Source organism: Lycium barbarum, chromosome 1 (assembly GCF_019175385.1).
Source record: "Lycium barbarum isolate Lr01 chromosome 1, ASM1917538v2, whole genome shotgun sequence".
NCBI classification, from domain to species: Eukaryota; Viridiplantae; Streptophyta; class Magnoliopsida; order Solanales; family Solanaceae; genus Lycium; species Lycium barbarum.
In genome coordinates this window covers 139347484-139418951 of record NC_083337.1, presented here as the reverse complement: position 1 = coordinate 139418951, position 71468 = coordinate 139347484, and the positions used below count along the sequence as shown (strand labels likewise).

The 71468-nt window shown below is 34.9% G+C and overlaps 6 protein-coding genes and 1 non-coding gene across 11 annotated transcripts in view; 3 read left to right on the top strand and 4 right to left on the bottom strand.

The window, feature by feature from the left end:
* The first annotated feature begins 19128 nt into the window (after positions 1–19128).
* Positions 19129–25576, top strand: LOC132639761 (rab GTPase-activating protein 22-like). 4 transcript variants are annotated; one of them, XM_060356190.1, is made up of 6 exons: positions 19129–19797; positions 21492–21569; positions 22268–22403; positions 22864–22913; positions 23515–23568; positions 23726–25576. In XM_060356190.1, exons 1-6 carry the CDS (start codon positions 19628–19630, stop codon positions 24951–24953), a joined length of 1716 nt encoding a protein of 571 aa, XP_060212173.1. In that variant the 5' UTR covers positions 19129–19627; the 3' UTR covers positions 24954–25576. The 4 variants fall into 4 exon arrangements, with proteins under 4 accessions (XP_060212173.1, XP_060212167.1, XP_060212178.1 ...); XM_060356184.1 differs by having other exon boundaries at positions 21489–21569; XM_060356201.1 differs by having other exon boundaries at positions 19660–19797; positions 21466–21569.
* A 1090-nt stretch (positions 25577–26666) lies between these two features.
* LOC132639785 (cytochrome b5-like) lies at positions 26667–29605 on the bottom strand. Its single transcript, XM_060356209.1, has 4 exons — positions 29397–29605; positions 29165–29264; positions 27239–27305; positions 26667–27143 (listed from the first exon to the last, which is right to left on the bottom strand). The coding sequence occupies exons 2-4, from the start codon at positions 29249–29251 to the stop codon at positions 26893–26895; spliced, it is 405 nt and encodes a 134-aa protein (XP_060212192.1). The 5' UTR covers positions 29252–29264; positions 29397–29605; the 3' UTR covers positions 26667–26892.
* Positions 29606–35110: 5505 nt separating this feature from the next.
* LOC132639756 (uncharacterized) lies at positions 35111–42507 on the top strand. Its single transcript, XM_060356181.1, has 6 exons — positions 35111–35435; positions 37673–37973; positions 39866–40024; positions 40770–41065; positions 41855–42111; positions 42337–42507. The coding sequence occupies exons 1-5, from the start codon at positions 35235–35237 to the stop codon at positions 42074–42076; spliced, it is 1179 nt and encodes a 392-aa protein (XP_060212164.1). The 5' UTR covers positions 35111–35234; the 3' UTR covers positions 42077–42111; positions 42337–42507.
* Positions 42508–50827: 8320 nt separating this feature from the next.
* On the top strand, positions 50828–53280 carry LOC132639747 (AAA-ATPase At2g46620-like). The gene has a single exon (XM_060356173.1). It carries the CDS (start codon positions 51480–51482, stop codon positions 53025–53027), a length of 1548 nt encoding a protein of 515 aa, XP_060212156.1. The 5' UTR covers positions 50828–51479; the 3' UTR covers positions 53028–53280.
* Positions 53281–55149: 1869 nt separating this feature from the next.
* Positions 55150–57803, bottom strand: LOC132639740 (rhodanese-like domain-containing protein 14, chloroplastic). The gene is made up of 6 exons (XM_060356165.1): positions 57491–57803; positions 57163–57209; positions 56467–56559; positions 56115–56253; positions 55879–55981; positions 55150–55429 (listed from the first exon to the last, which is right to left on the bottom strand). The coding sequence occupies exons 1-6, from the start codon at positions 57684–57686 to the stop codon at positions 55315–55317; spliced, it is 693 nt and encodes a 230-aa protein (XP_060212148.1). The 5' UTR covers positions 57687–57803; the 3' UTR covers positions 55150–55314.
* A 4671-nt stretch (positions 57804–62474) lies between these two features.
* LOC132618310 (U1 spliceosomal RNA) lies at positions 62475–62634 on the bottom strand. Its single transcript, XR_009574051.1, has one exon. It is a non-coding gene; the product is annotated as a U1 spliceosomal RNA (small nuclear RNA).
* Positions 62635–63907: 1273 nt separating this feature from the next.
* Positions 63908–71468, bottom strand: part of LOC132639733 (RNA-binding protein 2-like) — an 11507-nt gene continuing 3946 nt past the window's right edge. The window contains exons 3-8 of one of the 2 annotated variants that reach the window (XR_009582119.1): positions 71320–71468; positions 71181–71242; positions 71017–71098; positions 65092–65383; positions 64637–64721; positions 63908–64235 (exon numbers count right to left, since the gene is read on the bottom strand). The exon at positions 71320–71468 is cut by the window's right edge and continues 86 nt beyond it. Coding sequence is in view for 1 of the 2 variants with exons in the window: in XM_060356159.1 (XP_060212142.1) it covers positions 68220–68323; positions 71017–71098; positions 71181–71242; positions 71320–71468 (397 nt within the window). In the remaining variant the exon portion in view is untranslated. Of the gene's footprint in view, positions 64236–64636; positions 64722–65091; positions 65384–67751; positions 68085–68201; positions 68324–71016; positions 71099–71180; positions 71243–71319 lie in introns of those variants that run through there. The other variant, XM_060356159.1, reaches the window with a different exon arrangement.

The following is a 71468-nucleotide window of genomic DNA, read 5'->3' as shown; positions in this document are numbered from 1 at the left end:
ACCCTTCATTATACTTTGGGTCCAAATATATCCCTACCGTTATACTATTGGTTCAAATATACCCCTTCCGTTAAAGCTGTCCAAGATGGACATCCTATCCTACATGGCACTGACATTTGATGAGGCGGATGACACATGACATTGTCATCTTATCACCCCTAACCATATGACACCTCCCCTCTACCACCACTAAAATTTTCTTTCCCTCCGCAATCATTGTGGCCATTACCACCATATTCTTTGTACTTCCCATACCGATGCACACAAACTCTCTGCCTCTGGACACATAAAGCTACAAGGGAACTTCAGAAGGATGAGCATACAGATCACAACTGTGGGCGAACATCATAAAAGAGCAAAACAAACGCATTTGCAGTACATACAGAACATGCACACATATATCTACGCTATTAAAACGAACTTTTTCAGACAATAGATTAGAAAAACACAGGGCCAACCCCAATAGTAGATGGGCAGAAAAAATGCCAGTTTTTTTGGTTGAAAGCAACAATTTACCTTCCCAAGCAGCCAGTCTCAAACCAAAGTAGCACATAAAGCGCAAAACACACATAATAGAACTGTTAAATAAATTAAGCAAAAATGAGGGTTTTTGGAGATGAATTTACTTAGGGAATGGTGGCAATGGTGGTGGAGGGGGAGGGGGAGGGGGGTGGGGGGAATTTAGTGGTGAAAGAGGGGAGGTATAAAATAGGTTAGGGGTGATGAGGTGGCAATGCCACATGACATTCATATCATCAAATGTCAGTGTCACGTAAGATAGGATGTCCACCTTGAACAGCTTTAACGGAGAAGAGATATATTTGAACTAATAATATAACGATAGAAGTATATTTAAACCTAAAATATAATGAATGATATATTGGTCATTGTCCAATAATACTAGGGTATATTTGGCCTTTTCCGAAAGTAGAATAGCTTGGGGTAGTCCCTAGTTGGGCCAGGCAGAGACTGCTGGTGGCTATTTTAATGATTTTGTTGGTAAAGCAGACACGAAATTCATTATGGGAATTGCTGTAACAAAGGGGTACAAGGTCCCTACTACAATCATCATTCTTGGATCTACTTTTTGGACTACATCAAAAAGACCCCAAAATCAAGCATTGCCCTCTTGTATTATACTCCTACAAGATTATTTTAATAAATATTTACTTGAAAGTTTTATACTTCATATAAGCTGTTTCAATTCGATTTTCTTTCTAAATTACAGAACCTTCTATTTCTATTATGAAGTTGTCATCAGATTTCCTATACTTTGGTCAAAGAGATCTGATGCCAACAAAAGTTGCAAGTATATATCAAACTTATAACTTAGTGCATCAATAAGAATTCTATTAAAATAGAATTGAGTTTGATTGTCACCGTCTTCCTTTTCATTCATTCTACGCTATAAAAACAAATTAAAGAAAACAAAGAATATATCCTTCGCCTAGTATGTATAAATAATCTATTCATACTCCAATAAATAAAAATAATTGTGTCTAAAACTTAGTAAAATCTTAAATCCTCCAATGTGCATGGTCTATCGTCCAGCCCCATGAATTTCACCATAGCAGGAATTAAGTACTCCTATTTAACCAAGTTAAATTCAAAATTAATAAAGAAGTCATTTCTTTTCTAGAAAGTGTGGGGGGTTGGTTTCAAGAATTGTGCCCAACGAAACATAGGGATGGTAGTACGGTACAAAGCAAAGGGAACCACCATCATTCCTTATCGAATATCAGTGACAAAGAGAAATGGAGAAATAAATAAGTTTTGAGAAGCGACTTTTATACTCGGGAGAAAAGCCCAACATAGTCCCTCGAGTAATCATTAGATTAAACTGATCCTTTACTTTTTTTTTGCTCGGATTGGCCTTCTTCTGTGTGCTTAGAAGGACTATTAGCGCTGTAGTTGATATCTAAAGCACCATTTTATTCCATTGGTTTAACTTAAGGGACAATTTGATCGTTTTCTCTTTATACTCATTAGGCATCCCAATTTGGTCTTTGAAAGGATAAGAAAGAATCCGGCGCATCGGTCCACTCAAGTCTCAACAGCATTAAGGAAAAAGGTCTATTCAAAGAATAGTTAAAGTGAAAAAGAAAAGAAAAAAAAAGTACGTCTAGTTAAAGTAAAGAGAACATAAGATGATAAGAGGACAAGGTGTAATTATTGCTGGTAATTGGCAGTACTAGTACTAGTTAAATGAATTTCTTTTTCTTTTATGCACTATATTTAAAAAAATATTATGGTGTTGGTGTATGGATCTCTAAAACTTGAACCAACTTGTACAATTATCTTTAAGGACAGAAGGTAAAAAATTTAGTGTCAAAGGTTTTCATGATATTTTTGACTCAAGGTTCAAAGAGAGGCAAATTGAGAAGGCGTAACATTGACACCATTTCGATATGTACACACGATAAGAGTATCACATGGCTCTCGATCACCTTTAGCTCCTCATTTCGTACGTAACTCATCTTGACCAATGAAATGAGGAGTGGTTTCGTAGCTGGCATTACGCAGGTATTAGAAATAACAAAATATTTACCAAATTCATGATCAAACAACAAATTATTATACTCTCTCTCTCTCTAAAACGATGGTTTTCAATTAAAGCAAGAAAGAGGGTCGATAATTTAGAAATGAAATCTTAACATCTGTGTTATCTTACCCTTTGTAGCAATATTCATGCTTGCATCTTATTACATGATGTATATTCTTAGAGTTCCAATTATCTCAAATGCAAGATCTAAACCTAACGATAATATGATTGTTTTACTAATAAGTAAATGTGCAAGTAGATATATACTTCCGTGGTCCAAAAGAGAAATGGATTTTTGGCCGTTTATAAAAAAAAAAATAGTTTTATGATCTTTTTACAAGAGAACTTCATTTTTTACACATAAGAGATTTGAAAAAGACATTTTCTTCTATTCAAATTGTAAGAAGCCAAGAGATCTTATTTCCTCAAAATAGTGTCCATGTAACAAAATTTACTTGATCCGAAATAAGTGTCAATTTAGAAAATCAATAATACTGTAATTACTTTTTTCTAAATCTATATAAGCTCTAATGTATGATATAGAAAGTCTGAGCAGATAGGGCAATTTTGCACGATTGCCCTTATTGGGGGATGATCTTCAATTTTTTCCCCTTAAATTGGTGGTCTTTAATTTTTATCATTGGCTAAAATCCCTTGATTCCGGGTTCGAACTCCGCTCAGTCAAAATTTAAAATAAAATTGCAAGGTAGAGGTTGGATTTGCAAGACAGAGTTTAGTAGAGTTTGATTGCAAACTCTACCTGATCAAGCAGAGTCGGATAGAGTTTGAATGCAAACTCTACTTAAGGCGGAGTTTTGCCTTTAGGCTTAAGGCAAAATTCTACTTTAAGGTAGAGGTTTGCATTAAGGGGGAGAGGACGGGGGATCTCAGTTGGAATTTTGCAAAACTCTCCCTTGCGATTTTTTTTTTTTTTTTTTTTACAGAGCCAGGGTTCGAACCCCAAAGGCCCAAACCTCATGGTATTAGGCGAAGGACAAAAATTAAAGACAAGTGCATTTGAATATGGAGCGGATATATGGGAAATTTGCAGAGATATAAGGACAATTTAATCAAATAATCCTCATTATTGATACTATTAAACAATTTTTTAAAATGAGTGTGTTAAAACATACTTTTTTTTTTTTAAGAAAGAATTAAGTGCTTGTTGATGACATGAATAGCTAAATCTTTAATCCCCAAATCCTAAAAATTGGTATTTACAGGTGGTTGTTGGGTATTAATTATTACCACTTGGTAGTTGGTACATCCACTAATCAATTAGGTTATGAAGCATGATAAGTGATAACACTCTCCTCTCTGCTTTCATGCCCTTCGTTAATAGATTATCATTTCGACCAAATACTTGTTAATGCACAATTGAAACTTCCTTGCTTTCGAATAAAATTCTTTTGTCACATTATACGCCAAAAAAAAAGGACAAAAAAATAGTACTACTAGTTATGTGCTTCGTCTAATAGCAAAGACAATAGCATACACGATTTTATTAATTGGACCGTTTTAGTTGACCAAAAGAAAAAGGATGCATTGAAGAACAAATTGAAAAATTAGAGTTTAACTTCTAAACATAAGGCAACATAAAAGAGTTTTTACTGTCATTAGTTTATTTATAATAATTACAAATAATTGCTCCTAAAAAATAAAATTAACAACCTAAAATATATTATCTATTTAGAGTGCATTAGATTTACTCGGTCAAGACTCGAATCCGCGACTTTTGTAGCACAAAAAAAAAAGTTGAACCAAACTAGCGTAAAAAAAAAAAACATTACTAAGTTTCACGCAATAAATTAGTGCGTGAAAGGACCAAACTACAAAAATGCAACTTGGGCCTTTCACGCACGAATTTCGTGCGTGAAGGAGCTCTTCTGTTTGTTTTTTTTTTTTTTTTTGGTGTTACCTTTCAAATCACGTTTTTTTCCATACTTTGGGCAAAGATTAGTCATGTTTCAAAACCCCAAAATATCAATATTTTATATAAAACTTAATATCTTTTTTGCGTACAATAATGTCGGCTCATTACATCAAGTCCACCTGAACGTTTGGATCGTCGTTTTAGGGGTTCTAAAGTGCCCTGAAGTAAGTTTTGAAACTTGTCATATTTATAGGATTTTGATTTAAGTGTTTTATTATATTTGAATGTACAAATATAAATATTTGATTTAATAATCATTCATCAAATATGAGAGGTTTATACTAATTAAAAAATAATTCATTCCATTTAATTACAATAGTAATTCAAAGCAATACAATAATAAATTACAATAACAATACAATCTTCAAGTTCTAGAGGCTCTATTACTTTGAGACATGCTTGTACTACCACGGCCTTGTTGCCCACACGAACGCTTGTCATGGCCATATTGCTTACATGTAGAGCACTTGCCAGAGTAAGTTCTTTCACTAACATCCATTTGATTGGGTCTATGACTCCGTGAGTTAATGCCCAATTTCCTGATGTAATCCTTGTTAGCAACCATCGAAAACGGCTTGTTTGGCCAATAAGCTTCATTACCAAGTGGGTGGAATTGGGCGGAATATGCTCTAAGGTAACTGTGGACCTTGTATTCCCCCGCCACATAACTTGTTACGGTTTTTCTCATTCTCTCGAAGCACTTGACAGCATGAGAACGCTGCATGTGGTACGTTAGCTACTTACCACAAGTGCATGTTCTTGTTGCCTCATAAACGGTATGCACGTTTCCACCCTTACCGTTGTAATAACCCGTCCTAACTTCATACACATGTTGAATTGGGTCATACTCGGTCATTTGGTGATGCTCACTTTTTTTTCTATAATGCTCCATATTTTTTAAGGGCTTTGGCATCCACGTCCCGCCGTCGGCTTATATCGCTCTGGCCTGCCTTTTCCTAACAACAAATCGCTCCACAACCTGCTTGAAAGTCATTCTCACCATTGCGATGACAGGTAGTCCTCGAGCAGATTTCAGCAAGCCATTGAAAGACTCTGAGCTGTTTGTTGTAAGCATGCCCCATCTTTTGCCTCCATCAGCATAAAGCGTCCATTTTTCAACTTCGAGCTTCATCAACCAAACGTATGCGGGTTCACTCACTGCCCTGATCAGATCCATTTTTGCAGCCCATTTTCGTTGTTGATGCTCCATCGCAGCCCCCCACATCAATTTGTTTAGAGTGTCATTGTGAAACTTTGATTGCAAATTTGCCTTCAAGTGCCTTAAACAATAGCGATGATAAACAAATGGTGGCTGCCACCCCGGTAAATTATCCATATTGTGCAATATGTCTTTATGACGATCAGATAGCACGCATATGTCGGTACGATCCTTAATAACATGAGTTTTCAAATGGGTCAAAAAGATCCCCCATGTGTCGTTGCTCTCGTTAGCGGCAATTGCGAAAGCAAGAGGAAATATTGACACATTGACATCCATTCCTATTGCAATTAGGAGCTTGATGTCGTAGGCACCATATACATACGTACCATTTATGGATATCACTGGTCGGCAGTGAGCAAAACCATCAATGCATGGTTTGAATGTCCAAAATACGAAGTTGAAGATTTTACCCTCTATAAGTCGCCACTCTACAATAGTACCATTATTAAAATGTTGTAGAGCTGCCATATACCTTGGCAGCGATTAAAAAGAAGTATGCCAATTTCCATAGACCATCTCAAAAGCGCGTCTACGCCCGAGAAATCCCTTTCTGTTGCTTATAGTTTTACTATATACGGTTTGAACGTTTCGAATACAATATTTGATGGGGAACCTGCACAAGTTTAAACAAACAACATTTAGTAATGATCTTTCAATTGATATAAGACATATAATGTACTAGGTAGGATAAGTTACCTTGGCGTTTTGACAATGTCTTTAAGTAACAGTTGAGCAATCATGTTTGTATCTAAATTATAATGATCTGCTCGATTTTCTTCCATATCACAAGTGTGTCTTTCGCGGAATTTTGTGATAGCCCACATACTATCAGGCTTAACAATTCCCCGAAGCAACCACTGACAGCCTTGATACCGTCGTCTACAAACTAGCCTCCATATCTTTGTGTTTGACTGATCAACCTTAAACTCCCTCGTGTCCTCAAAAAAATAAATTTTGACAGCCCGTTGCAACGCCTTTTTGGATGCGAACAACATTCCCTTTGCAAGGTAGCATCGATCTTTGTTGAGATCCCTTGGTTCAAGCCAGGTTTTTAGGCGATTATCATCATCTTCTCTTGTGAAGACAAATGCATCATCACGACCCTGCAGGCTGTCAAGATAAGGTATATTGTTAGAATGCCACTGAATTGGGCTTTCAGAAGTTGGGTTTTCAGCCATCGGTGATGGTACGTGGTGGTGCATTGGTTCTTTTTTGGTTTTGGCTTTGAGGAATATTGTTGGTCATACCAACTTGAACATCATCTTCATCATCGGTTACCTTTGCATTATTAGCTATTTCATCGTCATCACTTGATGATGACTCATAATAATTAGGAAAATCTTCATTATCAAGTGCATTCATCCTCCTACACGAAAAGTTACATATTTTAAATACCAACATCATATACAGATAGTTTAATATCAAGGTGATGAACTTACTGTTGTTCATAAGCACTGTCATGGTGTGGAGAACGATCAACTCCACCGAATTGAGAGGATTGACCAACATCCATATTTGGTACCACTGGCGAGTTTTGAGAATAGTTCCTATAAAGATTTGAAAACTGGTTATTTACCAATTCATACAACAAACACGTGCAACTACACATAATAATAATATGAAAAATCCATATTTACCAATTTTCATTGTAAGCTTGATTAAATTGTTGGCTTAGATTTTCCAGCGGCACTTGACCACTCAAAATGTCTCCATAAGAACTAAAGTCCCCATAAGTGTTACCATGAATAGGCTGGACTTGAGGGACTTCTTCTCGAGGTATCTTTTCAACATACATCTCAAGAACATTAATGAATACTAAATCACGATATTCTTCCGGCGATCCCAAAAAATCACTCAAAGATTCATCATCGTTGATATTGTGCATGCCATAACGCACTACACCGTTTGATATTGTTTGTGGATATCTGCCAGTTAGTGAGATTCCAAACTCAGTGAGTGTAGTTTTCATTCTTTTGTGCATGTAACTGACTAGTGTTTCATAATTTAAAGTTGTTGGAAATTTAACATGGGATTTTGGTTTGATACTATAACGAATGGAGTAATTGTCCTCGACGATATCTCCATCCCAAAATAGTGAAACCTTAACAGTTGAAGCATTTTGAGACATTTTTTCTATGAAGTTTGATTTTTTTATTAATGACTTGTAAGACTTAGACTTATGAAGTTGATGAGTTTTTCACTCGTCAAGCCTTCAACTTAAATAGATTCCTGAAATTGTCATGCGTGATGTGTTGTCAAATCAACACTTACATTGCGCATTAAAATGTTGCGCAATACAAGTCGTGTTAAAATGGTCAAATAATGCAGCAATGTATTGTCAAATCAAGGCTTTATGTGTCATAGATTCCTGAAATTATCATGCATGGTCTTTTATCGAAAATTATATTAAGGGTTTTCAATCCTAAGCTACGGGTTATGAATCCTAAACTAAGGGTTTTCAATCCTAAAATATAAAGATTAAAAATTAATAAGTCAAATAATTAACAATTAGTTAGCATACAATTAGTATAAATAATTAATAAATAAACAATTAACTAACTAATCAAATAATTAACAAGTTATTATCATATATTTAATAAATAAACAATTAAGTAACTAATCAAAAAATTAATAAATTATTATCATATATTTAACAAATAAACAATTAATTAACTAATGAAACAATTAAGAAATTATTAACAAATAAACAATTGGCTTAGCAAAAACTAAATAAATAATTAGCTAGTCTAACAATTGAAATAGCTAGTCTAACAATTAATAAATACTTAAGTCGCTAATCGAACAATTAACAAATACTAAATAAACAATTAATAAATAATTAACAATAGATAAACAAATTAAAAAAAAACGAAAAAATGGGCAGTCCCAACAATGCATACGGACTGCCCAAAAACGCACAAAAAAAATGCGCAAAACAGGAAATCCACCACAATTACACAATAACCATGCTTAGGGTAATAATATATTTAGCAATGTAATAAAAAATTCGTAGTGAAATACCTAGATTGAAGGTTTTTTTGAGTTTTCAAAATGACCTCTGCGCCGCTCTATTCCAAAATCTAACCTTAGAAACTTGTTCCTACACTTCAATATACCAAGAATATTGAGTTTTGGATTGAAAAACAACAAGAAAATAGCGTTTTGGGGGTTGGGGACCACCTGAAATCGCCGTTAATGGAGGGTGGGGGTGTCACTGTAGGGTCTGTGGTGGGGAAGGAGGGGGCGGCTTTTTGTTGCCCTCCTTCACGCACTAAATTCGTGCGTAAAAGGCCCAAGTTGCATTTTTACAGTTTGGTCCTTTCACGCACGAAATTGTATTCGTGCGTGAAAGGCCCAAGTTGTATTTGTGCAGTTTGGTCCTTTCATGCACTAATTTAGTGCGTGAAACCTAGTAATGTTTTTTTTTTTTTTTGCGCTAGTTTAGTTCAACTTTTTTTTTTGTGTTATAAAAGTCGCGGATTCCTCAAGACTCAATTGATTTTGCTAATGACGAATCATCACTTTGGTTCAGAAAAGGGGGGAAAATTGACGTGTGGTTGTTGCTTGCGTACAAAGCTTGCTATACTTGGATAGTTGGATTACACAAGTAACTCATTTATTCGAATTTATATGTGGTACTTTTTTTTATTTAAGAAGATATATAATTTATTTAAAAGTAATTTGATATTATTTCATGTTATCTTAATTAATAGATTAATTTATAACTACATAAATATTTATAACTTGTTTAAGTTCAAATTTTTTTTTTTCTAAAACTTTGTATTCATCAAACATAATTAAACTACATATATGTCATATACATTGAAACGAAATAATCAAACCCGATCCTTGGTCGGGTCCTTCCGAAGGCGTCTAAGACTCTAAGGTCCATCTCGTGAACCAGCATATGAGATTCACATAATTAGGGGGAAACCTGTCTCAATTAATAATGAGTTGTTAATGTTTGAAGATAAAATCAATATATTTATATAGCATATAAATTTTATCGCAAATCACGATCTTTTATAATTTAAAATATAATAAACTGCTTAAAAATCATAATCAAAAAAGATTTCTTTTACTCCATAATGTCATTTAAAATGTCAAAGAACTAAGTATAATATACATATGAAAATACAATCCATATTTGTGTCAGTTTAATTATGACACTTGTAACGATATCCTTTTTTTTTCCCCCACTTATGATGATTGATTTCTACCCTCTGTAATTTAAAGGAGAAAAAGAAAAACAGTATGATTATTTTCACTAAGTAGCCCATATGCAAATATGCAATTAAATTAGTTGGTCAATTCAAAATTTGCTTATTTTAAAAAGTGTATTTGTCAAAAGTGTCATTGCAAAAAAGTATTTTTGAAAAGAAAAAAAAATAGTTTATGTTTATTTAATCAATTTGAAAAAATACTTTTGCAAAAAAAAAAAAACTGAACAAATAACTCTGCTCTATTCAATAGCACTTATTTTTTTCCCTAAAAATTTTGATCAAACACCTCAACTATCTAAAAAAAAATAAAAAAAATCATTTCTTAAAAACTAGACCACCTAATAGATTTCTTTGACGAAATGACTAGCCAAGTATTTAATCCCAAACAAATCCTCCGGGTGTCGTGCATTAGCAGGTTGGTAGTAGGCCTTAGTTATTAGTACTACTTGCTAATCACCATAAATCAATTAGGCCATGAAGCATGTGACAACACACTACATTTTGCTTTCATGCTTTCGTTGATTAATTATCATTACCATTACGATCCAAGATTTGTCAATGCACAATTGCACGTGCCTTGCTTTCGCATACAAATTCTTTTTCACCCATTAATCTTAAACCAAATGTAAAGACAAAACTATACCACATCATTATTGTATTCTATTTTTTAATTTTATTTGACTATTTTGGGTTGAAAAAAAAGGGAAAATAAATGGTAACTTACCAGTTACGACTCCTCCATCGATCCTCCCTAAACTTGACTGTGCTTATGATGAATCATCACTAGGCTTCAGGAAAAAAGAAGAAAAAAGTGATGGATGCTGGCTAGCTTGCGTAAAAAGCTTGCAATGGCACAGTAATAAAATTTGGTAGTGGATAAAATCACTGTAGTAGTGTAGTGTCTATCTAGTAAAGAATAAAAGAGTATTCAGCACCTATATGTGTGGGACAGAGAGGATAACACAAAAAAATGATTTTCCCTACCATGAATAAAATTTGCTAGAACTATATATATAGTATATAAATATAATGCAAAAAGAGAGAGGATAATACAAATAGATGACCTGAACTTATATTTATTAACAATTAATAGTGCAAATAAAGTTTTACGTGCTTAATGTATAAGTTCCCCTTTTAATTGAACTTTCATTTTTTGTGTCTTTGAATTGTCCATTTCGAATTATGGCCAATAACCGAGAATGAAACGTTTTTTTTTTCTAGCTTAGTGAAATGGTATATATAAGTATATTATACAAACTAATTTGAAACAATAAAAGTATATAACTGTAACAATAAGTGAAGTGATCTTAGAAACATTTTATGTCGGTTTCATTATGATGCATTCAACCTTTGCGAGCGTCCTATTACCCTCCCGATAGGGGCGGATGCAGTAAGAGGCCCCGAACATCCTGAACAAGAAATTACAGTGTATATTTAGGGTAAATTTTCTGTGTTCATATACATATATTAACTTTTGAACACCCTGAACATATACTACATTGTATATTTAGGTCCAGTTATTTTTCCGAACACCCTGAGTGAAAATTCTGGATCCGCCACTACCCTCCGAGCATTTTTAAAGTGGAATAATTTGCCCCTGAATGCTGAGGTGGCAAAGAGAGTGCATTTCACTCTCTCTCTCAAAGAGAGTGAGACACAAAAATAGTTTATAAAAACTATATTTTTATTTAAATTTCTGATTTGTTTATATCTTTCTCTTCTTTCTTCTTCTCTTCAACAGGTCACCGGATTTTGGTTGCCAGATAAATTTTCACAGGCAAACTCCATTTTTTCTCATAATAACAAATAAGATCAAAACGACCCATCAATCTAAATGCCAACATTAAATAAAATAAGAATCAAATCAAGAACTTAGCTAGATAAGAAAACTTCATATCATGAACACCCATAACAAATCTGCAAATTTGAGTAAAACTACATAAATCTCTACACTAATTGCTATAAAACAGATTAGAGCTTGAAGTAAGGAGGGAAATTGTGACATGAAAAAGAAATTTAAAAAAATTGAATAATCCGGCGGCTTCCGCCTCCGACGACTTTCTTTTTTCTTTTTTTAATTTAAGCTAGCGCAAAGTTTTTTCAATGAACCAATACTTTGTATATTGATTTTTGGTAGCCTTTGAATAATGGGTTTCTATTTTTCTTCATTTTGGAGCTCTAAGGTTGTTAGAAAGAAGAACAATTAGGAAAAATTAGTAAAAAAAAAAAGGATTTAAAAGAAAAATACACGTGTCAAATGCTTGTTGGCACGTGTATTTCACTGCATACTTCAAATCTGGGCATTGCGTTTCAGGGGGCAAATTATTCCACTTTTAAGATGATCAGGGGAGTAATAGGACACCCGCAAAGATGGGTGCGTCATAATTAAATCGGCCAAACGTTGAGGGGGCATCTGACTATTTTCTCTTTCAATATATTTTCTCTTTCAAATATATATTCAGATTTAGTGTTTTAATCTTAAAGAATGCTTTGATGTAAAAACCTCATGTGTCCAAATATCATAAATAATGTAGTTTGTTTTCAAGTTTGGTATTTGAATTAATGCAACCATATAAAAAATATGAAACAGATATATTGTAACTTATTAATCTTCTTTTTTTAAATTTATTGAAACGTTAATTATTATTTTTATAGTGTTTGATCTAAAGAAAGCATTTAATTTAGAAAGTTATTTCAAAATGAAATCTAAGTTGTTAGAAAGATTGAAAATATTTTAATATTTAAATATGTATTCAGCTTAGACAGTTAAAAAAAGTTAAGACTTAGCGATGAATAATTTATTCGATGTAACATACTATTAACAAAAAGTGGTTCAGATCCCAGATTAGATCATAAAAGTATTACTTCACCTTTTTTATCCTTAGAAGAATAACGAAGATAGCTAAGATTATTTATATTATGCATTAAGTAGTGACTTTTCCCAACTATTTGTGTTTTATTTACAAATTCTATTCTACTTCTTCAACTTTGATCTGGAAACTGTAAAAGTAAGGTATAATTTATTTTGTCCAAACTTTTAACTAATGTTTGTTTCTTTATTTGCATGATGAAATTGATTTTATTATTTTATGTACTGATATATGTTTGGCTGAAATATTACCTAATTGCAAACTTCAAGTATTTTCATCACTTCCTAGCAAAAGTTTATCATAATAGTATTCATGGCAGAGTAAAGTATTTCTTTATGTCATTAAGTACATTTAATAATGATTACACTTTGCGTTAATTTTTCTTTTTAAATGAAAATACTTCTTAAAATTCAAGAAGGAAAATTAATTTACAAATAAACTTTTGGAAGAACATGAAATTGAAGAAAGAATATTTAACTACAAAAATTCAGGAAAGAATAGAGTGGGTGCAGAACTATTGGCCCACAGTTCCACGTGTCCAATTGATAGACAACTTCAAATACTAATAGTTAGGGGTGGGCATGATATGGTATATACGAATTACCATACTAAATCGAAATTTTTTATATCGTGATTTTGATATTATGGTATTTGATACGGTATTTGGTATGCATTTTTAAAAAGTTCAGTATTCGATATTTATAAATAATATACCGAAATACCGAATACCATACCGAAGTGTATTGGTACATATACGAGTCATATAAATTAGTATTTTAATACTAACAAATATATGAACAAGTATTAATACAAAATTAATTGTTTAAACATTGGAATTTTGATTAATCTATGTTAATTGAAATGCTCTTTTGTGTCAATTACGAAGGGAATTAATTGTGCTTCTTTTGGATATATTTACATGTGTAAGGTGTTGGTACAATATAATTGAGACGTTTCTTGAATAGCCAAAGTCGTAATTATCTATTATATAAGTATATGTGGGTCGAAGTCGAACAAACTATGGTTACCGATTTACCGTACCGAAAAATACCGAAACAGCGTTAAAAATAATTGGTATGGTAATGATATAGTATTTTTAAAAATCGAAAATCAAAATTACCATACCGAACTTTCCAATACCGTACCATGCCCACTCCTACCAATAGTTAGTGGAGCCCGCAACTTAAATGACCCAAAAAGTGGTAGGAGGTACCAAAATAATGCAATAATTTTTTTTTACCAAACTAACCTTTGCGCACTAATTTAGTGCGCAATTAGACTAACCTATAAATTTACAGTTAAGTCCTATTGCACGCTAAATTAGTGCGCAAAAGGTCTTTAATAATAAACCCACCATCTTCCCCACCCCGATCGGTCCCCCACCATTTTTTTTAAAAAAAGAAACCATCAACAACGAAAAAACAGTGGTCCCCACATTAAAAAATATAATTTTCGTGTTATTTTTTAACGTGAAAGTCAATATTTTTGGTATATTCAAGGTAAAGAACAAGTTTCAAAGGTTGGATTTCGGAATAAAGCGACGTAGATCTCGATTCAAAAACTCAAAAACAACCTTTAATCTAGGTATTTTACTATGAATTTTCTATAACTTTGTTAAATATATTATTATCCTAAGCATGATTAATGTTTAATAGTTGCAGAATTCGGAAAAAAAAATATTAAAGGTTAATTGTTTTTAAAAAAATATTAGCCCCTTTTTCTCATTTTTTTTTTTTTTTTTGTTAATTGTTTGATTAGCTAATTGTTAATTAGTTGTTAATTTTTTGATTAGCTAATTCTTAATTATTTGATAATGATATGTTAATCTTTAATTTTTTATTAATGATTTGTTAATTGTTTGATTGTAGGAAAATATACTAATTTCCTAATAATATCTTTATTTGTTAATTTATTTATTTGTAAAATTGTTTAATCCATGTAATTATTAATGTGCTAATTAGTTATCTATTTTTATGTGTTAATCTAATTTTATTTGCTAATTAGTTATCTAATTTTATGTGCTAATTAGTTATCTAATTTATATGTTAATGTGCTCATTGGTGGTCTAATTAATTATCAATTGTTAATTAGAAAAAGTTAAACCTTAATATCCTTAATATTATATTTGTTAGTTAATTGTAGTTAATCCTTAGTTTAGGATTGAGCATCCTTAGTTTAAGATTAAAAATAGCATTAATATAATATTAGTTAGTTAATTGTAGTTAGTATAATAATTAATTAACAATTATTAATTCACAAATTTAGATAGTTAATATAATTTCCCGTTAAAGGATTAGTTAGTTAGTATAATTTTTCGATAAAGGATTACATAATTAATATTACATGTTAATGATTAATTAAAAATTATTGATACAGATACGACATGACCATAGATCCCAACCCTCTTCATCCGGGGCTCTTCTGTCACGACCCAGCTAGGGGCCGCGACGGGTACCCGGAGCAATTTACCAAGCACCGCTCACTCTACTGCTTGTCTTGCTCATCTAATACTCTTTATCAATTTTACATACCAATTGTAGGAAAATCATATTTAATCAAAACATAAATACTTTATATACATTTTCCTCTTGGCCATCAAAATAATATACATACATATGAAAACATCTTGTGAGACCATCTAACCCACACTGCATATCTACGAGCCTCTACTAACATAATGAATACATAGACGGAACAAGACTCCGTCATGCCCAAAATATGCATATGTATATGTACATCAAAAGAATAGCCATAAGCACCTCCGAACAATGGAGTGCTATCTATCAACTGACAGCTACTAAGGACCTGGGCCAAGCTCTCCTCCCTGTCTACCTGTGGGCATGAACACAGCGTCCGAAGAAAGGACGTCAGTACGAATATTGTACCGAGTATGAGAGGCATACGTAATGAAAGGAGACATCAATAATATGGGGATAACATCAACATGAGACATCTGGATCTGACTGATAATCATAAATGAAGTAATGCATGCTATCTTACTCATACTCATCATCATAACATGTGTGCATCATATGCAAGTTGCCCGTCCATGTCGGAACAGTGTGATAATCAATAATATTAGCCCGCGTCCGGGGTACCATCACATGCCGCCCACTAGTGGTGTCTGCCGACGCCCGTAGGTCGTGGTGTATCCGTATCGCCACCCGCTGAAGTGGTGTCTGCCCGGCCAACTAGGCCCGGTGTGAATGCAATCATGACATGCTTAACGTAAATACTCATAGTAATATGCTTATCATAAAATACTTATCTTATCATAATGCGTATATAAGACTCATGATCAACTTTACTCTATCGGGGTGACGTAAGGTCGTGATCCCCCGGTTACATTATGGAACCATTATGGACATTCTGCCTCACCTTGAAAGAACTAGTACATAAGGTGAGTGTAGGCAAGGAATACCATCATCATCATTCTAGTGTCATCATATCGTATAACTTATCTTATATAGACATTCATAGGTATAAGCCTTTAACTTCTTAGAATGTAAGAACTCATGAAAGGAATAGGGATTCAAGCTAAAAGATTCATGCCATTAGAAAGAAGGACTAGCCTCACATACCTTGGTCGTTTAGCTAAGATATCGCTCACTTGTTCTCCGTCGATATCACGTCGTGACCTTCATAAGAGAATTCGTATCGACATTAGTAAACTAACTATAGAAACGCGTCGCTAATTCTAGGAGAAGTTAGGCAGCGTCTCCTTTGTTCATACTACTTTTCTCACGTTCTATATCAACTCCCAATATTCATAATATTATTCGCAATATCATAATCGACAATCGTCATTTACGTACATTTGGCAAAATCCACCATTTTCCTCCAATTTTCCCTTATTTCTACTTCCAGCTCATCCTTGCGTTTTCATGCATTCAATGCTTGTTTCATGATCTAAACATCATTTATAACGTATTTGTACTCACAACACTTCAATATTCGTAGTTCAATTCCACTATCATTCATTTATGTCACTATTCACTCAATAATGACCCATTTCTATGTTCTTCTACATTTCAAGTGTCTAAGCTTTCCAATACTTCAAACAACATGGAATAATCATGAAACTTACCTTGGATGATGGTTGAACAATCCTTAAGTGGAAATACTTCAATTAACCAAAACCCTAGTTCCACCTTCTTGGGAATTTCTTGACTTAGAAGATCCTTTGATGTGTTCTTGCACTTATTTTTATGAGTTTGGTGTTGATAATCTTAGGTTTCCTTGGATTTTCTTGATATTCTTAGAGTTGAAGTGTTGAAGAACACTCTAGAGTTTTCTTGAAGTGTTTAGATGAAAATGACGTGAAATGGGCTTAAGTCCCTCTTAATAAATCACAAAATCTGATCTTTAATGAATTCTTGTCGGGATGAACAGTGGTCGTAAACCACCATATACGGACCGTATTTTGATTTACGGTCCGTCCTCCATGGCCGTATTTAATCATTTCAAAGACAAAGTTTTGGCTGAGGAACATGGCAGTTTACGACCTGGTTTACGGACCGTAAACCAGTTTATGAGCCGTAAACTGGGTCGTATTTAACCATATTCAGCACTTGGCAGAACTTGAGATTTTTGGCAAGCTGGAGGACGATTGCACTATACGGTCCGTAAATCACTTTACGGGCCGTATAGTGCCATATACGACCACTGGGCTGAAAATTTTTCCGCGACTTTCTTATTTCCAAAAATTCATAATTAGCCATTCCCGACTTAACAAATCATCATACACTCAAACTCTTCATCATTCCACTCATCATACAAGTACGGAGAAATTTCCGAGGTGTAACATCTTCGATGCATCAATACTTTATCTACAGGCTGCTCATAGGTCCTAGCTATTATGGGATGGAGAGATACATTCTAGTGCGTTGTTCCATCCCCCGTGGGATAGAACATGCGTGGGATCTTTTAGGTGCTCGGGCCCCACATTGTCGTGTATTAGATATACTTTATCAGGACGGTATCTACCATTGCGTCGCTGTTGGTCGGGTACAGTATAATAGGGCTCTTGTGACGGCCATAATTGAGCGATAGCGATCGGAGACCCACAAATTTCATCTCCGTACTAGTGAGGCCACTATCACGCTTGAGGATGTGGAGGTCATATATGATCTTCGGGTAAATGGACGCCCATTATTTATTGAAGAGCCAGCTCGAGAGCCAGATGGTATCTGTAGGAGTTGACTAGGCTCACTGCTTCGTGCTGGAGGAGGGTGATTATTGGGACAGACTCAGGTGTCGTTGGTTTCCCTCTGTACTCACTTGCGCCTTATAGACATCCAATATCCTATTACAGAGGACACACCTCAGGTGGATGTCGATCCTTGTGCCCGTCTGTACTTACTCATCATATTCGGGGGCATCTTGTTCCCGAACACTTCGGGTTCCCATGTGAGTTTACGGTATTTGCTATATATGGACGATCTAGGGCGAGTTGGGATGCTATAGTTGGGGAGCTACTGTTCTGGCTTACCCGTATTGATCACTATGTCAAGCATCTGTGGGCGAGCGTGTGGAAGTCGGCGGATTTTGCGCGCTCCTCCAGGTAATATATTTAAAAGTATGTAATTTTATTCTAAATATAGCTTTTTGAAACGAAAACTAATAAAATATTTTTTTTAATAACCCTTCAGATATGGGTGTGGTCTAGGATGAAGCCTTTTCAGCCCGTAGTATTAAAGACCTTTTGCGCACTAAATTAGTGCGCAAAGGTTAGTTCGATAATATTTTTCTTATTGCGTTATTTTGATACCTCCGATCACTTTTTGGATCATTTAAGTTGCGGACTCATAGTTAGTGGGCAAACAATTTGGTGGAGGGACGTGGAAGGGATCATGACCTTTTCAGGCATATAAAGTGCTCCAAGTTTTTGCTATATTTACCAAAAAGTTTGAGGAAAAATCATGAATAAATGGGGAAATCAGGGGTAAAAGTAGCACCAGAAAAGGTCCTATACTTGGGTGCAGGGGTGAACTTGAAATTATGTGGAACAACAATGGTTTTACAGTCAACACCGGCTCCAGGTACAAAATTTCAATCCATGCCGTCTATCACTGAAAAACTCAACTTTCATTAAATACCAGATTGCCCTCATGGTCGGCAAGCATGTTGACCCTGAGACGCTAGCTTGTTGCCACTTATATATTAGTAGTAGAAGTAGATACTAGATGTCATTAAGAATAAATAAATAAAATTAAAATTTAAAATTACACTAATATAACGAACTAAAAAACGAATACATATAAAAGACAAGTTATATATATTATATATAAAATGAAAGGGAGAGTAGCATGAGTTTGGCCTTGTTGGACCTACAATTTAAACGTCACATCCGAGCCAAAAGAGGCGAGCTTAGGCACAAGTCACAACAGTGCCACGGAAATAACTCCTACAACTCTCAGATCCATCGTCCACCCTCTCTCTCTCGGCAGTGGTAGTTACACTACAAAATGAAAATACACAAATCCAACCTAAGCCCCCTTTAGGAGACTCTTTTTAGGTCCCCTCACTCACTCATCTTCAACAAAAGAGACAAAAACAACACACAACAAAATCTTAAAATGAAAGCACACATCTAAAAGCAAAAAGCAGTTAAACAAAGACAAAACCTTCAGTTTCTCTGTGTTACGGTGCAAAAGGGCATAATCGTCATTCCATTATCTCTCTTTTAATTCAATCGGCACCGGTGGAGTTTTAATCGCCGGCTGCCGTTAAAGGAAGTTCAAAAAAGTTAAAAAAATAACCGGCTGAAATATCAAAGATGTTTTCAGTTATCACAGTTTTTACTGATTAGAAATCTGTTAAAGAGTTTATAGTTAAATGAAAGCTCTAAGACGAAGTCAGACGTCGTCATCATCAAATTCACCGTCACCGTCTTCATCTTCACCGTCATCGTCGGCGGTGACGTCATCATCATCGTGGATACATTTGAGATCAGTTTTATTTGTTGTTGCTTCTTCCTCGCCAGCTTACTGTTCTTCATCTGATCGGTAAGTTATACTACTTGTTCGGTTATTCTTCGATCTGCTTTTCAGTTATTCCTATATCACTGTAATTTTCTTTGATTCAGCTAGCATTTTAGTTAAATTTAGTCTTTTTCTCTCAGATCTCGATCTTGTAGCCTATATATCCAAGTGTCAAAATAGGATATTTTTCCAGATCATTTGTTCAATTCGTGTGTTCTATATGTCTATAGTGTTAGTTTATAGATTCCTTTTCTTAGTAGTATTCGCGTAGTTTTCTGTGTGTGGTGCTTTTTTTTTGGTTTTGTATCTTGATATTTTGCTGTCTTATTTTCCTTGCATTGATTGCGTTTCTTTTGAGCCGAGGGTCTATCGGGAACAACCTCTCTAGCTCACAAAGGTAGGGGTAAGGTCTGTCTACATCGTACCCTCTTCATACCCCACTTGTGGGATTATGTTGTTGTTGGTATATTTGATTATCTTTATCTGTAATTTTTATTTTTGTGATTGTTGTAGTTGTTTTCAATTTGGATATCTTCTTAGGACTTTGATTTGACCCGGTCATAATACTACTATATCTTGATTTTATATCAGTCAAAGGTTGCGAATTTACATCTGATCTTTATCTCAATTGTTTTAAGTTGTGATAATGTGATGACAATTTTTTATTTGATTGTTTGCTGGCTGTAGTCTATATATTTCAGCTTATTTAATTTGACAAAATATGTGAAGGGCTGAAGGCTAATAGCTACTCCCTCTGTCTCAACTTAAGTGTCTTAGTTTTAGTAGGCACGAAGTTTAAGAAATAAAGAGAGACTTTTAATTCTTGTGGTTCTAAATTAAAGTTGTATACTGTACTAAAATGTCCTTTGAATCTTGTGGTTTTAAACTTGTCATGTAAGATGTTTGAATTGTCAACTTACTAAATATAGAAATGAACACTCTTTTTGGGACAGACCTAAAAGGAAAGCAAGACATTTGAATTGGGATGGAGGGAGTATTTATTTTGACCTCTTGCTGCTCTCTCATTTTGCCGTCCTCTTTGGTCGATGCAAGCAGGACTGACTGTACATCTTTTAAGTTCAGAAAACCACAGTACTATTTGCTTCTGAGGATTGATTCAGTGGCAAAAGAATACAAACCATAGTACTATTGCTCGTGATTTTTTTTAAATTCTTGGTGGGGGGGATTGGGGGTGGATTCTCAACCATAAGGAGGAATTTCCAGCATGTATCATCCCATCTAGATGTGGATTCTCTCCTGTTCTTCTTGCTTCTTTGTGAGTTTTAGTTTCTTTTTGTGACGAGTTTTGTACTTCTAATCCTTTTTGACATTGTGCGGATAATTACTTGGAACACTGACTGCCCTTATTTTCATTTCCTTGGATGGAAAATTCTCTTTCAGAATTGGGAGGTGATGTTCGGTGTTATGAAGCGCTTTTTATTTCTCTGATTTGTTATTTTTGGGATCTTTATGCATTGTGTCTTTTTGCGTGAAATCTGAGAGTCCATAGGCCTACATGATTGAATTATACCCATTTAGGGAAGCAAACTAGTATGATCTGCCAGTTATGGCTCGCTGCGCCGTGTTGTTTAAACTGCATGGCTGAACTTCTTACATTGCTGTTTCTGATAGAAGATTGCTTATCCCCTCTCATAATGTTTCTTGCAAAATTTTATTTGGAGGTATTGACAGTGGTGTTAGGATATTTGATTCAGAAGATGTATGAATAGGCGCACATCTACTTATTGCAAACCACACCAGTCAAAGATAATACTTATGCAGAAGCCTATCGAGAGGTTAAGTTGTCCCTATGTATAAGCTCAGTAAATTAATCAAATACATTATTGTTGAGCCCTTTGTTTCCCGCTACTCCTCTACTTTCATGTTGTCCAGCCTCTGCTTCTGGATAAAAATTGTCAAAATGAGTTGTATCTGTAAATCTTTGTGATATTCTCAAGTTGATCTTTTCATACTCAGTTGCTAGGCTATGTGGATAAAAGCTGAATTGGGTTAATTTTCTAATCACCGCGTACCATGAATCGGGCTTTTCTCAGATAAATTTCAACTCTGCATAATTTAATTTTGTAGAGCTTCCTTATTCCTTAGGCATCTTACTTTATTTTGTAATGAATCCTGAAATGTTAATCTTTATGTTTGGGCTGGCTATCTCTTACTTCAAATAATGCACCAAGAAGATGAAAAAAGAATTTGTATAAGCTTATCATATCCAAGATGTAACAGTTGTGGACTTTTGATCATTTAATTTCCTTTGTTTTGATCTGTGTTAGCGCCGGTGAACAATCTTTACCTGTCACCTTTATGCTTTTCCTTTTTATTGCCGGGTAGTTGGAGTTGTGAAATTTGTAATGCTGCTGAATATCTATGTCTTATTAGATGGTAATTTGTTCTCCTAAAAAATTTGATCTCCTAATGTTGTTACATTTAATTGTAGCTGTCGTTTTCCGAAATGTTTAAATATGTCTTTTCATTTCAGAGGTCATCTCAAATCACCATGGTCTCGTAGAAAGAGAAAACATGTCCTTGCACCCCTGCGGTGGAGAAGCTTTTTTACCCCCGATGGAAAGCTTCGTAATGGAGGAGTTAAATTTCTAAAGAAAGTTCGAAGCGGGGTGAGTTCCTGCACCTTGATATTTTTTGGGAATCACATCTTCCCTGTATTCATTTAGTTTACATATTAAAACTTTTAATATTTGGTTGAAAGTATGAAAGGGAAGGGAAGCAAAATGAAGGGAAATGAAAAGAGGGAGTTTGTAAGAGAAAATGATTTTCTTTCCCTTGGCTAAAGGTGAAATTAACACAGTTTTCTTTTGTTTTGGAGTCCAAAAGAGGAAGGGAATGGTGAATTGGAGTGTAGACTGCTTTACTTTTCAAAGTTTATGAGGATTTTCTCCCTTCCAAAGGGGAAAAAGAATCTTGGGGGGCAAATTGGAGATCAGTTTTCTCTGTCGAAATTTTTTCCTCTACTGTCAGACCTAAAGCAGAAAATTTTACCATCTTCCTTTTCCTTCTCTTGCCTACAATCCATGTAAAGGGTGGGTTTATTTGCTGAAATTTGTCTCTCTTATGCAGGGAGTTGATCCTAGCATCAGGGCAGAGGTTTGGCCTTTTCTCCTCGGAGTGTAAGTTTTCCGTCCTCTCGTACTGGTTACCATTGTTAGTATTGAATTATGGTTAATTCCACACTCCTTCCCCCTTTCTTTTCACTTTTGTGTGCCAATTTTAATTGCTTAATTTTCCAAGGGAGATGATGGAGTTCCATTCTCCTGTCTCCAGATAGATGACATTAGACTTTCTTCCAGTTCTGTGAATTAATTTGTTTCCATAATGGGTGAGACCAGTACTGCAGTTTCTTTTTTGGATCTTTTAAATGACTCCTCTTATCAACCTATATATTGTACGGTCCCTGTTTTCTATTGATCTGTTCTGTTAGGGTTGTTTTCTACGGAAGATTGTTAAACGAAACCAAGCTCTGGTCACTAAGTCCGAAAATAACTTCATTCATTGGTGATTTAATGGGTTCTTAATTGCTTTTGTCCCTTTAGATCTGTGCGGAGAAAGGACAGACTCTATATAACTTCTGTCGTTTATTAACTTGGTGAAGTGATGGGCAGCAATTTTTTGGAGGGGGCCTCTGCGTTTTACTAATTACTTTCTGTGTCAAGTTTTATACTGGGTGAAGGCTTGGGTCGGAGCTGATAATTATTCTGTGTGTCTCTGCAGCTATGAATTGGAGAGTTCCAAAAAAGAAAGAGATGCTATAAGAAAAAGGAACAGGTAATGTTTCCAAATTCATCTGCTCTACCTTGATAAAGGTGTCATACAGGAAATCCTCCGTTTTTCAGTTGACAAATCATAATCTTTCTATTATTAGTAGTTCAATTTATTTTTAGACTCCATAGACTCCTTAATGGTGCATAATATGTGAATGCAGAAAGGAATATGAGAGACTGCGGAGGAAGTGCTGCCAACTACTGAGATGCAGTGAAACCTTTAAAATGAGAGTGACGGGTGGAATTGGAAGCAATGGAGACAGTGGAAATCTCATGGAAGGGATGGATTTCCCCGATTATGAAGATGTTGTCAGTGCCCTGGAATCCCTCTCTAGTGGGGAGAGGAGCCCATTTGTTGAGGATTCAGAGAATCAGGCGGGTGTAATGTTGGATGAATTTTCCAGTTCCAAACGAGCCATGGAGCCACATGATGTCTCTGACTCTGAGTCGTCAGATTCTGATTCCTCTGCAGATCATGATGCCAGTAACACTTTCCTCTCTATAAGAAGCATGTATGAGAATACAACCGAAGTGCATTCTAAGGAGGACTCTTCTCCTTCAAAGACTGTCCAGCCAGAGCCCTGCAATGCAGAAGATTTTGCTACATGGCAACGAATAATCAGGGTTGACGCAGTTCGTGCTAATGAAGAATGGATAGCATATTCCACACCCCAAGCTGGAGTAGTATCAGATGGCCAGGCACGCTGTTCCGCGCAGGCCGTTGGATTGAAGGACTATGATCACCTAGAGCCCTCAAGGATCTTCCATGCTGCTCGGTTAGTTGCCATCCTTGAAGCCTATGCGCTTTATGACCCTGAAATTGGTTATTGCCAGGGAATGAGTGATTTGCTTTCACCAATAATTACTGTGATGACAGAGGACCATGAAGCTTTTTGGTGCTTCGTTGGTTTCATGAGGAAGGCTCGACATAACTTCAGGCTTGATGAGGTTGGAATTAGGAGGCAACTAAAAATTATTTCTAAGATTATCAAACATAAGGATTCACATCTCTATAGACACTTAGAGAAGCTCCAAGCAGAGGATTGCTTTTTTGTGTACAGGATGGTGGTAGTGCTCTTCAGGAGGGAATTAACTTTTGAGCAAACACTCTGCCTATGGGAGGTAATGTGGGCAGATCAGGCCGCTATTAGGGCTGGGATTGGGAAGTCTGCATGGAGTAGGATTAGGCAGCGTGCCCCACCAACAGATGATCTTTTGCTTTATGCAATTGCAGCATCTGTATTACAGAGGAGGAAACAAATCACTGAGAAGTATAGTAGCATGGATGAAATTTTAAAGGAGTGCAATAACATGGCTGGTCATCTTGATGTATGGAAGCTACTAGATGATGCCCATGATTTGGTGGTCACTCTTCATGACAAGATATAGAGACCTTTCATATAGTGCCTTCCGAGATCTTATACCACTAATTTATTCTCTTTGCTAAATTCAGCATTAGTGAGTGGGTACTCTTCAAGTTTTCACGTGTTTGTGGTGAGAAAGAACTTTCTACCTGACAAGTGACAACACTGCTGCTGCTTCTGCTGCTTTTTTGGGTCGGAGATTGGGGACACATCTATAACTCGTAACTCTGCCGAGTACAGGCACTGCAATTTGCTCCATTTCAGTTTAGCAATTATAAGAAAGCCTGTGTTCCAGACTGGTCTCCCATGCTCAATATAATATCATTTAAGTTCTGATTTTTAATGCTTATAGAGTTATAGTTACAGGGTCTTTTGAATAGTAGGAAACTTATTGAAAGTCGTGATCTTGTGCCCATATCCCAACTTCCTTAGGATCAAGGAGAGGTGTGGGCTGGGAGTAGTGTGGGCAATTAAAGTATCCGATGTTGGCCATGAGAGCCTTAGAATTGTGTATTTACACTGTTTCGTGATACTTTTAGCAGTTGGGATGTGGAATGGTTGGTTTTTGGTTTTTGACTTTGTGTGCTAAGCACCGGTTATATCTTGCAAAGCAGAAACATTGAAAGCCTTGTACAGTTTGACATGTTATCCCGTTTGCCTGCAACTTGGCTTGCCTCAAATCCGGCGGTAGAACATTTCCTTTCTTCCAGAGCTGTTACAGTGTCCAAGTGAAAACACCACCAGTGGCAAGCTTCTGAATGTGCACAAACTGAATGAGCAGTTAACTCACAATAATACCATATTAGTAAGCCTTACGAGTTTCCAGCTAGAGTAGCTTCAAATCAGGTACTCTCTCGTCCCATAATAAGTGTCTCCTGAGCCAAACATTTTGGTCTCATAATAAGTGTCACCTTAAGAAACCAAAACATAAATTAGCTAGTTCTATCCTTGGACAATAAAGTAACATCTAAATAATGATTGGAAAAGTCACATAGTAACTTGGTATCGTTGGATTTTCAATGTCAAAAGGTTTACTTGTGCATGTTCTAATCAAGATGTAAAAGTAATTTGTTTTTATTATGTACGGGTAATTTGGTAAATTTCACATTGCATTATTAGTTTCTTAATATGCGTGTTTTTTGCTAAAGTGACACTTATTATGGGACGAAGGGAGTATTAGATGATGTTATTCTCCAAGGGGATAGCCTAGCAGTTAACGTATAAAGTAATTGAAGGGTTTTCTCGGTAACATTTACTTGTAGGCGGATTGATTGATTGGTGAATTGGTTGAGTTGCAAGCAAGTTCGGATACCCTTGATATTCTAACAAGAAATCAGATATAGGTAGTGCGCGCGCTAATAATGCTGGATAAAAACATAATATCTGTTGGTCTTACCTAAGTTCCCTCAACGACTAGACATTCCTATCATCATATTGAAATTGGAATTGCATATTTAGGGAAATCAATAGCTGTAGTTCGGGGTTCTAATTCTCAAGATGAATGAAGAGGCAAGTACTATTCGCTTAACCGTTTAAAGAGCCATTTTATGTCCATTCTAATATCCTCTATACTGTGGCACTAAAGGGTAAAGGATGGCAAGAAACACTTTTTCATCTCTTAGGGCACTGGCAAAGCTCATTTACTAAATTCAGCTACTTAAATTTCAAACTTCTAGTTATCGAGTCAACAGGCTGAGCTGCAGCTAAATTTTCTAGTCAGGCGGATGTTGTACAGAAATTATTCAAAATGGAGAAGCACATCTCTCAATACCATAAACATAAACCCCGTGAAGTTATAGTTTACGAGAAGTCGCTACGAATGGCAACTCTGGAACACATACAAACTGATAATTAAGCTCAGCTACTACAGTTCCTTTAATGAACTATAAACCAAGTCTGTCATTTGACAACTACATAAATCAAACAAAAGATGTCCTGACAATCCAAATTAGAATGCAACGGAATTACTTCTCCTTGGTGTAGTGTCGCACAGCAAAGGCTAAGCCCAAAATCAAGAGGGGCACAAGGATCTGCAAAATCTTGATAACAAATTCTGAAGTCTTGTCTGGATTGTATGGGGGTTGTTGTGGAGGAATGTAAGCATGTTTTAGAGGAATTGTTGACGCATCAATATCTCCAATGTAATATTTATCCATCAGCTCTCTAGCAGAATCACTGTGGCCGATATCTTCAAAGTCATTCGTTGCATCTTTCCCTGTTAGACAAGTAAAATTTAGAAGCCAACCTATAGGAGAAAGCCCGAATCAACACTTGCAACCAAGATAAACTGTGTGAATGCACGGGCATTACCTGTTGCTGAAAGCAAAACTTCATCACCACCTGGATGATCATCCATAAATGGAGTCACATCATACACCTGTAGAACAATTTGATACCAGGATATAAATCAATATTCGGATTAAGGAGCGAGAAAATAAGAAATGGGACCCTTAAAAAGGAAAAATATTGGAGATATGAGTTGGTCCACTCTAGATAACATTATAACAACTGAAAGTATCCAAGAAAAATATTAGAAGAGAGATCGACAGTGCAAGTAGCTAAAGCAGAATGTCTACTGTGGAATCCTGTACCCCCAAAAAAAAAAAAAAAAAAAAAAGAGAGAGATAGGGTACTCCGCAGAGTTAGGTATCTAATACCACCTCTCTGAGTAAGAAATTGCTTTCTTAATCTTCAGCAGTTATAGCTGACTGGTTGGTAATAAAGCTGAACTAATGTATTAAATGTATGTACTGCAGATTTTCTTCGAAGTAAATCAGATGCATGTTAAATTTATGTTGTGGAGATAAATCCCTGTTTCTCAAATGAGATCAAAGGATCCTTGCTTTATGAGGTTACTCTATGTTTCAAAAAACTTTTAGGAGCCAAAATTGCTGATTGAAAGTCAAGAACAGGCAGGGGAAGTCAGGTTAAAACAGATTTGACTTATTTAGCATAACGCAAGGCTGATTTAACTTTCCATAAAACATATTACATACTCCTACAAGGTTTACATCTGTGCCAGGACTCGAGAGCCACTCAGGCACGAGAGATACTGTCTAGATGTTTTCTTCTTTGAATCACCAGAACATTAGAAAAATGTCGCCTCGTTGTCTTTTTAACATACGAAATGCTTATATATGTTTATGTTTTATGCCATAACTTCATCAATGCGACGAGCCTATTTTCAATATTTGTGATATTAGTCACACTCTTTTGGGTAATATCAAACATGGTCACTTAGTATCATCGCAACATTCATGCGCGAAAAATCAAAATCTGTTAGTGCTGACCTTAGACCCAGAGAGGGAAAAAAAAAAAAAACTACTTGCTTTATCCACTTCTGTGTACATATATAGTTTAATTGTTTATTTCTACTATCAACCCCTGATCTTCTACATTGCTAATTTAATTGCGACAAGTCACACCTACTCTCAGTTTCCAAGGGGGGAACCTAAATTTATGTTATCAAGATAAACCTTATTAGCATCTGCAAAAAGGTTATTACTTATATAAGGGAGCCTTGGAACAGCACTAAAGTTGTCTGTGTGACCTATAGGCCACGCATGGTTGCTTCATGATACATTGCCTACATATCCCTCTTGAAGTGCAACCTTTTACCTAACCCTACGTAAATGTAGAGCCGGATCTAGGATTTAAATTCTTAGGGTTCAACCTCTTAAATTTTTTATCATTGAACCCCTTATATTTTTAAAATTATGGGTTCATGTCTAATTTACTGCAATTTTAGTAAAAAAAATTCACATAAATTTATGTTCCGCATTGAATGTTATGGGTTCAATTGAACCCGTACCTATAATGGTAAATCCGCCCCTTCGTGCACCGAAGTGCCCTTTTTTTACACTATTAACCTCTTTGTCTCTTTAACGCCACTAGCACCAGATGGGTGCAAAGTCAGAAAATTGACTGGTCAATGTTTAATAGTTATAGAGAATAGAACAGCAGAACTTGCACAAAGCAAACAATCCAACACCTATACTTAAAAACAAAACTATATTAAATCAAAGCTATCCTCAGATTAAAAACAATTCGATAACTTCAATGAACATTACTTTCTACAACCCAACTTATCTTAACTGATAAATGATAAATCATCTCAATAAGTTGATTTAATGGCCAAAAAGAAACCCCATCAAGAATAATAAGAGTAAGACTCATTGATCATCAGAATAATTTGATAGGATTTTTTTTTTTTTTTACTAATACTAAAGATCTAACCTTTCCACTGATGATAAGCCAACAATCTTTAGTCTTGTTGTGCTTTGCAACCTCCTCAAATACATGAACTTTCTGATCTGACCCCATCTCTTCCTACTTACTGCACACCCAAAATTCACCTTAATTACTTTAAACAAAGTTGAAACTCCCACACATAATAAGCAAAACAAAAAGATTCTACATAAGAAATCAAATATAAATGAAATTTATACACACTTGTGCATGTACTTACAAAAGTGGACTTTGTTGAAATGATAGGAGCTTATAATTGTCTTGGATTCTCCAAATCTAAACAATTGTTCACCAAACACCTTTGAATATACAAATGCATATATAGTTGTGAAGGTGTGGAAAAGAAGAGAAATGCCCTTGAAATTTGATGGAAATTACAATGCCATTTTTCACGCCCATAGTTATTAGACTCGAGTGTTGGCTACACGCGCAACAACGAAATTTTATGTGGTCGTGTGCCGACCGGTGGGCAGTTAAATGTTGAAGAGATTAGTACAAATACTTCAATGTGTGATTGTGGCTTTTTTTGTTTTTTCTTTCACTTTTTTGTCCTCCTACTTTCTCCAAATTTGTGCGTTTTTTTTTCCTTTCTAAAATTATTGTTATACTCCCTCCGGCTCAAATTATTTATCCTAGTTATTTTAAATTATTTATTGTAAAAAATAATTGTCCCAAATTATTTGTTATTTTAGAAATTCAAGGCACAATTAGGTGTTTTTTTTTCCTATTTTACCATTAGTAGAGTTCTATCATTAATGCAGATGACGCATAAATATAGTAGATATTTAACGGAGAGAAATTACAACTTAGACATACATAAAGGTAGAGTTAATAAAATACTCTTCCTAATTAGTATTTCTTAAGGGGCGTATAAAATAAAATAAAAAACGACATATAATTTGAGATGGAGGAGTAATTATTTGGTATAAGAAGATCTATTGTCCAATTATTTTGAATTTGCATCGTGTATGACCATTTAATGAAGCTCTAAACCTTTAATTAAGGGTGAAGAAAATTCATTCATGAAGCTAGAAATTTTTAATTAAGGGTGAAGACCATACATTACAAGTCCCCCTTTTTTTTTTAATATTCCCCCATAACTCTTAGCGGTGCTTTTTCTATTTCATGTTCTTTTTATTGGTTGTTAGGTAGGAAAAATATTATCTTTGGAAATTTGAGTCATAATACGTTAGACATTAGCTACAGCACTGTTTAGTTAATTATTTATTTCCACCGTTAAAATTATTTACTTTAATTTGTTAGTCGTATTGATCTAAGTTCAGAAATACTTTTTTTTTTTAATTCGAATTTCATAAAATGTATATAAGGCAACTTTTTCCTCCTATAATATGGATTTTAACTATGACGTCCTATTGAATTTCGAGAAAAAGATGGTTGGGAAAAAAAAGAAACAGGAAAATTCAGCTCGTCGGAATTGACATCTTACGTTGGTGTTATCTAGCCACCAAGATTGAATGTGGTCTTTCAATTGTCTAGTTAAAAGTGATATACAAAATTATTAAATTGTATCTCAGCTAATGGAAATCATAAAAAGCTAGAGGAAAAAGAAGGCAATGGGATTTGTAAAATGTAGACTTCTTTCAAATGGCCAAAGCGTATTCTTAGTTGGAATTTCTACATATATTTTGGAAATGTACAATGAAGAGAAACGAATGACATGAGAAAAAAAAATGAAACAATCCGAAAACTTCATATTTGAAGCGCCAATAACATTGACCATATTTTGATGTGAACTTTGTTCACCAAGCGTTATTAAAGTAGATAATTTCTGTAAACTTCTAAAAGTCTAGTGTGAGTGGATGTTTTCAGCGTAAACTTCCAAAACTCTAGCGTTTCGGAAATGTTTACGCAAGAGCATGGAAGTTGATCATGTGCGTCAAAAAGCTTTTCAGCTTTTACACTAAGAAATTGTAATTTATTTATGTTGAACTAGTGGTCCTTCCGTCTATTTTTACTTGTTCATGTTTTACTTAATGCACGCCTTTAAAAACAAGATTTTACATAACCAACTTTTTTAATTCTTGTTCCACAGGTTCAGCAGTGGCCAAAAATTGGCAAACGTGGTTGTGAACAACGGAGACGGTTGAAGAGGAATAGGAAAAGAGAACCCTGGTTGCTGAGAAGATTAAAGAGCACTTTGACGTATTTTATTTTCACTTTACCGGAAAGGAGATATTGACAAAATAAGAATCAAATAAAAGAGCATGATCTTAGAGAGGGCAAATCAGTCCAGATATATTATTTTTTTATTAGTAATAAATAGTATAAAATAGTTATTACAAAAAAGTTAAAATAGGGGAGGTAACCGTAATATTGTAAGCGTGAGGAGAGGTCAGTGAAATAAAGCAAAATGTGAGGTTAGGTCTCTGAAATTTTCCCCACCAATTTATACTTACACATCAAAGCAAATTATATTCCTTTTGTATCTATTTGTTGTTCTGGATTCAAAGTGTTCATATAAGGCTAAAGTGTTCATCCGAAGTCATCTTTATTGGGAAATTCCTTCGAGCTCATATGGCCTAGACTTATTTTATTTCAGTATTGCTTGATATTTACTTGATTTCATTACTTTGTTAGTTATTGTTAACTCTTACTTATAACAGATCAATTCGCATATTCTTTAAACCACTAACAAATTCAACTGTACATTATTTTTTTTGGGAAAAATATCAAATGGACCGAGGGAGTATATAAATACTTCCTAGACAATAGACTTTTAGAAGTTTACACTGAATGCATAGTCATTCGTAGAGTAAAACTTAATCCACGGGAAATACCTCCGCCCGCAGAAATAGATGAATTCTATGGATTTACAATGGAGTTTGTTGCGTTTTGCACCCTTAACGTATGTTTTTTTTTGCGGTTTGCACCTTGTTCTATTTTTTTTTTTTAATTTGCACTCTAATCTCTTTACTTTCTTGCAAAATAAGGAAAATAGTCTTTTTTAAATTTTTCATGAGGGCAAAAATGGAATATAAGTATATTATATATTAATAATAATAAAAGAAAAAGAAATGGCACAAAAATAGAAGACAACTCAATAAAACGATTTTCATGGCCTCATCATCCTCCTCAGCTCCTTCAGCTCCCCTGCAGATTATGAGTAATCCAGGAAGCTTTAAGTCAACTATATACAAATTCAGCCTCAGATGCCAATTTCAAACAACACCACCTTATCCAGTCCATCTCTTTTGGCAGCTTGGCATTCCAAAACAACCAAGATGAATAACGCTGAGGGCATATAAAAGAGCATTGATGATTTTTTCTTTTGGATAAGTAAAAAAAAGTTTTGATGATTTAGCTTTTAATGTACTCTTGGTTTTGATAACATTACATCAAACATGAGAACTACCTTGCTATGCAGTCCATCTTTTTTTTTTTTTTTCAATAGGGAATATCAAAAGCATTTTCCACCTACCTTAAACTTTAGTGACGAACCTGAATGTGTTATGTTTTATCTCTGTTGGGTTTTGCTATGTTCCCTTTTATGTTTCACTTGAAGACAATGATCCACTCCATGGCCCCGCATAATATAACGTTTGCAGGGCGAGAAGGATCTTAAAATTCAAGAAATGTCAAAACAGCTGTATCTAAGAGAAAAAGATATCAGCAACTTATGAAGAAAAATTGCAGACGATATTGAAATATACAAGCATTTTTTTATTGGGTTGCTTTTTTAATTTTGTGTCATTTCTTTTTGTATTAATATTTCAATTTTTCCCTCATGAAAATTTTAAAAAAGGTAGTTTCCTTATTTTGCAAGAAAGTAAAGAGGTTAGGGTGTGAATCATTAAAAAAATAGTTTAGAGTGCAAACCACAAAAGAGGACATACATTAAGGGTGCAAAACGCAAGGGACTCTTTACAATGATAAAGTGGGAAATGATTTCATTTGCCTATTGAACCTTGTTTCTGTGGTTTCTACTCTCTTTTTTAAGCTAGTGTTCCTTTTTAACCCCATTTAAGTTGAGTCAGTCAACAGAGCTTATTCACGACTTCACGTTTAGTCCTCAATATTTGTTATAAGAAGATAATAAGGGGTCGTTTGGTTAAAACCAAGTTGTTCTGAATTTACTCACATGATTGTGATATAAAATTTATCTATATATTAGCTGATATCCTCAATCAAACCCAAAATATATTAAATCCAAATTCTATACCGGGATAAAACATTAGTCCCTCCAACCAAACGACCCTAAGGTAAGACTCGAATTATTAGTTATAGCTTACGCCTGCTTGGCAATGATATGCATATCAGTAGTGCCAAATCTTGTGTGATTAGCTGCATTCTAAAATATTAAGTAATAACATTATATATTACTTTATTTATCTCATTCTATGTGATAAACTTTTCTTTGTTCTTGTGAAAAAATTGACACCTTATTTGTGTTCAGTTTGATCTTAAGGTTCTTATTTTAACAAAATTCTGACCAATTGCTAGAATTTTAAGTTGAATTTTAAGTTGTGAGGTAAAACTTATCTTGTCGTAACAACCTCAAAATTTGGTATACAAATTCTGATGAATTTCAAATTGATGACAAAACTTGCATTGTCACAAATTCTGAAGGAGAGGGTTGCATTCTGATAAATTGTCAAATTAGACCACAAAATCCTAACGGGTCACCATAACCTAGTGTGTCATCAATACGTTTTTGCTTCGAAATTATCCAAACCAGCTCTAAATGGCTTCAAATTTTATATAAAACTTTGTAATATCATTCCTAACAATTTATAGTGGTTGGATCATGTAACCAAACCTTGAAAAATCAATAGACCACTTTGTCTTTTCAACTGTTTATTCAATTCAACAAAATTCAATAATGATGTTCTTTAATTTTTCTCCTACCAAACTAATCCAAATAATTAAGAATAGACAATATAAGTCCAATACAACATTATCCGTTCAATTCCTCCCATAAATATTTAATGGAGGGAGAAAGGATGAGAAGAAAAATGAAAAAGGAAGAAGAAGGTGGATGAGTAGAAATTACGGCGAAAGTCCTCTTCTCATAATGTTTCTTAATAGAGCCAGTAGTTAAAACACCATTCTTACTTTCTTAGAAAAGTTCTTCCATATATCTTAAATATAAAAATTAATTAGTTTTTTATATTATGATTGTGTTACCTAATTCAACCCAACCCGTTCATTTGACACCCCTGCTTGTAATATTTTTTTTGCACGGATTGCTCTTCAAACGCGTTGGTCTTTAATTTTTGCCCTTCGCCTAAAAAAGTAGCAGAAAATACCTCGATGTTCTGGATTCGAACCTTGGCAAAGTCAAAAAAATAATAATTTCACAAGGTTAGGGTTTCACGAAAGTTATGCCTAAGGCCTAATTTGGTTATGCTGTAAGGCCTAACTTAGTTCTTGCCTTATAAGGCCTAACTTAGTGATGCTGTCGTTCCAAATTAGGCCTTATAAGGCATATCTTCTGTATTTCTAAGTTATGCTTAAGGCAGAAGTTATGCCGGACAAGGGTTGAATATATATATTTGTTTTAACTCTGCTGGGATTCTATTAAGACCTAACTTTTTCCTGAGTATGCCTGATTTTACTATGAAATTCTGCCTTGCGGGTTTTTTTTTTCTTTTCAATTAAGCCGAAGTTCAAACCCAAAACCTCGAAATATTTTAGGCAAAGGCTAAAAATTAAAGACCACCCTTGAATATGCACAATCGTGCAAATTACCCTACATGTAACCAAATGTAAGCCTCTGGACTCACCAACAGTTGATGTGAGAGCCCAATCATTAGTGGATTGGGTCCAAGCCCAAACTTGAAAGTGGCTTGTGATTCTGGCCCACAAAGAGCGCCTCCAAGTGCTTAATCATCATTGAAGGGTATTTACGTAAATTACTCTCCTCTCCGACAAAGCGTCTAATCCTCAAAAGTTTTCTTGATAATCAAGACGAGTATCTATTATAAAAAATATTGAAACCCACAACACCTTCCTTCACATCCAACTGAAAAAAAGGAACCCTTAACTTTATATAGAGAGAAAAAAAAAGAAAAGAAAAAAGAATCTAGTGTGTTATAGGATGAAAAGTGGTTCATCAGAGACGAAATTCTTGCAAGAATTGATTCTGTATGCGGCAAGTGCAGCATTTAGTTGCCTGGTATTGTTTGTGGGGCTCCGACAACTCGACCCGAACCGAGAGGCATCAAAGAAGGCACTTGAACACAAGAAGGAAATTGCTAAGCGCTTGGGTCGACCCCTTATTCAAACCAATCCCTATGAGGTCAAATATACCCTTAAAAACGTTTTACATATATGCTTCGGTTCTGTTGGTTTTATAAAAGATGGTTGAAAATGTCTCGAGATAATTTTATTTAGCATAGAAAGCTTTAAATAGCCAACTTAACTACATACAATCAGCAGGATAATTTCAAAATCTATCCAATAACAATTTAAAATTCAAAAGTAGTTACATACTAAGCCTAACCAACTTATTATGCTAAAAATAAAATTACTGCAGTAACTGCAAGGAATTTTGTAGTCGAAAGAATTCAACACAAAAAAAAAAATTATGTATGTATGTGTTTACATCTATATACATGAGGCTGTGCTTATTTTTGGTCTTGGTTAATGCTGTTTTCTGCTTGTTCTTGATGAGCGGCTTATAGGTAGTTGAGAGCCGAATTCAGGATTTAAATTTGATGGGTTCAATATATAGGTTTGTACCATTATTACTCATTACACTTGTGAAATTGAGGTTAAAGATTTTTTTTTTTTTTGAAATTGTAGTGGTATCTCTCACTTTATACCCTATGAGTGCATGCTTCATCCACCATGGTATGTAGTATCTGCTTCGAGAGAAAAGAGTGTAGTAGGTGAAACAGTATAAAGTGCAGCATCTAATTGCTATTTGAATAAGATGTTAGCTTGTCTCCTATACTTTGCTGGAAATTATATTTTTGGCTTCATGAAGTTTTACTGTTTTGGGACTTTATTGCTGTAGGAACTCAATTTTCTTACAGAATAAATGGTTTTCTGATTTGAGGTTATGTTGAAATGAACTCTCTTTTCCGCATGGATGTGCCAAATGCAGTGGTTACACCTGTTGCTTTCTATGTACATCTGCCCGTGTTTATTTTGAGATGCGGATTTAACCCATTACTCCCTGTGACAATGGGTTCAAGCTACTTTATATATATGTGTGTGTACGTGTACCCAGAGGCGGATATAGAATTTTGAGTTTATGGGTTCTGGATTCTAGAAAACATGGATTATCAGGTTCGCCCCTGCGTGTACCGCTGCCTTCAATATGCATGCACATGTGCTTATCTTTGGTATTGGTTATAGCTCTTGTCTCCTAATTCGTGACTATACCGATTTGTTTGTAATTGAGAAGCAAATTCAAGATTTAAATTTGATAGGTTCTTGCCACTGAACCCATTAAACTTGTGCCATTGAGGTTAAAAGTTTAATATTTTTTGTAATTTTAATAATCTTTCACATATACCCGTTGAGTGTATGCTCCATCCGCCACTCTTTGTAGGTCTGCTTTGAGAGAAAGGTGTGTGTGTAGGTGAGACAGTATAGAATGCGGCATTAATTGCCATTTGAATAAGATGTTAGCTTGCTTCCTATAGTTTGCTGGATTGATTTGGATATTTTTGGCTCCGCGTGAAGTTTTACTGTTTTGGGACTTTGTTTCTATAGGAGCTCAAATTTTTTACAGAATAAATGGCTTTCTGGTTTGAGCTTATGTTGAAAGGAACTCTATTTTCCGCATGCATGTGCTTTGTCGGCTGAGAGATTGAAGTTACGAGCAGTTGTATAGCAACCCTTGTAAATGAAAGTTGTAAAGGAGATTTCAGTATGCTAATCTTGATTGATTTTGCAAATATTAAGATTTAGATGTTCATGTGCTATTAATTAGTACTAGTAGTTATGTTGAATTAGTCATCATTACATTGGTGAGACAACACTTTTGGTCTAGTAATATTGATGACATTGGCTGTGTTAAAGAGTGTAATGTAGCTTTTAGAACTTGCGCCCATCTACTTGTGAAATTGTTGTATTTGTAAGTCTAACTCGCTGTTCTGAAAATTTGGTTTAAATTTTATTTTTATTGAAGACGATAGTGTATTTTTATTTGTATTTATCGGTCTGAATTATTTTGATTATCAGACAGTGCACATTGTATTCACTTCTGTTGATTAGGATCATTTTCCTATATATTTTTGAGAGCTTCTCCCCTCCCAGAGCACCCCCTTCAATTTAGTGACTAAGGGTATAATAGCCTGTGATATCTGAAAAATTATGTTTAGAAGACAGATTAGTTTAAGTTTTAAGGAGTGTATTTTGTTTCAAGTAGAATAATTTGTTGCTTGGCGTGAACAATTTCGAGAATCAGACTTGTAGAACATTTTATCTTATAGTAGTAAAAAACTTATCATTTTCATATTGAATTCAATCATTCTCATATTGAGATGGGATAACTTATTTCTCTTTCGTACTTTGTGTGAACAGGATGTGATAGCATGTGATGTAGTGAACCCTGATCATATAGATGTGGAATTTGATTCCATTGGTGGGTTAGAATCCATTAAGCAAGCGTTATGCGAATTAGTAATTCTTCCCATGCGAAGGCCTGAGCTCTTTTCTCATGGAAAGTTACTGGGTCCACAAAAAGGAGTATTGCTTTATGGACCACCTGGGACTGGAAAGACCATGCTTGCCAAAGCAATAGCTAAAGAGTCAGGCGCTGTTTTTATTAACGTGAGAATATCAAATCTGATGAGCAAATGGTTCGGTGATGCACAAAAATTAGGTGAGTGTAGATTTTACCTTCAGTCTTGCAGGGTTCTTTTCTCAGCATTATCTATTCTTAGGTGTGTCGTTTGACTTGCTGAAAGTCTCATGAATAATTGTATCTTCTGAATCTCGTTTCAGTGTATTGAAGCTCCAAAAGCATTATACCCAGTCCAAAAAGTAATTGTCCGAGAGACCCGCAAGGGTGGCTCAGTTAGTTGATCATGGGGCTTTCATAATGGAGGTCTCAGGTTCGAAACCCTCTGCCAACGACAGCAACAGCAGGGGATTTGCCTTCTAGGTCGAGCTCGTCGCACAGGGCTTGCCTAGTGTGGGTTACCTCTCCTGTGTGGTTTGCGAGCTATTGCACAAGAGCTGGGTTTACCCTGTGCGCACCCAAAGGGTAGCGGCTGCGGGTTCCCATGTCATCAAAAAAAAAAAAAAAGTAATTATCCGAGAGAACATAAGTATTGTGTCATGTTACTTTATTTAAGGAAGAAGTCTCTTAATTTTTGCTGGTCCTTTCTACATTTATCTCAATAACCAGAGAGATGATCTGCTAATTTTAAAAATCTCTATCAACTTTTTTATGATCAATGGGACTTCTTTTGCTATAAACACCGCTGTATGAACTAGTGAAGTTGGAGAAATAAGAAAGGAGAGCCTGACTTTCCTAGTAATTATTAGGAACAGCTTTCAAGATAATGTTGTCTAATCACCAAAAGATAATGCAGCTCTTTTTTTACTTTTTGGCAAGATTACGAGTTCTGGGGGTCAGTGAGGTTATCCTTTTATAAAATGATGCCTGTTTAAATGGCTTATTTTGAGTGGCAAGAATGGTGCCCCACATCTGCCGAGGATTTTCGGGAGCAAAATGTTACAAGAATTACAAGATAAAGTAGATAATGGGATTTGATGCTTTATAGCCTTGTTAATACCTGGCATGGACTCTGGAGTATGTTCAAGGCATCAGTTCTTTTTCCAAAAAAAAAAAAACACCTTGAAATTTAGGATATATAGGTATGAATAGTGTGTTGCTAAGTTGCACGGAATTCACTTTCGTTGCCGCACCCGTGTCGGATTCTCCAAAAATGTACTACTTTTGGAGTATCCGACATGCACCCGGCGATGTTTTTGAAGAGTCCGTACAACATAGGTGTGTTGTTTACTAGGATACAGTTGTACTCTTATCCTAGCTTGCTTATAAAGTGAATAAAAAGCAAAGTACTCTTATCCTAACTTAACCATTTAATTTTTATTTTGAAGATCAAACTGAAGTTTTCTTTACCATTGAGCTTTCATACTTCCTTGCTTCATATGTTTTGTTGCTGGAAGTAGTTTATGCTGTATACAACAGGGATACCTTTGTCTTAAAACCAAACATAATATAAATACTTAGGTGATTTCTCCATCTGCTTAAGCCTTGGAGAGTTATCCGGTACCTATGCTGGTGGGAGGTATCAGGTATCCGTATGTCGGAAGCTGTGGTGCTGTCATCCAAAAAAGTAAGGTAAGAAAAGTGAAGCATTCATCTCTATGGATTCTTTGTCTGATTTGAGGCTTGATCCTGGATGAAAAAAAATGGAAACTACTGGGCTTTCCATTGTCTTAATAGCAAAATGGATCTCAAGGAAGAAGAAGCTGTGACCTTTGTCCTGGAAAATCCGTCTCGAATTCCTCACGAGTAACCCCCTAAGTTGAGGTCATTAAAGCCTCAAAGCCATAAGTATCATATCGTAATTCTAATTATATTGCTTAGGATGCTCTTACTTGTATTCTTTGTATGATGGCTCATGTGGATGGTTTGTATATCCCTCATGTCATGTAATGTGTTAAAAGGTCCTTTAGTTCTATCTAGTGTTTCAGCATAGTGTTATGCAAAACTAATTGAGTATCTTCTGAAAAGTGCAGTTGCTGCTGTATTTAGTTTGGCACATAAACTCCAGCCAGCAATTATATTTATTGATGAAGTGGATAGCTTTTTGGGTCAGCGCAAGAGTAGCGATCACGAAGCATTAACAAACATGAAGACTGAATTCATGGCTTTATGGGATGGTTTTACCACAGATCGTAAGTTCACCACTTAATCAGTCGATTACTTTACCAGTAGTTTTCTCCCACCAAGCAGAAGAAATATACGCACATATAATATGTATGTACATATGCATGTGTATGTGTGCATATTGATGTATATGTGTGTGTGTGTGTGTGTGTGTGTGTATATATGCTGTAGAGAGGAACCGATTGGTGAAATTCATATCATTTTCTAATTCTCAATCCTAAGTTGGATTCGGCATATAAATCCTCAGTATCCATTTCTTTATTTTGAGGATCCATCGAGGGGTATCAAATGGGCAGGTTGGGCTGAATTTGGGCGGATGCCGCGGGTCAAAATGGGTTGAGTTAATGACCCGCTCAAAAGTTACTTGGGCTGAAATGGGCTAAAAAGCGGATCATAACCCAACCTGCCCTATTCTTACTGAGTTTTAATTTCTTTGTTTATTCTTTTACAATTTTTTAAGTACCTGATAAAACTATTTTTTTTCTTTATTGTGGTTATAAAGTCTTTATGAAAAGATTTTGACAGGGTTTCTCATGGGTCAATTTGGGCTGCATATCAACCTAATTTTTAGATGGGTTGAGCAAAAATGGGCTGAGCCAATTATTGGGCGGGTTGGGCGGGTCATGTTTTCATGGGCTAGTTTTGCCATCCCTAGATCCATCAAATTTGAGATGGGTCGTGGCTTTTATCTAGTTAATGTGTTCTAGCTACAGTGTTCTGTCGGCTTTAATCATTGTCAAATGCCTGATGTAGAGAATGCACGAGTAATGGTCCTTGCTGCAACTAATCGCCCATCCGAGCTTGATGAAGCAATTCTTCGACGTCTTCCTCAGGCCTTCGAGATTGGGTTCCCTGATCGCAAAGAGAGAGCAGAGATTCTGAAGGTGATCCTGAGGGAAGAGAAGGTGGAAGATAACATCGATTATGACCGCATTGCTAGTTTATGTGATGGATACACTGGTTCAGATCTTCTTGAGCTCTGTAAAAAAGCTGCCTACTTTCCTATCCGTGACCTGCTTAATGACGAAAAAAATGGAAAGCCTTCCGCGGTTAGTATTATGTTATTTAATTTTTGTTGAAATTCTAAGTTGAATTTGTATTGGCTTAAATGCTTACCTCAGTAAGCGACCTATGGTTTATCTTATCCATTGATACTAGTGGCTTGGGGTTCTCAAAAAAATAGAAAAATATGGGAAAATGAAGATAAAGATTGCTTTGAAATTTAAATCTAGCTTTCTTTGGGTACGAAGAACATTAGCTGATCAGCTTGAACTGCTTTAGTTTTGAGGTCTGTAAACTGGCAGACATAGAGGGAGGCATCGGTACCTAGAAATCTTATAAATATCCCTCCTTCACGGTTCATTAAAATTAAATTTGTGCATGTCTAGCCTTGTCATTTTCTTTTTGTTTTACCTCAAGTTTGGTTCTGTTTTTATTTTTTATTTCTTTTAACCTCAACCCTGATTTTAACGAGTCCGTGATGAAAAAGAAATGCATTCTTCAAAAAAGTAGAGAATCCTTTCATTTTTTGTTTTGCAACCATTACCCATATAGTTTGCAACTGCAACTGTGATATAGTTAGTGCTTGACCCTGGATTAATGGACTTGCGCTGTTGAGCTTGATGAATTGTAGAATCTATTTGTGATATTCGTTTCTGCTATGATTGTTTATTTTATTTCTACTTATTTGGATTGGGAAGATTCATTAGGAAAAATTTGACAGTGTCTTTGCACGGGATTGTCGGGAACATGCTTGTCTTATTTTTATTTGTATCTTCACAAGATTGTCAGGGGACAAAGCTCTTTGGATAAATATATTGTTGTTTTTCTTCGAGCAGGACCCAAGGCCATTATTAGAATCTGATTTGGAGAAAGTTATAGCTACGTCAAAAAAGACACAGGTTGCTGCAAATGAATACAACACCTTGCGTTCACAGTTTGTTGGATTATCAAGGCATACGGAGACAGATGATTCTCCAGTCCAAGCTGCAATCAGCGAGCTCTCTAAAATTGTGGTTTCACAAATTTTAAATCTCCAGGCAGAAAACCAGGATTCTTAAATGCCACTAGCAATTGCCATACAGTATTATTGAATGTAAGATTTTGATTGTTTGTTGGTTATGCCGGGTGCCATATACTTTCTTTTCAAGCACCGTGTGCTGTTATCCACCTTGTTAAATTTATAACAGTAGTAGTCATTTTATCATTGATTGATATTCACTGCAAAGGGTGAATTGTTGTATGCTCATCTAATGTCTAATGAGTAACTGAGCTACATAGGCTGTTAATCTTATTTTTCACTTCATTTTGGTGGTGTCAGGGACTTGCATGCATATGTGGGAAACTGAAATTGGGTTCTTTATGACGCCGCGTCTTGGAGAACTTCGTATCAGGTTTTCTGCTATTGTATTATATAGGGTAGGTGATGACAAGACTTTTTATTGCCAGGTGAACTGAATGTTTAAGTTAAAATGTTCAAGAAGTTCTTGTAGTTGGAGATGTTCTTGCTCTTTCCTTTTGCTTTGTGATGTCAATTTTGCTTCTGTTTTCCCCGCATGATTTAGGTTCAAATGAGGAGGTAGAAAGGACATTGTCGCTCATTGGTTGAGTGCAATATATTAGGCTAACTAATTTAGTTAGGCCTTGGATTTTCTATTAAATGATATTATAGCTCTACATCTATCCATGTAATAAAACATATGGCTCTTGGCCTAACAAACCTAATGAATATTGAAATTGTATTAAAATTGTGAAAATGATGAATGAAGTGCTCAAATTTTGATTTAATATTCGGAAAAAGAGTAGACAGTTCAGAAAGGATGTGTGTATAATACAGACATGGTGTTTGGTCTATCAGAGAAAATATCTGTATCCAGAAAATTCAACACCCTGTATTTCCCACTGTCCTTTTTTTAGCGATATACCCTCTTCGCTCTAGAATAACATCTGTATCCAGAAGGTGGTGCGTTTAAGAGTAAAAAGTAGAATACATACGTGTTATTGTTCAACACGTGTTCAAATATGTTCGAACAATAACACGTATGTAATCAAAAACTCTGTTTCTGACTCCATAGTCCATACTAGGTGAAAAGTCAGCATCTTTGACGCTGCTGGATTTGAAAAGTATGATGTAGGTAGCTAGGAGAGAAAAGGCCATACATAGTCCCTTATCTATAGGAGTAGGTCTAAAATGGTCCCTTAACTATATACTTACCGGTTTTAGTCCTTTAACTATTCAAAAACTTATCAAATTTGGTCTCCATCTATTTTTTTATACAAACAGTGTACAAAATCATAAACTTTCGTGAGATTAATCGTTAAACCATTCCTCAGACCTATATTTCTCTCTCCCTGCTTCTTTTTCCTCAAGTTCATTCTTTAATCTCAACTTTTTTCCTCAAGTTCTCTCTCGCGTTTCGTAACCGACGGACTGCGTCGGTTAAAACCGACCCAGTCCATCGGATTTGTTAAAAAAAAAAATTAAAGAAACCGACGGTCTCACGTCAGTTTTTTTTTTTTGAAAATTAAAGAATGAAATGTAGGAACTTGGAGTCAAACCCGACTATGTTCCTTGGCATTAAAGGGTTTTACCACTAGACCACTGATATTTTTTGTTCATATACTTACATTGATTTAATTTATACTGTTTTTTCACTCTAAAAACCGACGGACTCTGTCTCCGTCGGTTTTTTTATAAAAAAATAAAAACCGACGGACTCCATCAGTTTATTTTAAAAAATAATATAACAAATAATTATATTTTTTCGCGCATTTTTGTGCAAAAAATAATCGACGCAGTCCGTCGGTTTTCTTAAAAAAAAAATATTTAAAAATATTATTGAAAAAACCGACAGAGTCTGTCGGTCTTTCCGTCGGTTTTTTCCATCGGTTTTTTTTCTGTCGATTTTTACTAGTTTTTACCATTTTTTTTTTAAAACAAGAGGAGCTTGAGGAAAAAGAATCAGGGAGAGAGAAATATAGGCCTGAGGAATGGTTTAATGATTAATCTGACGAAGGTTTATGAGTTTGTACACTGTTTGTATAAAAAAAAAGATGGAGACCAAATTTGATAAGTTTTTGGATAGTTAAAGGACTAAAACCGGTAAGTGTATAGTTAAGGGACCATTTTAGGCCTACTCCCGTAGATAAGGGGCTATTTATGGCCATGCACTGTAGGCTAGGACGAAGACAGAAGCAGATTCCGAATATGCGAAGTACTCCCTCCGGATCAAAAAGAATATTAACTTAGTCATTTGTGCACCTTTTAAAAAAATATTAACTCCTAGACAAAAATAAGTAATTTGACTAAGTTGTTCCTAATTAAATAAGTATTGAGATTTGATTACATAGCACATAATAGAGGCAAATTTGGAAAGATAAGGTTAGTTCTTTCTTGATTTGATAAGTGGACACTTTTTTTTGATCCGGAGGGAGTAATGAAGAAAGTGAAGTAACTCTGTGGTACTCCCACAATGGGAAAAACATGTGTACTTGTCATTTGGTAATTGCGTAAAAAATCTTTACCGCAATTAATTCACTTACAGTTGATAACCTAAAAGAATGGTAAATACTAATGTGTAAATCATTTTTATATTATCAACATACATAATCATATTCTCGTTTTAACATGTATTAAGTAATACATATTCTCATCTTTATTTATAACTTGCTAGCTGGTTAAGGCAGAGCATCAAAGATCAAGATAATCCCCTTACAATCAGTTCAGATATCATAATGAAATTGGATTGAGATGGTTGTGGATATTGTGTCTCTGGCTGTGGAAGACTTCAAGGCATCATGACACTATTTGGGTGATTATTTATCGGCGCTGACCAAATTAGACCTTCGATTCAAAATTTTCTTAATTCATCCCCTCGTGAGGATACAAAACTATTTGACCTTTTACCCATTTCAATTTTGTTTTAACACCGGATACGAGTAACTATTTCCCTTCCCCTCCCCCCCGCCCCAAATAGGTGTATCAGTGTACCTATATAAGCCTGTTAATCGGTCCAATTGAACCGGTCAACACCGGTAACCGGAACCAGTGGACCGGTTGCCGGTCTACGGGGTTTTTATACTGGGCCGGTTTTCAAAAAAATGTGACCTATTAACCAGAATCGGCCGGTTAAAACCGGTTTTTTTTTTTTTTTTTTTTAATATTGCTGTTGTCCACTGGACCGTTGGTCAATAGTCCATTTTGCAAACATGGCCGTTGGCAAGGCTACAAACGGCCATTTTGGACTCTCTTTGTTCCCCAACCCCCCCAAACTTTTTTTTATACACTTTAATTCATCCCCACCCCTATATAAATCCCTCTCCATTTCATTTTCATCCACACCAATTCACTCTTCTCTTTCTCTCAATTATAGCTACTTTGCAACAATTAGCCACTTTAAATTTCTCTCAATTAAATACTACTCCCTCTGTTTCAATTTATGTGAACCTATTTCCTTTTTAGTCTGTGCCAAAATGAATGACCTCTTTCCTAATTTGAAAACAATTTCACTTTATGAAATGATTTACAGCCACACAAATATTCAAGACTTATTTTGAACCACAAGTTTGAAAAGTCTTCACTTTTTCTTAAATGGCGTGCCCGGTCAAATGGGTTCACATAAATTAAAACGGAGGGAGTATAAAGTTTTATTGTAGTTTCAATTTTATATTCTGCAATTATAAAAAAAAAATTGTTGGTGGAGTTGGTGATTTTGCAATAATCCAAAGTAGCTCCAAAGCTTTGGGGGATTTGCAATTCCAGCCTCCTTCACTTTGGTGGAAATTAGTCCGGCAATTTGGTACCTTCGTTCCAACTCTATCTTTATTTTTCGCTATTTAATTTACGCAATTTAATTTGTTGCAATTTATTTTCTTGTGATTTATTTGCGTGTGATTTAAATTATTGCTATTTAATAATGTCGAAGAGAGTGAGACGTGGTGGCGGTAGTAGTGGTATTGTTAGGGATGGGTTTATGGAGGAAATATTTGTGAACGAAACACCTAATTTAGGTATTAATATTGGTGGAAATAATCCACTTTTAGATCATGAGGTAATGCAATACTATACCAGCACTTTTAATGAAATTGATGATGCTGATGAAACACAAGCTCTCGAAAATCCCATAGGAGATATAGATCCTACACAATCACATACACAAGACAAATCGCCAAAAACTCATAAGCCAACCGCTAAAATTTGGAAATTTATGACTAAAGATAAGGAAAGCCAATTAGTTATATGTAATATATGTGCAAAATAATTTGTTTTCAGGCAACAAACTAGTAAGGATGGTGGAACGGGTTCACTAACGGGTCATATGAGAACTAGGCATAAGGATGTTTGGGGAGAGAAAACGGGTTCAAATGTGGGGGGTATTCAACTAACAATAGACCCACGAACCGGTAATTTTTTTAGCTATGACAAGAAAAAAGATCGTATAGACATAGCTAAAATGGTTGCTTTTGATGCTCTACCATTTTCCTTTCCTTCGGGTTTGGGTTTTGTCACTTATGTTCAACGTTATTATAATCTGTTGTATGAGGGTATTCCTAGAAGTACTTGTAGATCGGATATTATAGATTTATATAAAAAATATAGATTTTATTTGCGCCATGTATTTAATTCTTTAAATTGTAGTGTTTCTCTTACCGCCGATATTGGTCTTAGTCTTAACAAGTTAAATTTTTTTGCTATTACATGTCATTGGGTTGATGATAATTGAGTGATGCAAAAAAGAATTATAACTTTTTTATATGATGAAGGGAAAGGTCGTCATAACAGAAATTTTTTAGCGGATTCAATGTCAACTATTATGAATTTTTTTAACATTTATAAAAAAAAAATTGTATTGCTTTAGACAATGCTTCTAATAAGACAAAGGCGGTTGGTCTTTTAAAAAAGGAATTAAACCCTCCGCTAGAAAATATTTTTCATGTGAGATGTAGTTGTCACATTTTAAACTTGATTGCTAGAGATGGTCTTGACTATTTTGAAGATTTTATTCAAAGGGTTAGAAATGCGGTTGCTTTTCTTTTTTGTAATGCTAATAAGTAAAAAATGAGAGATTTTAAGAATTCTTGTTTGCAAAATAACCTTAGACCTACGAAAATTCAAGTAGAAGTTAACACTAGGTGGAACTACACTTACATTATGTTATAACAAGCATATGATTATAGGATTCTCATACAACAAGTTCACAACCATTTTAATACGGAAAGTGATGAGTGGATAAATAATAACGATTGGGAAGATGTTAAGGATTGTATTGAACTTTTACAAAATGTTTATAATGCAATTCTTGCTTTTTCTAGACAATTCTATCCCACGGTCACCGAAATTTTAGCGTACTTAACGAAAATAGGTAGAGTTTTATATGAGTATAAAGATAAATCCGGTTATCAAGCGACTATTTTTTCTATGACAACAAAATTTAAGAAGTATTTTTTCCCATCCCAACTTTATTTATATTGGGTTCTCTTTTAAATCCTTGTTTTAAAATGTCTTATACTAGAGAATTGGTTGGCCAAATTTATAAATATTTAGAAATTTCCGAGGGAGTTAAACCATCTTTACTTGATGCCGAGATCGCGGTTGATGCCGAATTTAGAAAAGCTTTTACTCATTATTTTACTTCAGAAGAAAGTGCTACACCCGTTGCTTCACGCCCTACTACTTCTCAAAGTAGAAAAAAGGGCTTGTCGGGTTTGTCGAATTTAAAAGTTTTACATTCACATCTAACTCCTTCTCATAATGCAAACTTTGATGAATATCACCTTTATTTGATGTAGACAAATGTGGATATCAACCAACTAGATGATTTGGACGTCTTAGCATGATGGAAGAAATATAAGGCGAGTCATCCGATACTTTCAAGAATGACTTGAGATATTCTTACGGTTCAAATATCAACCGTGGCTTCGGAAAGTGCATTTAGCCAAGGAAGACAATAAATTGGAGACCATAGACACTCATTATCCGGATTTAGCTTGCAAGTACTAGTTTGCCTTCGCGATTGGATTAGATCGGAGCGACGCAACCAAAACTTAGAAGCGGTGGAAGGCGAAGAGGAAGAGATTGAAGATTTGATAGCAAGTGGAGTACACCAAATGGAAGACTTTGAGGATATCTCAATGACCGAATATAATATTGAGGAGATTAGCGAAATGATTCACACTTTTTGATTTTATTCTTGTATTACTTTTTTGCAACTCATGTATTATTTGTAAGTTAAAAAAAAACTACAACTTGGAAATAAATGTTATCCATTAATGAATAAATTATATAGTTCATTGAGCTTTCTTTTATTTACTTGTGTTCATATTCTTACTTATATTAAGTTAGGAATATACCTAAAATATACTAAGAATATACTTATAATATACATCTACGTAAATTAAAAAATAGAAAGTTATATACTTGGAAAAATAACTTAAGTTATAATACATATAACTTAAACACACACACACACACACACACACACACACACACACATATATATATATATATATATATATATATATATATATATATATATATATATATATATATATTAAGTAGCTAAGCATATAAGTTAAGTTTTTTCTAAGTTTATAAATTTATATTTTATAACTTAAGTATATTCTTAGTATATTTTAGGTGTATCTAGTATAAATATACTTAAGTTATAAATAGAAAGTTATAAACTTAGAAAAAACTTAACTTATATGCTTAGCTACCTATAATATACACATGCTTGAGTTATAAAATAGAAATTTATAAACTTAGAAAAAAAAATTAAGTTATATGGTAACTTAACTTATAAATTTGGAAATAACTTAAACAAGTGTATATATATTAGTATATTTATATAATATACATATACTTGACCTTGAGTTATAAAATAGAAAGTTATAACCTTAGAAAAAAAAATCTAAAATTTTATAATATTCATAAGTTTTTAGTTAGTAAATATATAAACTTAATTTATGATACATATAACTTAATATACATACATATATATATATATATTGTTAGTTAGTAAATATATAAACTTTAGTTATAAATTTATATAACATATATAAATATACCTACAATATACTAAGAAATACTATAATATACATATACGTAAGAAAAAACAAAAAAAATGTTTTTTTTACGTTTTTAATCGGCCGGTTCTGGTTTCGACATTTCCACCCAATTAACCGGAACCGATTAACCGGTAACAGGTCAATTTTCTAATCGGTTACCGGTTCGGGCCGGGTAGAACCGGTTAACAGGCTTATACCAATATAAGGCAGGATATTATCGGGAGAGAAAAAGGACCATTGACAACCTAACTCTCTAATTTTAATTTAAACAAAAAGGATTAAAGTCGGTCTAAGTTTTAAAAGATGCATCATGCTTACTTTGGCCTAACTCACCACAAAAAGCAGATCCCAGTGTCCATTTGGCGCTTTTTTCTGGAATGGATAGAAATATGATCCAAGCACAGTACATCTTCTCAAAACCTTTAGAGGCGTGTTTTAATTTGCAAAAGACCAAAAGTTTTACCAATCTTTCTTGATGTCAGACGCACTATACTACATTTTAGCCTATGATTGTCGTAGGATAAGACGTACGCAGTTGAAAAGAGATTATAGTCCAAATGGACCAGATATTTCATACCATTTCGTGATGTGATATTTGTGCTATTTCAGTTGATAATGGTTCTACTAGCGTCTAGCTATACATGAAATTTAAGAAAAGAAGAAAGACTTTTAATATATAGAAAAATTATAATTAGAACTGATCGAACTTATGCTCTTAAACATGTTAGGACAAATTTGTGAACTACTTATATGTCATTAAAGATATAATGAGAGGTTTAAAACATTTTTTTTTTTTTTTAAATGTAAAAAAAGTTCAAAAACATTTTAAAAAAAAAGAGAGCATTATATACAATATAGAACAAAAGAAGTACCAAATCATCAGCATTAACACTCCTACTATAGATTTCTCCGTCATTCTCCTCCCTTATTACATGCTCTTAACTAATTTTTTTTTTATGTGAACATGAACATTGATTTGAAAAATATTCTTAAAAATTGTATATGCTTGTAAATTACCTAAAAGGTACTTTAAATTGCAACATTTATAGGTAAAATGCTTGAAAAAATCGTACTTAATATAGAATTTAATAGTTTCATTGTTAATATCGTGTATTCTGTGACGAAAGAAAAACAAAGCACCAATGATTGAAACAAGACACATTAGTATTTAAGTTTGCTCAACTATGAGACATACTATAGTCAACACAGATGAGCAGGAAATTAAAATAGTAGTATCAAATAGCATATACAAAAACGTGATTAAACTTAAAAACTAGTAGTACGCGCGTATAGTTGCAGAAATAGAAAAGATGCTCCTACAATTTGTAACAACCAAATTTGTCCGCCGGGTATTTTGAGTATGATATTTAACACAAGAAAAATCTGGTCCAAATAAGTAACATTGGAAAATAAGCTCATCTTATTAGGAGAAACAAGGAAATACATTTATCGTCCTACAAAAAGAATATAGCAGTATACAACGAATTCTCCAGTTCGAAAACACAAGGGGAAAACAAAAACAGCTTATGTTCATTGCACTGAGAGTATAAATAATTTTACACCATCATATTCAGTTGATCTATAACAACAAGAAACTCTTCATTGCAACTTCAATAGTAATTATTTAGTAAATAGAGCAATAATGTACTATTACCAGTTAAATTACACTTATATAATATAAAATATTTAAAGACTACGTATTTGGCTTTTAAACTCAATATTTAATACTCCCTCTGTTCATTTTTACTTGTTCTGTATACAAAACTAGTTGTCTATTTTTACTTGTCCGGTTTGAAAATTCAAGAGATTATTACCATTTCATACCTATTTTATCCTTATTATTAATTATTGAGTTGGAAAGTTCAAGGAATTTTAAGTGACTGCACAATTTTTGAAGTATGTATTATTTATTTCAATCATTAGGTTATTTAACAATAATTAGGGGTAATATAGTAAAATTGACATTCTATTTTTAGCTCCTTAATAAACGTGTCAAGTCAATACATAAAAATGGACGGAGTATTAAATGTTGAGTTCCCGAAAAACGAATTTATATGGTCAGATAAGCACGGCTAGTGCCCGCTAGTGTACAAAGAGCTGAAAAATTAGAAAACTGCTCAAATGACAGACAAAATCCATATTCCTTATTTGACCAATTAATCCTATCACTTCTCTTGAAAACATTAAAAAATTTAGAAAACCATATGCCGGGCTATAGCCATCTCCCTAGGTTCAAACCAAACACCTAAGCCATTTAAAAAGACTCAACTTTTCATTATTCAACATGCCAAATGCCCATCCCTTCATAATTTAGTACTACTAAATTCTTTATACTTTTGTTCATCCTACTCTGTGTGATTGTCTCATTACCCCTTTATCCTTTTACACCTTTTAATCATGTTTCTGTATTTGTTAGCAATTATTCCTTTGTGTTTCCTTCTGAAGTTTGTATCAAAAACCTCTCTACTTCACATTTTCAAGAAATGGTTACGTTTATTAGAAGACAAATGTTATGTGTACCAGTTCTACAAAGTCCCTGAATTCAACCACAACAGGCAAGAAAATCAACTCTATAGAAAAATCAGCACTTACCTGAATTCTTTACCCTGTGTTGAAGATTCCGATTTCACCAACCTTTTCTCTGGAAACAAGTCCAATGAAATCAACCTCGTTCTTGACACCAATCAGAACATCGTTGATAGTTTCCTCGGGGCCAGAGTTACTTGGATCAATGAAAAGAATGAAAAAACCTGTCTGAAATCATTTGTCCTGAAGATAAGGAGGAACGATAAACGTCGAATTCTCCGTCCTTATCTTCAACACATACACGCTAAATTCGATGAAATCGAGCAGAGGAGAAAGGAAGTGAGATTGTTCGTCAACTTAAACGATGAAACGGATGGAAATAGAAAGTGGATAGCAGTGCCGTTTACTCATCCGGCAACATTTGACACTGTCGTGATGGAACATGATCTGAAGAACAAGGTAAAAGCTGATTTAGAAACGTTTCTAAAGTCAAAGCAGCATTATAATCGAATAGGACGGATATGGAAACGGAATTATTTACTATACGGACCTTCTGGCACAGGAAAATCAACACTTATTGCAGCAATAGCAAATTTCCTGAACTACGACGTGTACAACGTCGATTTATCAAAAATCTCCGATGATTCGGATTTAAAACTACTTCTTTTGCAGAGCACAAATAAGTCGTTGATAGTCATCGAAGATCTCGATAGTTACTTATGTAACAAATCAACGACTCTAAGCTTGTCTGCTATTCTCAACTTCATGGATGGTATCTTTTCGTGCTGTGGGGATGAGCGAATTATGATATTCACAATGAACAACAAAGATCAGATTGATCCAACGGTTCTAAGGCCTGGAAGAATTGATCATCAGATATACTTCCCTTTATGTGATTTCAATGCATTTAAAAGTTTAGCTAGTAGTCATTTAGGTTTGAAAGATCACAAGCTTTTCCCACAGGTAGAGGAAAATTTTCAAACTGGGTCGGTTTTGAGTCCGGCTGAGATCAGTGAAATCATGATATCGAACCGGAGTTCGCCAAGTAGGGCGTTGAGGTTGGTGATTTCTAGTCATCAGAGTAATAGTAAGCTCGTTCCTTCGATAAAGACATCTGATAAAATTGAAACGATACAGAGTAACAATGAGGTCAACGTAGCGCCTAAGCATCCACTATGGTTGAGCAAATCTAGATCGGTTCGGCCCCTGGAGGAATCGGGTGAATCAGGTACGTATCCAGAACCACAACCACAAGGATTGTTCAAATCTAAATCGGTTCGACCCATGGGGGAATCGGTTGATTCGGGTACATTTGGCAAGGAAAGTGTTAACGAGCTTAGAAAATTCTATGGACTTATAAGAATAAAGAGTAGTAGGAAGAAACCCCAATCTTTCGATTTGGATACCTCCGAAAAATAAAATTCTAGGCATGGTAGCTAGTTAGCATGAAAATTGTGTTTGTTCAAATAGGCGTGACATGAATTTTAGTTTTGGGGATCCAACAATTAATGGACCCTTTGTTAGATAATCATCTGTGTCTTTAGTGTTCCAATAATGAAAAGTAAATTTAGAGTGAGACAGTGAGACTTTCACATGAGTTGATGTATGTAGGATTCATTATTGTCCTATTATTTGATTCGAGTTTTAGAAATTTACTGATGGCTCTATCTGATATTGTCTCCTTTTCGCTAAGCAAATGAACTTTATTCACTTTTTTGAAGCATTAAATTAATTCTTCAATAATAATGTTAATTACGTTCTTTACATCACTTCTAACTATTAGTGATAGCTCTAATATGCATATAAAAAATCGAAAAGTAAAAGTCTTGCAAAATTATTTTCCTCCTGAGTCAAATATATAGGCTTTGGAGCCCTTCATTTAGTAATGTGAAACCAAAAAGGTCACATGTCAAGAATATAATATAGCACTGACAAGTTGAACAAGCTAACTTTTTTAGCATCTTTAACGATTATTCTGAATATATGTACGGCAAATTTGACTCACTATATACATTTATTTAGTTAGATATCTACAGAAGGAGCAGTCAAAGCAATGATCCACAGGGAACATCATCAACTCATTCATCCTGTGATAGTTAATTTTATTATTCATATGTTCCAGAAGGTTTAGACATTTTCCTCCACAAAGCGTAGCTCCTTTGAACTTTGATATTTCATGCCCATCTTTGACCACAAAAAACAAAGAGAAACAAATATGATAGGTGAAGAAAAGGCAAGAGGATATAACTGAGATTCCATAGCATATAACATTTTTATAAAGGGAGTTCCGTGGTTCTTTCTTTTTCCAATAACTATTAGAAAGCTGTTAAGGTCACAGTCACACTACATAGCAGCAAGCAACCTTTATTGATTATCACTTGTGATAAGGTATAGGTAACTAGATGGAAGGAGGGAGATTTGGTGTTGACTCATTACAAATTGATGTTAGAAAGACATCCTGTTTCGTAAGATATTGATTAAAAAAATATAAGAGATCAATAAATACAACAAATGAGATTATTGTGTAGTTATTTTTTCTTTTCAAATCGTAACTGATGTTGAAAGATCATTCGAAAAAGAATTGAAACCCGTTAATTCATAATTGTTGACTTCCCTGTGGATGACCAGTATAGGTATAATAGCTATCCTTTAGCTTAGCCAATTGAACAAAGGAGCACTTTGTCTCTGCGCCCAGTCCAACAAGGCAACACGTACGACTCGACGCATCAGTATGGCTATTGCGACTTACACACCACTAAATTTGACTGACTGTGTTGTAGACCGAATCAGCGAATGACTTAGCGTACCATCACGATTGACGCACCATCCAGGGCTGACTATAATTGTAAACCAAGCCAATGTATGGCTCCACATTATAAAGTTGTTGAAAGAAATTGAACATGATTGTTGTAACTGATTATTCTTAATCAATTTGGCAATCATAAATAGATGTAACACTAGAATATGTGGGAGAGTTTAAGGACTCCTTTTCAAGAATAGCAGCCTAGAGTTACTATCGCGACAGACGAATCATCCAACCTTATTTACTACTACTTTCTCTGTCTCAATTTATGTGACATTCTTTCCTTTTTAATCTGTTCCAAAAAGAATGACGCCTTTTTCTAACTTCAAAATTCCTCTCTTACCGATAATGAAATGATTTATAGCCACACAAATATTTAAAATTTATTTTAGACCACATTTCAAAAGTCTCCTTTTTTCTCTTAAATTTTGTGTCAAATCAAACGGTGTCATATAATTTGGGACGGAGCGACTAATGTGTTGTTGACCGAGTCAACCGCAACAACTTTCTTTGACGCTTCAAGACGGCAACAGACTCCTAGAACCTAGTTGTTATGTACTTCTTCATTTATTAAAGTTTCAACTTGTGCCATGCCTTAATAGAAGCAAATCATAGCTGCTAAAACAGAACACATTTTTTTGTAACTCTTTTGTACTTCTTAGAAGTAAGAGCACTTTTTTACTTTATTAACACATGAAAGTATATGCACACGCGGAGATTGTCTGTTAGAAATGGTAATGCACACATCAATGCAAATGCATTAAACACTCAAAAATTAATAATCTACAATATGAATCTCAGCAAAAGGAGGGTTTGATTTCTAACGCCTTCTCTCTCTGTACAAAAGCAAAATGGTACAGCATTCTTATCCAAGTTTAGGTGGTTTCAGTTGACTGAACTTGATCATTCTTCAGAGACTGTTGGTAATTCTTCTTTGTACCAGTTATAGATCCCTCCTTCCAAATGAAACACGTTAGTATAACCATTCAGAACTAGCAAATATGCAGCAATAAGCGACCTGCAAAAGGTGAGTGAAGCAAATTTTAGTACTAAGCCTTTATTTTCTGTTAAGAGTTACAAAAATTTCCCAATGCACACTTGCCATATCATAATTTTACTTACGAGCCTTTGAACTAATCTCAAATTAAATGTACATTCGTACTCTCTGAAAGATGTAGACAGATATGAATTCTGGGTGCTATTGAAGGATCGTTAAACTTATAATTACGTGTTCTGCTTCTGTATTATAATTTCTGTCCGGCTCAAATATTAACTTGTCCGGTCGACTTCTAATGTGGTATTAACATGGTTTGTGAATGTAGTTAGTTTTTTGAATTTCTCTTCTATCAAGTTTCTTCTGGACGTCCAACTAAGTTGTTTGAGATTAAATAGTACTCCTAATGAAGATGTTAAAATAGGAAATAAAAAAAGTGTAAAGAAAAAGATGATTAGAGCAGTATGAGGAACCTTGACTGTTGGCCCTCTGGAAGATTTTGGGTTGGCTTCATTGTACCCCCCGATGAGCAAGCCACAATTATCTTTGCATCCTTCTTTATTTTAGATTCCACAACTGCTTGAGTATATCAAATTGTTAGTTCTTTGGTAAAAGGAAATATACTATGCATACATTACTTATCAAATGATACTATGAATTAATCCAGATAGGAAAAACATATGGAAGAGTATTCTTAACAGATTATTACGTTGTATGAATTCGGGGTTTTCTTCAGTTCCTGAAAAAATGCCAAAAAAGGCAAATGCAGCTCTCCTAGCGATGTCCCATGCTGTCCACTCCTTTATTAACCTGTATATCTGGACATTAATAGCTCCTTCTGGATGAGCCTGCACGCCCAAGCAATTACCACAATTAGCAAAGTCTATTTCAAATTGAATTACTACTATTGATGAAACAGAATCATATAATCTTGGGATATCTGGCTGCTCCTGTTTTTGTTCCTCTTCTTTCTTTTTCACTTGAAGGTGGTAATTGATCAGTTTCATGTTTTATATTAGCAGACTAATTTAGACTACCTCCTTTATGATCATGGAACTGACCTCTTTGAACTCGGCCTCAGGTCGTACGTCAAGAATCACAAAATTGTTCTCTTTCTGAAGTCTGAATGCTTCCTTTGCCTCTACACTCCTCACCTGAAATTTGTATGCATTTGTTACAACAATAACAACAAAAACTAATAGTATGTGATATGTCTCAGTCCTAAACTAGTACTTATTATGCCTTGTTAGACCTCCACCCGGCCCAGTTATGGCGAAACTGATAGAAGTGACAAACAAGATTTTCTTATTGAATGCTATTCGATTACTAGTTGTATTCTTCGAAAAACGAAGTAATAGGAAGCTGATTTATGCGGGGTGAAATTAAGGAACGCAGTTCCTGGAATCAGAAAATATGAGGTATCTTTCTCAAAATGTAATCAACAGCTCCTCCGTGGTGCTAATACTGTCTTCAACACGTAATTTTAAAATCCTTTTTTTCAACGAAATATGAGATTTTTGTTCCCACGCCCAACAAATAGTTTATCAGTAAGGTGTACATTGTTTTCTATTACATCACGATTCGATGTTTCTTATATTGAAGAGAGGAGCTCTGCCTCACTTTACCGAAGCGTTGTCTGCACGAAATTGAATTAAAGAACATCTTGATCAATTCTTGATAAGCATTAATGATTCTAAATGCTAATGACAAAACTAGCATATATATTCTTGAAGATAAAAAAAGAGAGATTGTTTTACCCTTTTCTCAAGCAGAAATGCACGTTTAGTTGACCACTCTTCTTCAGCTAGTCCACACAAATAACACAAAAGTAGTTAGAAAACACAAAAGCACTTTGCTTTTATAGTTTGATGCACCAGTAGAGGCGGATATAGCTTATGAGTTACGGGATTCGGAATTCACCAAATAAGTATAAATAATATATTCGAACCCAATAATTCAAATGAATTTGGTTAATATGCACTCGAACCCATAATTTTTAAATCCTAAATCCGCCTCCGTAACCACCATTATACGTATTGATTGGCCTTAAAAAGAGGGGGGGGGGGGGGGGGGGGGATTGTGTACCTGGTGATTTTGCAGGTTTAGTAGCTGCACTTCTGATTCTGAGGGTTGAAGGGTGGTAGCTCAATGAGAATCTCCTGTTTACTGTTTTAGCTAAGCCATATGTAACACATTCTTTGGCACAAGAATAAGAAGTATGAGGTACAGAATAAAAACGGTGAGAAGATGAGCCTGCACTAACTGAAGTTAGAGCAGCCATATTAGTTACGAACAATTAATGTTAGATGCTACAGATTCTAATTATTGCAAGAGACTGAGAGAAGCAAACTTGATGTGTTTGCTTTCCTCTTTTGTCTTTCTTTCGAAATATCTCAAGAGAAATGTGGATATTTTGGGCAATCTGAGTTTGTGGTGCTAGTTTAAAGGCAGTGGGGCTATTTGGATTTCATTGTTTCCACGTCATCTGTCTTTTCTCTCTACAAGGATTATAATCCACGCCCTCTGTATTGTAATCTCACCCTCAGGAATATAACAGTATTCTACAGTGGGGCTATTTGGATTTCATTGTTTCCACGTCATCAGTCTTTTCTCTCTACAAGGATTATAATCCACGCCCTCTGTATTGTAATCTCACCCTCAGGAATATAACAGTATTCTACGTAGGGCTGGGCATAAATACCGAAAATCGAAAAATCGAACTGAACCGAACCAAAACTTCAACAAACCGAATCGAACCGAACTAGTTTGGTTCGGTATTTGGTGTCCACCATAAAAAAACCGAAACCGAAATAGCCGAACCGAACTTTGATAAAACCGAACCGAAAAACCGAACGCGCACCGAAATTTAATACATTATCCAAAAAAAAAATAGTCCAGGCCCATTAAGTTTAAAGCAAAAAAACTCAATTGTAATAAGTCCTCTTTTGCATTTGTATCCCTAATTTTCCACTTCAATTGAAAAAAATCAAATATCCTTAACAAAGAAAGGTAACTAGGATGTCTCTTTAGGATTAATGTATGTTCTTTATGTGTTTTCTTAATTATTCTTCCGGTATGTATATAACACCTAGTAATCCTATGTCATGATTATAGTTTTCTGTTCTTATGTATCCTGTTTGTTTGATTTTGATTTCAATTTATCAGTTTTATGTTTTATTGCTTTTGAGAATATGAATTAATGTCAATGGAATCTCTTCTAATATTATATCAAAAAAACCGAATTAAAAAAACCGAAACCGAACTTTAAAAAACCGAAACCGAAAGAACCGAACCGAACTAGTTCGGTTCGGTGTTCGGTGTCCACCTTCAAAAACCCGAACTCGAAATAGCCAAACCGAAGTTTGATAAAACCGAACCGAAAAATCGAACGTCCACCCCTTTCTACGTGTGACTCGAATCTTGACTCAAGAGTTAGAGATACAACTGTATTACTTGGGTTGCTATTATTTATCTTGCCTCATAGGTAGGGGTGTTAATGGTTTTTTAAAAACCGACTTAACTGACCGAATCGAATCGTATCTAACCGATTATTAGGATTTTTTAATAAAATCGACTATTTTTATATAAATTTTTAACCATACTGAAAAATTGGGTAGATTTTTTTATTTTATAAAAATAAACCGAAAAAAATGCCAACCGTACCGAACACATTTATATGTGTAAAATATATTTTATATATTAAGTTTAAAATTAATAAAACATTAAATTTTTTCTTCCTGTGCCTGGGGTGATGGAAATGACTACAAGTCGGCAACAAGTAATTAACACTAAAGTCCTAATTCCGAAACTTGCTATGTTACCCCTATTGAAACTAATTAGTTCTAGCACCTCGAGCGGTAACCACTAAGTTACAAGGTATTCCAACGATCTTGAGTAACAAGCTACAAGGTATTAGATATTTTTCCTCTCATATGATTTAAATTCTTTTATTGGATATCGAATCTTATTAGACTTAGTTCTTATGTCTCATCTTGATTGATTACTTCCAGCTCGTGTGATCTAAATTTTTTATCTTTATTTAATATTATCTTACACTACTATAAAATAGTGGGATGGATCTCTATTCTTATTGTGATTCATGTTTGCTTGATTCTTTACTTTTTAAACAATAAAATGTCTAGAGAGTTTTTGCCAAAGTCTTATACAAGTATGCATGGTATCGTGTACAACTTCTACTTGTGACTTTTACATGACGTTTTCTTTATAAAATACCGAATAATTAACCGAATCGTACCGATACCGAAGAAAAACCGAGATGATGGGACGGTTCTGAAAAGCCTAATTTTGGTTATACAAAATAAAAGAATTGAAAAATTGATATGGTATAAATTTTATAAAATAACCGTTCGAACCGTACCATTGACACCCCACTCATAGGAGTAATTTATAGGAGTAATTTAAAGGCAGAACCATATATACTAGAATTGCATAGAAAAGTTAATCATTCTAACAAAGGGTGTTAGATTTTTATTTTATTTTTAATAAAACCACCAGAACTGGTGGGAATTTATTAAAATGCAAAACTGTAATTAAATTGGAACATTTGTGGATTTGGACTTGTAATTTAAAGTAATTTAAATCTTCTTTAGCACTATACTACAATTTTTTCTTCTATCAAATGGATTCAGCAACTTGTATACAACAACCAAAAAAATTTACTCTTACGCCATTTATGTTGTATAACTTTTTGACGCGGAAAAATATAGGCTTATTGGCCCATTACTTTGGAGGTGAAAATCAATTTTCAAATTCTCTTTCCAACATTGAACTATGACATTCCTTCTCACATCCTAAGCTATGTATATTTATCATTCACATTATTAATGTTCCCCCACCCCCCAATCCCCAACACAACCCAATTTACTTTCTTATAATTCCTTTTTCATTTATAATTGAAATGATAATTGTATTACCATAAATTGTTTTTCAATCTAAGCATCTGGTGTCGGAACTCACTTGCCCTACTCATCTATAAAGTTTTGACGTAGGGGATTCACTTGAGTCTCAATTCCTTCTTCTAGTTCCACCACTGTAAAATGTAGGCTTATCGGCTCATTATTTTGGAGGTGAAGATCATTTTTCAAATTCTCTTTTTTAACATTGAACTAGAGACATTTTCTTCTCACATCCTAAGATGTGTCTATTTATCATTCACATTATTAATCACTCCTCCCACCCTCAAGGCCTCAACCCAATGTACTTTCTTATAGTTTCTTTTTCGCCTATAATTGAAATGATATTCTTATTATAAATTGTTTTTCAAGATAATTATCAGAACTCACTTGCCCTACTAATCTAAAAAGGAGGAAAAGCTCCCTACCAAAATATTTTCTATTCAATAGGGCTCTAACTCGATACCTCCTGTTAATGGTTGAGGCGTTTCGACCATCCCATTATACCCTTAGGGGTTGTTTGGTATGATGGATAAGTAAAAATAGTCCCGGGATAAAAAATTAGTATCATCTTGTCCCATGTTTGGTTGGAATAAAACCACGGGATAACTAATCCCGGGATTAGTTATCCTGGTATTAGAGTGTTATTTTATCCCACATAGAGAGTGGAATAACAATCTCGGGATTAGTTATCCCGGGATAACTTGTTCCCCAACCAAACGAGCCCTTAGTGGTTCTTAAATTGTGATTATGAACTCATCTAAAGAACAAATATAGAAATACTTGTATAAAATCTATAGAAATTAGCGGTAACATTTGTGATTTTTCTTATATAATCTATTGGCTTATAGAAGCTACAAGTGTTATCTTATGTCTCAAATGTACCTCTAAACAATTAAAAAGGTCCAAATATGTTAACGGTGGAAGCCACATTCTTGTATATTTGGACCTTTAATGTTTAGGAGTATGTTTGGGCATTTTCAATTCATCAAAGGGCATAATCCTAGTAATTACATTTGATTCCATTAATCAATTACGTTTACTACAAAATAAAATTCAATTTTTTGTAGAGTGAAACTAAAAGCGTAAATTAAAAAAGAACAAAATGATGTAATTTCTCAAATGATCAAAATATAAGATATCTATTGCTTAAAGTTAGGGGGGAAATTTCATTTTCCCACAACATTATAAGTTGAGAGTAAGAAAAAATTTCACCCATTTTGCAAACGGAAAAGGGCCAAATATACCCCTCATTATACGTTGGGTTCAAATATACCCCTGTCGTTATATTATGGGTCCAAATATACCCCTCTACTGTGAAAGTTGACTAAGGTGAAGCCCAATCCTATATGACATTAATATTTTAATGAAGGAAATACCATGTGGCATGCCACCTCACTAACCAAAGAGGATAAAGTGTCAGATGTAGGGAAAGTAGAGCCGGCGAGAGACCCATCGGAAAAAGAGCGATTTTCATCGAGTTAAAGCAAAAACGATTACTACTTGAAGCTAAAGGAACAGGAGTAGGGATTTTGTCCGGGCAGGATGGAAGTATTGGAACAGAACAACTTTCCCGATAGAAATAAAGTTATCGGAAATTTTTAATTTCAGACAAAAAAAGTGTTTGCTTGTAAGTTTAGAAAGGGAAAAAGAAAAAAAATGGCTTTGATTAGTGAGGTGGCATGTCACATGGTATTTACTTTATTAAAATATCAATATCACGTGGGATTGACTCCATCTTGATCAACTTTAACCGTAGAGGAATATATTTAGACTCATAGTATAATTTCAGAGGTATATTTGAAGTACATTTGGCCCTTTTCCGTTTGGAAAATGGTTGACGTTGACTTGTATTTCAGTGATAGACGCAATAATTGGGTGGGTCCTTTAATTTGACGAACAATCACTTGTTTTCTAAAGTTCTCCCTCTGTTTACTGATGGAAAATAAAAATTGAAGCATAATGGAAATTAAAGGATTATCCGTATTCTTTGAAGCACATAAAAGAAAACCTATAGATTTCATTATTATTTACTTCTCGCCTTGTGCCTCACTTTTAGGCCAAAAGATCCTAAGTAAAATATTGACACGGCGTCTGGGTTTAAAAACACACATTTGGGTTGTAGGTAGTTGGGCCAAAGACTGAACTAGACTTGGTAGGGGCCGCGCGAACGCTGGCCCCCTCTGCCACAAATTATGACGTAGGCTCGACCACTTGGGCCGACCTTAGGCGGGCACCCCTTCAAAGTGCAATGAAGGTCACCAGCCTAGGCCATAGGCCTTGTTGATCACCCATTGACCCCGTCCAGGTAAGTAAGTTTCTTCAGCCTACTTGGCCCAATTTTATACTTCCTTCTTCAGCCTCCATCGTATCTATTATGCGATGTGGTACAAAAACTTGTTTTCTTTCTTTTCCTTACAAGTTCCCTGCACCTCATATTTTGCTAGACTTCTCTCCTTGGCCACGTTGCTGTAGACATATTCAAAGTGTTGGATATTCTGTGGAAATCTTTGTCATTTTTAATGGGATAGTTAATAAAATATATGCTTAGATTAGCCAATTTTCCGAAGCATGGTAGTCTTAGCCAACAATAATAGATAAACACATTAAACATATTTTAAAAAGTACTCCTCTTCTTAAGAAATGAACTAATAAGTACAGATCACAAGCATGATTAGTACTGTGAAATTAATTTATGTCATGCCTGTAAATATGATTTAACACTTATGTAGAATTTCATATGACTGTTTTTTAAATCTAATGAGTGCTCCTTCAATATATAGATAATTTATGCATTGACTGCAGGGAACACAATGAATACCTCTGCTAAAGCCTTTTTTTTTCCCAATGATTAAAATACTTAAGCAACTATTTGAATAACTCTCACAATAGCCTCAAAATAGAAAATGCGATACAATGATGCAGTTCTCTTCATTGTTAATCTTTACCCATTTTATAAAACCGTCTCTAGGCCTTTATGCTTTTGACAGTCGATGCAGACATGTACGCAAACTAGTCTTGCTCTTTATGAACTTGCATAAACTCCACCAGTCTAGTTGAACTACTTTTTTTATCCTAATTAGTGTAGCATCGCATATTATCATTATTGATTTGCAATGTTGCTAACATACTGATTGATTCTTCGTTTTGTATATACTGATGGCAGCTTATTGTTGGGGATAACAATTATTATGAATGAATTTATCAAAGGTTCAAGGAAAAGATCTCAACAATAAGGATTTCTTGAAAATATTAAATGACTTTCATAAGAGTTTGGGATGTTAAGATTTGTCAACGTAATTTGTTAATAAAGCATTATTAATGAACCACTTCCCAGTGGAGAAACTTAAGATTATAAAGCTATATTTGATCTAATCCGAGATGTTAATTTTATGTATGCCTCGTTTATATTGATGTACATCACATACTGAAGCTATGCAATCTTGAGACTTAAAATGGATATGTTATGCGTAAAAATGGATGCAAGTGATCAAATTCAGATTTCAGTACAAACATCAGCAAATAAAGCGTCAGATTGCACATAGGCTGGTTTTATATATATATATATATGGACATAGCTTCATCCAGCTTAAGATACTACCAAAGAAGTTGAGAAATTTTTGGCTGTAGAGTTCTATATTACAAGGATGGACACATACATTACAATTTTACAAGTATGAAACCATCCAGACGACTTGCTGGTAGAATGCAATTGATAACCAGTCAAATATCCAAAACCCTAGAACCCTTGCTGAAACAGGACAGAATTAACAAATCCAAGAAATGTGATCAACATTTGAAAGAAAATGACCAGGAAAAATGTAGTATGCAAAGCTGCAATTAGAGGCTATGAGGAAGAACATTTCAAGTTATGCCACCCTTAGGCCCTTGGGTCCCTTCTCTTTTACGTGTAGATCCTGCAGCCAGTGGCAGAACAAGATTTTTAATAACGGATTCAAAATATAAAGAAGTAGACACATGAAGAAGTCAAGGGAATTAAACATACAGTAGATATGCATAAAAACAAAATATGACACATCTACACATAATAATTTCAGGCGAAGGGGTGTCAATTGACTCCCCTTGGACAACTATAGTTCCGTCTCTGCGTCCAGCATATGGTACAAAACCAGAAAGGATTCGTACATTAAAACTTATGCTCGATAATTTTTTTCAGAAACATTTGTACAACTAATCATTCTAAAAGCTAAACCAAAATAATATATCCACTATATGTTCCACCATAGACATTTAAAACCAAAATGTCAATGACACAATATACTGACATTGCATCAGCTAAAACTGTAATGGCTGCTACCTGAATAAGGAACTAAAATGTCATCTCTCCTGGCTCACCCTGCTGGTGCTTCAGGAAGATATTATCCCAGCCAAAAGTTATCAATCTGCAGAACAAGAAGGTTAAAACAGTGATTAAATTATGGCCATGTGAACATCGTCTCTCTGAACTTATATTAGCTACCTAGACAATTAACAAGCTTCTGATCATTCACCAATCAGAACCTCCTAAAATTTAGCATGCATAAATTCCTAAACAACCCAATAAGAAAATTAAGTATATTTAACAGGTTCCGACCAATAAAAAAGGTATTTGAGACTTTTAATTGGTAGAACTCGAGCAAGGATAAATTTTGAAAAAACTTTACGTCAATCAAAACAAAGTGATCTCTTCTAATAAAGCATAAGAGCACTTGATATATGAGTTGCATAAACAGATAAAGCCCACATTAGCCATAGTTTAAACATCGTGTTTACCATATGTTTGGATATCTCACATCGTTGGGGATGTGGTCATTTGGTCTTCTTGTATGGTTTACGGCGATTCTCACCTGTTGAACTAGCTTTTGAAGTTGAGTTACACCCAACGTCCATTTTTCAATCACCAGATGCTCTCTATAGAAAAAGAGAGCAAGAGAGAAGAATCGATCCCAGTAAGCCCCATTCTGTGAAAGCACAGCATTTGTTGGATCAAAGTTCTTGGCACTCCACTGCTGTCTCCATGGCCAAATCTTCTTCTAAGTCGATCATGAATAACTCTCCTCTAGACCTTCAAAGAGAAATCAGGCATCTATTTTAATATTTCTTCATAAAATTGGTAGCTATTTTGTAGTATATATTTTTTATTTTGGGTAAAAGCTTGAAGTTTTCATTCAACCAAAATGTATCTGTACAAAACTACTAGCTCAATTGGGACTCGGAGCTAGATCACAAACTAACATTTGCTATACATTCACTTGCTAGATCACAAACTAACATTAGCTATACATTCACTACAAGTGATCACATTCAGTCACCTAGCCTCTACAAAAGATAATTAAGAAGGAAAAACGAGTAGTTGCTCTAAATGACTTGTACAAAAGATATTTTGTTGTATTAAAAGAGGACGGATTTACAGATGAGAGTAAGAGGAGAATTCAGCTTGTTGCTACCCATTGTTTTTTGCTCAGGCAATGTAAATGCAAGGATGGTAAATCTTAAAATGTATTTACCATAATATATTTTCGCCTATTTCAAGTAACGGTATGAAATCCTAAATCGCCTCTAACCAAAGTTACTTCAAAATTTAGATTTACGGAATTAGGCTGGGAAAGAACGGAGTACTACTAGTTTGGATATTCTGTCCAGACATTAACCCATCGAAATTAGCTGGTGAGTGCATTCATTGGACTAAGCAAGGAACGTGGTTTAGTAGGACACTTCTTGTATTAGACAAACGGAAAAAAAAAATCACTAGTCAAAAGTGGGGTGATTCACTATAACCGTTCCGACTATTTAAATAAGCAATAGTAGTAGTATTTGATAGTTGAATAAATTCATCAATTTCATTTATGAACAAACTAACTTTTTACACAATAAACAATAAAACTTCCCGATTAAAAGAAAAAATTAGCCCTCATTAACTGTTCTGTTTTAATATTTTGGTGGGAATTATTACTGGGTGATGCTTTCCTCCGTTTCCTTTTAGTTTTGATATTAATAACTTACATGGATTTTCAAAAAAAATAAACGGGAAATATAAATGATCCAAGTCATCTGCCAATGTATTTTCTCCTCTCTTTTTTTCTCAAGTATTTCACTCACGTGAGCTTCCGACTCCAGGCTTTAAGCAAATCCACTCATTAGTCAAATATTGCGAAAAGTTCAACAATATATACCATCAAACGTGATCGTGCTTTAATATGAACAAGAAAAAATAAAGGCAATCCATTGCTTTGTAATGGAATGAGCACATGGTGCGGAAACTTTGAAGCAGGAGCACCACGTCATGAATCCAATATAAAATAACTCAACTTGAACTACATAACAATGTATGAGTTGGATTAAATTGACTCGGCAAATTTCAAGAACACTAAGGAGCCCTGAATGAAGAAAATAAACAGATAGCAATCATAGCGATAGTTGATGGCATGCATGGATGAAAATACTACTCTATTAGAAAAGTAGACACGTCTTTAGATGGAAGATATGAATTTTTCCGAGATAGTTAACCACTTTTAACCGTGAGCTAAGTTGTTCGGACTCTTCACTTTCGGTACAACACCCGTGTCGACACAACATGGGTGTGGGATCCATATCCGATCTGGTCAACCGATTTTGAGTACTTTGACCCAAATCGACAGAGAAATTCTGGACAAATACAAAGATTTATGTAATCAAAACAAAAGCTAAAGTGAAATTGAGGTAAATGGAATACCTTGTAAACAAAAATTTCTCTGTCATTCCTTTTATCTCCTTCGGGGATTCTCCTCAAGTTTTCACAAAATATCTCATAATTTAGGCTTTATAATACTAGTTTAGATATTTAAATTATTTTTAGCCGAATCCCCTCGCCCGTATTCATATATGTATCCCCGAATCTTAAAATTTAGATCATGAAGAATTCGACCACTAGATCCGCACCCGAGTCCGAGCAACTTAGACCGTGAGAGCGAGGTCATTCAAAACCCGTTGGCGTAGGAAGGGGGGCACCTCCAGAGGTGCCGGTGCCTCGACTCTACTAATATTTCGCCCTCATAGTCATTAGAATACACAGAGAAGGAACATGGGACTCTAAAAGTACAATCGTAAGTGCTTTCATTGACTCCAAATGAAACCCCACCACCAGCGCCATCTCCCACCCCAAAATAGTTGCACTGACACCTACCAGAAAGGTAACCCAAACCATCAAGAAATGGAACCATGGGAAGGCACAGACACTTTCTAGCAAGGATAGGATTTTCTTTCTTCGTTCCCGTCAACCTTAAAAAAGTCTCCCGGCCTAAATGATAGCAATCAATCAAAATTAACACGAAAAGCCTCCCACTTCTTTCATCACCAGAGCACAAGTTAATGGCTCATCATATGATTCCCTGAAATGTCTACTAAACCATAAGTTGTCTGGCGAATTTAAATAGGAATTCAAAAGATTCATGGCATGATCAAACAAGTTAAAACTTCTAAGCAGCAGCTCCACTTAACATTACACATACATAATAACATCGTATATGCAAGATTCAGGTGAATCATCGTTTGTCCGTCAGGATGCGAAATTTAACAACGCATGGGTCCAGTAAGTCGAGGCAGATAATTGAGGTTGAAACGAAAGCTAAACGCTTTTTAGCAACTATCACTTCCTCCCCCGAATAAAGTAAACCCACAAATTACAAGCTGGTCCTACAAAAGCATCCGATCAGAGAAACACGTCGCACACGAAACTCCAAAGCCGGCATAACGTCTAAGTATCATAAATCTCCACACTTGGGCAAGTCCTACACAGAAGTATAGTTCCACAATTTAGTTTTGATCTATGAACTTTGTACCATATGTTATGGGGCTTGTGGCCATCGATAATAAAGGGTCAAGCGCACGGGAGTCTAACATATCACCTGTAAAGACGCATAGTTTCAACGTTTTCCGCGATTCCCACCACCTGACCTCGCACCAGGATTGCGAGCATATTGCAGCCTTAAGCTGACCGAATCACGGTCATGCTCGTCGAATTTATAACCTGCAAGATTTAGTTTTACTACCTCACCAACGCAACAAATTTCTATTTCACTAACGACTTGAATGTACACCAGCAAACATGCGACATTATATACATTGTCCAACAATTGGCTATGGGTTTGCTTTCAAGCATCAAAAGGTTCAGCATGCAACCAACCGAAGAAATGACGAGGTATTCACCAGGCTATGAAAGAGTCAAAGGCACGTGCAGAGCTGCGCAAGAGTGCAGCTTGCAGATGTCTTTCAACTTTATGAAATTTTAATCCCTTTAAACTTGCCAGAAGACCGAAACTTTAACATGCAATTCACACCACAAAATAAGATGAAAGGGATACAGAAGAAGTGATAAATTAACCACTAGAGTCGTGCACGGGGGAAGGAGTAAGCCTAAATTCTAAGAATGAGCCCTTGGAGACAGCAACGCCAAGACAAACTAAACTTGTTAAATGTATATAACATTTGCCTGAAGGATCATCACACTTAATGTACGTATATAAAATGGCTTCTTCCCACAAACCATCATGAGCTGTCAAAAATATATTTGGGTCTTACAAAAAGACTTTGAAAGATTTACTTTGTGAATAAGAGATTAAAAGTTAATAGACTGCATAAACAATTTCTTGGTCCAAAGAGGAGTCAAAATTGGAGCTTATGTAAATTCCAATATAATATTCCCCAAATTATTAAGCATGCAGTGCCAGCTTCAATCAATGTTTATCTGTAACTTTGGGTAGAGAAAAGCAGATTTAAGTTAAAGGCTCACCAAGAATCACCATCATTTTCCATTTTTTTCCCTCTTTTCAGTTCCAGAAATTATATATATTTCATGGCAACTGGTTTGCAGGATAATTCTACAAGCCGATAACTAAATTACAGCTCATTGCACAAAAAGTCATCTTAGTTAGAGTTCTATAGCACCATTAAATCTTTTGACTTTTGGCAATATCGAAGGATAGTTGACAAGCCAGGAATTGGGTCTGTAATAAGCCAAAAGACCTTACAATGACAAGTATTGCATAATTAGTGGTGCCTAAAGGGAATGCCAAAAGAGCAAGCAATTAGTCAACTAACCTCAATCCCAAAAGAGTAGTGCACGAAAAAGGAAAAAGAAGCAGCAACGGAAAAAGGGAAAAACCTAGAGCAGAAAAGCAGCACCATGCATCAAATGAAATACATTTCCGCCAGCCAATAATACATCAGATCCTTCAGCACGGAATCATGATCTTTCATTACTTTCCTCAGTTAATCGTTAGACTTCGTCATATTAGATAATGATAGCCAAAAGTTGACAATTGGTGAAGGGAAGACTGTTTATAAACTAATTGATAAGCACTAGACCTTTGCCCAGAAACAGCACAGCATAGTACTTAAGAGGTTAGGTAATTTACAGAGCTACTATTTCCCAGCACTTCTCCGCCTTATATTTTTGGAATATTCACAGTACACCGCATTTTGTTTAGTGCTATCCTAATGAAAACTTGAGAATTCTCTACAACCAGCACTCAATATTCATGGAGAAGTTTTTTTACCAAGAGCTCTGGAAATAAAAAAGTAAAAAAGGAGTACTGGTTCAACCACAACTCACACTGTGTGAGGAGGTGAAATACATTTGAAAGAGATCCAGAAAAGATACTCAATAAATGGTCTAAGGATCTCCGTAAATTCAGGAGGTGGTTGTCACTTCCCACGTACAAATATTCCTCAAAATATATTAGCGAACTACTTATGGAGGAGACGAGTTAGTATAGCACTGAAAAGGCTGGAAGAACATTACTGTCCTTTTTGGAGGTTGCCAGCATATCCTTAATGCTGAGGAATACAACAGTACCAGTTTCAAAAAAAAAAAAAAAAGGCCTGGAAGAATAAGATTTCTATGAATAGTAAATAAGAGTACGAGTGTAGGAGTGAGTAATCTATTTGGGAGGTTTCTGTAGATAATCACAACTTTGGGCGCAATTTGACAGGATTGCTATGGATTACTCACTCCTAAAAAGGACAGAATACAGTACAATAAAACTATAACACCTTGGGAGGTTATTAGGCTACAAAGTGACTTTTGCCTACGGAGCACCGGAACCTCGTATGTTCCATAAAGGCAAGAATATAATTATATTACATACTGGAAAAGGTATTAAGTATTGGGTATATTGTGCATCTAGTGAAATAAAGAAGCCAAAAACCTAGGTAGGTCATCAAGAAGCCATTAGTACTTGACTCACTTCCCGGTTCTTAAAGATTACTAAATGCTAGATCACATACAATCAAGAATTATACCATTGGCAGACAAACCTGTAAAAAGAAACTGCTCTTCCAACCATTTTGATCCACCAAAAATGCTAGTTATTTTTAATATGGCAACGTAGAAGCAAAGGACATGTTTTCTTGTTCTTGTTTAAACTCTGAAAACATCAATCTTATACTCCCTCTCTACCAATTTATGTGGCACGCTATCCTTTTTTCTGTCCAAGAAAGAATGTCACATTTCTATATTGGGAAACAATTTAACTTTAAAATTCTCATTTACCCGTAATGAGATGATTTATAGCCAGCTCATCCAGACATTGCCACATAAATTGGGATGGAAGTAGTAATTCTTTTTACAGGCTACCAAATGGGGAAAGAATATGAAAGCTAACCATATTATTAGCAGTTACACAAGGGCGTTATGAAGATAGAAGGGTGCGACAAGCTCACCTTGTAAGGCATCCATTGCAGCAGCTGCATGAAGTGGACTCGCAAAATCAACAAAGCAAAGAATCAAAGGATCGCCTCCAGCCTGCAAAAGTTGATAGAGCAGTGAATTCCAAAATAACAGTACATAGAACTAGGCATTGATAAGATGTAAAAGGTATTCTTACATGTCTTGATCCTTTTGGTACCAGTCTCACTTCTTTGTAACCTACAAAAGGGCGGAATATATCTGCAAAAACTAAAGTCAAGGGAAAACCCAGAATGGGTCGTATAACAATAAAACAGAGAAGCAGACCACAAGGATACGTGACACCTCTCTTCTTGTACAATCCGCAGGCAAACCCTCTACAAACAATGTACTGCTAGCATCCGGAGGAAGGCTAACTTCTGGTCTGCCACCTACCATTCCAGCATTCCTGCTTTTTAAAGCTAGCGGGTCAGATCCCCGAATGCCC

What these genes read in the sequence shown, in the direction of transcription:
- LOC132639761 (XM_060356184.1), top strand. Translation starts at nt 19,628, where the DNA reads ATGAAAGCTCTAAGACGAAGTCAGACGTCGTCATCATCAAATTCACCG. An exon ending in TACTGTTCTTCATCTGATCG is followed by an intron (nt 19,798 to 21,488) that starts GTAAGTTATACT and finishes TATTTGATTCAG; the next exon opens with AAGATGTATGAATAGGCGCA. An exon ending in TGGCCTTTTCTCCTCGGAGT is followed by an intron (nt 22,914 to 23,514) that starts GTAAGTTTTCCG and finishes GTGTCTCTGCAG; the next exon opens with CTATGAATTGGAGAGTTCCA.
- LOC132639756 (XM_060356181.1), top strand. Translation starts at nt 35,235, where the DNA reads ATGAAAAGTGGTTCATCAGAGACGAAATTCTTGCAAGAATTGATTCTG. An exon ending in CGGTGATGCACAAAAATTAG is followed by an intron (nt 37,974 to 39,865) that starts GTGAGTGTAGAT and finishes TGAAAAGTGCAG; the next exon opens with TTGCTGCTGTATTTAGTTTG. An exon ending in GGATGGTTTTACCACAGATC is followed by an intron (nt 40,025 to 40,769) that starts GTAAGTTCACCA and finishes TGCCTGATGTAG; the next exon opens with AGAATGCACGAGTAATGGTC.
- LOC132639740 (XM_060356165.1), bottom strand. Translation starts at nt 57,686, where the DNA reads ATGGCTGCTCTAACTTCAGTTAGTGCAGGCTCATCTTCTCACCGTTTT. An exon ending in CTGAGGCCGAGTTCAAAGAG is followed by an intron (nt 56,254 to 56,466) that starts GTCAGTTCCATG and finishes TTGGGCGTGCAG; the next exon opens with GCTCATCCAGAAGGAGCTAT. An exon ending in CCAGAGGGCCAACAGTCAAG is followed by an intron (nt 55,430 to 55,878) that starts GTTCCTCATACT and finishes CACCTTTTGCAG; the next exon opens with GTCGCTTATTGCTGCATATT.
- LOC132639747 (XM_060356173.1), top strand. Translation starts at nt 51,480, where the DNA reads ATGTTTCTGTATTTGTTAGCAATTATTCCTTTGTGTTTCCTTCTGAAG.
- LOC132639785 (XM_060356209.1), bottom strand. Translation starts at nt 29,251, where the DNA reads ATGGGGTCAGATCAGAAAGTTCATGTATTTGAGGAGGTTGCAAAGCAC. An exon ending in GGCTTATCATCAGTGGAAAG is followed by an intron (nt 27,306 to 29,164) that starts GTTAGATCTTTA and finishes ATTGTTCTACAG; the next exon opens with GTGTATGATGTGACTCCATT. An exon ending in AGTTTTGCTTTCAGCAACAG is followed by an intron (nt 27,144 to 27,238) that starts GTAATGCCCGTG and finishes CTTGTCTAACAG; the next exon opens with GGAAAGATGCAACGAATGAC.